The 62562-nt window shown below is 40.2% G+C and overlaps 2 protein-coding genes across 3 annotated transcripts; one reads left to right on the top strand and one right to left on the bottom strand.

The window, feature by feature from the left end:
- Positions 1 to 32525: 32525 nt before the first annotated feature.
- Positions 32526 to 45554, bottom strand: CRELD2 (cysteine rich with EGF like domains 2). Its single transcript, XM_038154877.1, has 10 exons — positions 45289 to 45554; positions 44180 to 44262; positions 43216 to 43326; positions 40884 to 40975; positions 39702 to 39878; positions 38369 to 38467; positions 36707 to 36784; positions 35846 to 35941; positions 34873 to 35013; positions 32526 to 33319 (listed from the first exon to the last, which is right to left on the bottom strand). Exons 1-10 carry the CDS (start codon positions 45457 to 45459, stop codon positions 33261 to 33263), a joined length of 1107 nt encoding a protein of 368 aa, XP_038010805.1. The 5' UTR covers positions 45460 to 45554; the 3' UTR covers positions 32526 to 33260.
- A 178-nt stretch (positions 45555 to 45732) lies between these two features.
- Positions 45733 to 60930, top strand: ALG12 (ALG12 alpha-1,6-mannosyltransferase). 2 transcript variants are annotated; one of them, XM_038154875.1, is made up of 10 exons: positions 45733 to 45937; positions 49629 to 49824; positions 49970 to 50102; positions 50647 to 50820; positions 52159 to 52353; positions 53687 to 53790; positions 54247 to 54470; positions 55187 to 55356; positions 55540 to 55615; positions 59609 to 60930. In XM_038154875.1, the coding sequence occupies exons 2-10, from the start codon at positions 49660 to 49662 to the stop codon at positions 59838 to 59840; spliced, it is 1473 nt and encodes a 490-aa protein (XP_038010803.1). In that variant the 5' UTR covers positions 45733 to 45937; positions 49629 to 49659; the 3' UTR covers positions 59841 to 60930. The 2 variants fall into 2 exon arrangements, with proteins under 2 accessions (XP_038010803.1, XP_038010804.1); XM_038154876.1 differs by lacking the exon at positions 45733 to 45937 and adding an exon at positions 46002 to 46951.
- Positions 60931 to 62562: the final 1632 nt, after the last annotated feature.

Genomic DNA, 62562 nt, shown 5'->3' with positions numbered 1-62562 from the left:
ATTTTAGTATTTTTAAAAAATTTTGTTAGCTCTAGCAAATCCTTGGAAAATCCATATTTAATTTTGGCAGTTTCTTTCTCTCTCTCTCTCTGGCTGATAAATTTATGAAATATATGGAAATTCTGCATCCCACCTGTATTTTATAAGCACATAAGAAATCCATCCTCCAGATGCACACAAGCCAAGCCCTACGACATCACTTCCCTGCCAAAGACATATGCACTTCTTGGGAATCAGAAGCAGAGCCCAGAACAAATCTAAACCATTCACTTGAATGATAATGATACTAATAATAAATATATACAGAGTTTGTAACTTCTCTTGTTCAATTGAAAAGGTCAGGTTACCTAGTCTGTTCTCTGACACATTACAGGTCATTACATTTTATCAACTTATCCTTCTCAAATGTTTAAGTCTCTAAATTTAGGACTCTGAAAGGAATGCTCAAAGGCCCTGAGTCGAGCTAAGCTATTTATCACATGAAGTCTTCTACTCTCTCCTTATCCCACAGTTTCCTGCTGCTGTAGCCAGGCAAAGGGGTAATTGTTACAGCCTGCATCCTGTTGCTCCACCTTTAAACAAGAAAGAGGAGGTGGGAATGCACAGCTGAATGCACTGTCACCACCAAACCCAGAAACTAGATCCAAATCTGAGCTCATCTTTCCAGCACTTGGGTCAAAATGCTCTGAAGCTCATCAGTGATCCTGTTTACAACAGGATCAAAGTCTTACCAGTGTCCAAGGCCCTTTATATGATACAATACTGAAATTATTTCTATCGCTAATCTTGATGTTATTCTCTATATTTCCTGTGTATACAATAGTGATTTCAAATACAATTCAAATGTAAATAGCAGACTCTTTTATCCTTGGAGGCAGGCTATTCTCTGCAGAAGTCAGTAGGAGACTTTGCACCAAGAATAGTTTTTGGTCTTTCCATTGTTTTTGACACCTCAAACATATGCAATTTTTTTCATGTGGGGCATGTGAACCATCTTCAAGAGAAAATGGTGATAAAAGGCCACTGAAGAAAGTCCTCCAGTGGTGTGTGCCTTCCCATGAGTGGAGTAGTGCTGCATCTGCTGCCTGTCTTCCTTCAGCTGCCTGATTTTGGGCAGGTGATGTTTTGGGAGTTAGGATCTGAAAGGTGTCGAATGGGAGGTAACAAACCTCAGCAGATCTGTTTTTTCTAATTTCACGTGGAAACTTTTCTTCAACACGTACCCATTAAAGAATCCTGTTTTAGCTTACACTGGGATCAGGCATCCTGAAATCAGTGACCTGCCAATCCCTGCAGCACAACAGATTGCTTGTGCACAGCCATGAGGTACAGCACTGGGTAATCATGTCTAATACTGAGCTTCCATGCACCAATCAGGGACCCAGACTGGGGTTTGCTCATGGCAAGATGGTCAATGTCATCTTCTCTTTGCCTCATCTTAGACAGGCTCTTGAAGAAAGCTCTCTATGAAAAGCAAACAGGAAGACTTATTCCAGTGAGAAGACTGGGTGATGTAAACTCCTGATGTCATGGCAACAGGCTAGTGAAGTTTTAGGCTATTTTTGCTTTATTTCAGGACACATGTTAATGCAAATGAGGGTTTGCTCCCACTGAATAACGCTGTCTGATTTCTGTTGAGTCACCTCACAATAAAACTACTGATTTCTACTGGCTTAGTAGAAAAATAAAAGATGAAGCAAAATTCCCATAAAAGTCATCTAGATTAGCCCTGTGATTGAGGGTGGTGCACAGAGATTACAGTAATTCAACTAAAATGTTTTGAACCCACTTAGTTAAAATTCATGACATTTCCATATCCTTAGAGAAATTTATTTGACTGGATGTATATTCATTTTAGGCACTGGGACAGACTGATAAGTTTTACAAAAGGGAGTGAGTCCCAGATTATCCAAATGAATTTACAAATTGAAAAACTCTATTTTCACACTGGGGCTGAAACTTACAAATGTCTTTTTCTCTTATATTAACTGAAATGATTACATGAAAGTTACTGAAATTAAAGTAATGTATCCCTGATTACTGTAGAGAAAACAAACAGCTTCTATATTCACAGTGCCAAAGAGCAGAAGTATGGTGAGGCCATTTCTAAAATATTTCTCATAAATTACCACACAACTTTCTCACAGATCCAGAAATTATTTCTCTTATCAACACAGGATTATTTTGGCATTAGGTCAGATATTAACTCAAGCACTTCAAAAGTAAAAGTCTGGAAGAGGAGGGAAATGTCTGGAAAAGTAAATCTGGTTGTCTCCTGCTAAATTTCTGGAATGTCATCTATTGTCACAGTAGTACTTTGTAATGTGTGTCTCATAGGTGCCACTGTACTACATCCTAAATGGAAGATGTGATCCCTGACCCAACAAGTTTACATCTGTTTTTCAGTTTTGGAGCACAGGAAACACATAAGAAGAGGCCAAACTAAAAATCTACAGTAACCTGTCACACCTTAGTTTGATCACAACAAAGAACATTGAAGATTAGGTTTGGATTTTTTCCTGACTAAGAAAGGAAATTGTTGGAGTTTTTAACTCATGTTTGACCAGGTGAATTAACAAGCTCAAATAAAGCACTTGCTCCTGTATCCTGTTTCAGAAGGATACATGAGCAGTGCAACAGCTTGCAACCTAAAAGACCACTTCTTTCTTTGGCCCAGAAGCTGTAGTACATTATTACCAACTTAATGGATATTTTAATGATAAGAAAGAAAACGTCCAAGAAGTGAAAACCTGGAAGGTCCATCCTTTCTGATCACTGATCTGCTTGTGTCCTTCCCTTTACAGTAGTGCTGCATGCACTCCTGTGGCAGTGACTGCTTTTGATGATAGCAGATATTGCAGGCTGTGTTTAATTGCTTATTACTGTCAGTAGAGGGAAAAATGGGAGAGATGAGTTTCATAATATGAAACTGGGATAGTTTCAACCCATCACTGTGATGGTGGGTTTGTTTAAGCCAAAATGTTATACTCATCTAGGACACCCATAGGAAATAACAGCTTCAAGTCTGTGCTTGATATTTAGATCTCCATCTTCCATCTTTTTCCCTCCGTGTGAAGGCATTGAACTCTCTTAATTACTTCAGTGGTGTTAAGGATTTACCAACTCTGAAGAGAGACAGAAGAAATGTCTTACATACAGATGTAGTGTCTCACCATAGGATTAATCACAGAGGCATGGGAATGTGCACATCTGGGTGTGTGAACATAGGCACATTTGCAAGTGTTTAGGGAAGTCACATCTGTACACCATCAGGAGTCAGTGCCTCACTTTGAAACCACTTCAGAAATCCACAGAGCCTGTCTCACGAGGGTGGAGGACAAGCTGGGACCCCAGGGAATGTGATACGTACTTGTTCATCATTCTCCCCTGACAGCGGCATCCTCACAGACTGTCTGCATTTATTTATTTATTCTGCTGGCATTGCTCATGGAGGCCTTAAATCATCCTAAATGAAACATTTGAATAAAAATGCCTGAGAGCTGTCAGCATGCAATTCCACTCTGTGTTCTTTTCTAAGCTTTGCATCCAGCCTTCACAGTACAGATGCTTGCAGTCTGGTGTGTTATAACTCGCTTTTATTTTCAAATAGTGCATTTTTTTAACATTTCAGAGCCACACAGCCTCCATCAGGACATAATGACAGCTGAACACAGGTTTTAAATAGCTGCCTGATATTTAGAAATACAGCTTTCTAGGTGTCCAAGATTAACTCTGTGATTCACTCAAGGTTGAAAGAAGGAAGGTAGTGACTCTTCTCTTATGCACTGTGGTTATGATCTATTTTTAAAAATCTCTGACTAACCAAATTGTAAAGTAAGGGAGACTAGCTAGTGTGCTGAAGAATGACCACTACATAGGGAGGTCAGTATTGACATACAGACGGAGAGCCATGGAGGTGTCCTTCACCACCACTCTCCATAAGCTCAGGCTGCATTGTCTATAAAACCTTCAAAGAGCACTGGCAAAAAAAAGACCAAAACAAAGCCCAGCAAATCTCTCTTTCTTGTCCATTCTTTGGCCCACAACCCAGAGGCAAGTGGAGCTGTGAGACTTGCAGCAGCAAGGTCTGAGGCCAGCAGAGCACCCAGGGCATGCTGGCAGTCCATCAGGACACTCAGCACACAGCTGCTGTGCAGCTGATCCTCACAGGCAGGAGAGCAGCCCTGCTGGCTGTGCAGCCCTGAAACCAGGCTCCAGGCAGAGCTAGCTCAGGCTCAGAGCAGTGCTCACAGCAGTGTGCTGCTTCGTGGCCAAGTCAGCATCTGCATCTAGTGGGGCTGCAGACAAAACCATCACTCAGAGCTAGCTTAGGGCTCTCCTGACAGTCCACCAGTGGAAAATTTTCTCTTGCCTCAATAGTGGCAGGTTAAAGCTCAAGAGTCAGGAATTAAATGCTGACTTTGTTAAGTCTGACTTACTGCTTCAGTGACTCACTGCTCACTGCTGAATCTACTGGAGTCTCCCTCGGTGGAGATGTTCAAGAACAATCTGGGCACAATTCTGTGCCATGTGCTCTGGGATGGCCCTGCTTGAGTGGGGAGGTTGATCCAGATATCCCACTGTGGTCCTTTCCAACCTTATCCATACTGTGATTCTGTATGATAACTTGATTTAGCTCCACAATATTTTTTACAGAAGCATTTTTTTAAAGGGGGAGCATGAAAGCAGATACTGAAATAAAATTTCCTAGTAAGCTCTGAAAACTGAGGTAACATTACTGAAGCAAATGTAGTGCTTTTTTGTACAAAACTATTTGCAAATTGTGAAATGTAGCTATTTTTTATAATTGACTACTTAAGAAATGTAGTACAAAGAAACAATCATGGGTGACCACCTGAGACAATAAATATCAATCAAGTTTATTCTATAGCTCAGCAATTCAGAATAGTTGGTCTGACATATTTAGTAACCAATATTATCCATATAATGAGAATCCCCAGCATATCCTGCACTATTCCCTGAACTAAGGGAAGACCATTCAATTATAATATTTGCAAGGATGTTTTAGATTGTTTTTCTACCAGAGAAGGACACTAGCCATTTGATTCACTGACTGATTTCACTGTCTCCATTTTCTCAATAGATCCCATGGAATACATGAGTAGCACCATGAGTATGGTTTGGCAGAGACATAATTAAAGTTAAACATCACTTGCCTTAATTGCTGAAACCTCTTGAGTTTTTCCAAGTTGAGATTCTGTTTTGAAGGACTTCTAGATATGCTGAAGTGTGGACAGGACAAGGAAAATCCTCCTTTCTGGAGATGAGAATTGCTTTCATTTTCATGCAGCCCCATGGCATATCCAGCTCCACAGACTGAAAACCCCATGTGTAGAGCCCACCTGCCCCTGCTGCCTCCAGCACTGTGCCAGCACAGGGACAAAGCTTCTTGCATGATTTCAGAGAGGCTGTGGGCTGCAGAGACAAACAGAAGCTGGGACAACAGCCTTGGAAGTGAGATCCTGAAGGCCAAGAAACCACTGGAAGGCTCCAGAGCTGTGATAGCAGCATCATGGACAGATCCTTTTCACATCACCCAACACAGAGGGGAGAGAGCACAAGCACTACCATTGTATGACCCAGCCTTAGAGATATGCAGCTCCCAAATAAAATGCTACGTATAGTAAAAAAGATAAAAAAAGATTAGGTGCCTCCTCAGACATCTGCAAGATCAGTGTTCTCATTTCTTACCTAAAGAAACAGTTCCCCACTGTGCTGTGCCTCATGTTGGCACAGCCAACTCTTTGCAAACACCTGGGCTGACACAGCTCCATCTTGGCTCTAGCTTCCTATTTGTCCAGTGCCTCCTCCAGCAGCAAGAGCAGCTCCTTCTTCCAGCATTCCCAGCACACGCCTTCATGTTCTAACCCATTGTTCTCACCCCATTCTTATGTCTTAACACTCTCCCATTCTTCTCGTGTGGGAAGGACCTATTAGCAGTAATTTAACACCAATCTCCAATCTCACCAATCTCTGACTGAGAAAAACAATTTAGGAGTCCTGGTGACTATTGATTAACATCACCCCACTCAACACTTTGCCGTGACTGCCTCATACAACATAAAACCCCTGCCTCGTTGTGTTGAATTTACCTCATTATGGGTCATTGGATCAAGCACACAGAGCAGTGTGGAAGCAGGAAGCAGAAGCAAGGATTTCTCCTTGCTGAGGATGTACCTATAAATAGTAGCCTGTAGATAAAGACACTTTTCTGCTTTCTGTTCTCTCATCAGTTTCACATTCTGCCTGTAGAATAAATGACCATCACCACAGTCTTGTCTGAAGGCTGCTAAGGAGTGCAATATCCTGGGAAGGACAATCTGAATCTCACCAGGATGAGAGGAATATTAAACCAGATCTCTCCCTTTCTGATTAACATCTATAGTCTTGCAGTACTATCTGTTTTCTTTAGCCCTGATTTGGAAAATGCTGGTGTTTTCTGTGCTGAACTCAATACTGTGTGACAGACAGGTCTAATTTGCTGCAAAATTTGCTTGGATTTAAGACAGGTGCCAGCAAGCTCCCACCAGCTATCACAGCCAGCCTCAAGGCACAAGCCACAGAGCTGTGAGCAGCCCTGCAAGTGCAGGAAGGGCGGCTGTGCAGAGCATAGCACTGTCACCTGGAGAGCCCAGGGACACTGAGCAACCTGGCTGAGCTCTGCAGTCCCTGTGGTTTGTGTGGCCCAACTGGCATTGCTTGAATTAGCTGAGACTGAAGCCTGAGTGAGCGGGGCTAAGCAGGTACACACCAGTCTGTGGGGCTGCTGATGGTGCCAGACAGATGTATCCTCTCCTGGATGCTTCCTTCCCCTGCATCAGGGAGAGCAAAGGGGCACAGCTCACAGGGCTGAGCCACAGCAGCTTGTGTGCCGGAACAAGCTCAGAAACAAGCTCAGACGTTCAAGTTCAGTGCCGTGGTCTTTGCTCAGCAGTGCTTTGAATGTCTGTCTGGTTCTCTGTTCGCATTCCCTCCTTAGAGGCATTCCCTCCTTAGCAGGGGTGGTATGAGAAAAAACACTGAATATTGTGAAGCTTGCAGACATTTGGGTAATGGGGCTGTGCAGCATGCTCAGATGCATTGCTAGAACTTAGATAGCACACTGGTGATTTCTTAGGAAATGCTGGGGTTTTATTATTTTATTATTTTGTCTACATAGGTACATAAGTATATAGGGGTTAACACCCCTGAATCTTGGAACAGGCTAAATCTCTCTTTTCTATTTTCTGTCCTAAGGTGAAACTTTTCTTAAAGACACTTCAGTAAATTGCTTCATCCATCCCAAAAATCTGTCAAGGTAAAAATTACATTTTGTTTCTCTCTTTAACAGAATTAGAAGAGTAGTTTTACCATGACAATAACTCAGGAACATTTAGAGAGGAAGAGAGAGACTGCCACCTACTAAACACACCACACAAAATAAAAATACATACCCTATACTTCATAGCTAGAAACTTGTTTTTTTTAGTTAAAGGTTTAACTCCATATAAGCAATAACATCAGTTACTACAGACTAAATGGCCTAAATTAAAGTGGCAATATCAGACTATGAAGTGTTCTCAAATAAGGTAAAAACTAGTGTGAAATACTCTTTCATCTTTGTATATGGTTGAATGAACCAATAATGAGATTTGTTAGAGTCTGGGTACACCCAGGTGACTGGTCTGCTCTACCAAGGCTGGGAGACTGCTTTTGCACACAAATAGGGCCCATCCTAAGAAAACAGCTGCTCACAAAAACCACCATTAGTTACCTGACAGTATCCTGATAAAACCCAAGACAATAAAAGGATGATGGGGAAGGGCATAAGACTCTTCTCATGTCAAAGGATTGGAGTTACCAAAGGTCAAATGATGCAGTAGAAGCAAAAGTGTCATAATGGGCACCATGAAGCATATTTCATGTGTGGTTCCACACATGAAACTGTGGCATTCAATGGTGATATGGCTGTGAGAAGTAGCACCATGCTTATTAACAAATTAAATTTCTTAAACCATACTTAGCTCGAGCTGGGAATTGCCATAATCATCACAAAGCAACGAGGTGACATCCAGCAGCCATGTTCATCTGCACATTTGGTGAACAGGATGTCCTGAGGTGCTCCTGTCCTTTGTGCTTCCTGATGGAAGCTAAGCCTCTGTCTGTGTCTGAGACCTGCGTCTGGGCAGTTCTGTGCCATATGAAATTTTTACCGCACAGCAGATTTTACAGATTCAAAAATCTTTTAAGGGCAGCTGATCACGTGGCAGTATTCTGAAAAAGGATATTATGACTGCTTGGTGAGTGTTAGCATGTGCCACAGAAATCTGACTATCTTAATTAAGGTCAGATGGAATAAATACATAGTAACACAACAAGCAGTGCAGAAAAAACTAAATAAAACCTCTTCTGCACCAAAGGTTATCAAGATGCCACTATTCTGGAAGAAGCATTACTTAAGAGTTTGAGAACGGCTTAAAAGACAGAAAGTAAAAAATAGGGCTTAAGTTTCATTTATAGGATGAAGAAAATACTGGAGTATCCCCAGGTACAGATGCTGGAACTAGTTTTATTTAACGTCTTCATGAATGACATGAAAAAGCAAGTCTGCAGTGGAGCCCCCAGTTATTCAGATCTCTGGACTACATGTAATGAAATGCCATACCAATGGAGAGGGGACACAGAAGGGCTTCACTGACCCCAGCAAAAGTGTAAAGTTCCCCTAACAAGAAAAAATCCCCTTCAGACCAGACTGCATCTGCTCTAGTGTTCTTCACTGTTCTTCACTTCCAGCTGTGCAGGAGAGGACTTCTCATGTGGGCGAGAATTTACTCCTTCATTGGAGAGGCCATTATCCATGAAATTGTAGCAATAGATGTTCTTTTTCCAGGGAAAAAATCTCAACCTTCATTTTGCTATCAAAAATTGCCATATTTCAGAAAGAAACTTAAGGCTCAAGGAGATCTTGCAGGTCTTTCATCCTTGCTGGATGAAATGTTGCAGGAAAACAGGTTCCAAAGAGGGCTCCAGTAACATCTCCAGCTTCAAGATTGGATTCAGTAACTGATGATATCTTATTAGGTCTGAGAATACTGTGTTATTCCATTCATTATTATAAATAAAGCAATAATTTTTGCTTTCCAAATTTGAAGAGTTGAAAAGTCTTCTTTTCCTTAGCCATTCACGGAAGCAAAAATCTAACTCCTTCATATTTTCAAAGAATAATGAGATCAGCTGTCCTCCATCTTAGTTCAAGCCTACTACAAGTTACTCCTGTCCAAAGTGTTCATCACTACTAACCCAGTGTGACACTGACAGCTATTAGTGCAAGCATAGTGATGGACACCTGCAGAGCTGAAGCTTTGAAGTCTGTTTTATTTCGAATGGATGTCACTGAATTTTTAGGAGTAGGATTTAGCTTTGCATTAAGACAAAGAGGTCATGGTTCTGAAATTGTGTAAAGTATTCAAGGAATACTTGTAGGTTCTTGTGCTACTCTAGAGAACTTAGGTACCTCAAGCCATTTGGGAGTAGCATGAGGCTTGCGTATGACGTTGAATTTGCAAAATATTTGACGTTTCTTGAAACAGCAGGTGGTATGTCTCACAAGCATTTAAAATTACACAGGATCTACATTTAGATAACTGAATCCAGATGCACATGAGTCTACTCTAGAATGAAATAAACTTGAATTTTGGCAGCTTAGATTTAGACAGCTAACTTTTTGAGCAACTAGTGTCAGATGAACTTTGTTTCTCTCATATTTGTTCATGTAATGAATATAGGTTTCCTCCACATTTTCTGATCACCTCACAGTCATTACACTATGACTTTAACTATCAGTGATCTCCTGTTCCCAAGTGGCCAGGCAGAGTATGAGATCACAGCCCTCAGATTCACAAGCATTAAACATACACATCCTGTATGTATCTCCAGCATGGATAGAAGTTGCATGACTTTGTCTCTAGATAGCTTTAGTCAGATCAGCCATTACACTGAAATAAATTTGCAGCAATATTGTCTTGGCTCTGGGCTGGGCACATGCTTCCCCAGCTGCTACCTCAGCTTCCTCCTACTCAGCCACTGCTCCACGAGTGGGCAAGATCAGGCCAATCGGGGGCAGCTGGCTTTGTGCTCACAGAGCAGAAGGGAGGCTGCTGGAAGGGTTTAAAATACATGTTTTACAGCATGCCAGTGCAAGGCAGGAGCCAGCTTTATGACATTTGGCTGGTATGAAATGTCTATCCTCGATGCTTTAGGGAACGAGAAAATAAACAGCGCCAAATATGCAAATTGAAATCATTCCGTTCCATACAGGCATTTTACTAGTATGATAGTGTGCCTGGCAATCATGTCCTCAGCTAACTCTATAGCTAGGTAATTTCTCACTCCCCAGGCTGGACCTTTGTGATTATCAGTTATAAAATGTGTGTTTTGTACTCTGCCTTGAAAATTATTAAGTTGGGTGTTGCTTATACATGCCTGTAACTCACTGCAAGCAACTTGGAGAAACATGGTAAGCAAGAGAAGCCCTGTCTTTCCACAGTGGTATGACTTGGCAACAATATCACTTGGAAATTGACATTTATATTTAAATAATGAACTTTGTGTTGAATTTGATCTTTCTTGAACTCTTGCACTATAAAGTATGTCTACAGGACTATTTATGTGCAATTATTTTTTTTTATACTTTTAAACTTTCAACCTGCGAAAAAACTGCTGTAAACAAGTTCTTGGACTCCTACATTTTTCAGTACTACATGATTTCTGCAATATTTTTAAATGAAGTCTTTCCTACTTTTATCTGAACTAAAGGTAACTTTAACGGGAGCATACTTCTATGGAATTTTTCAGCAAAAACCTCTATTGCAAAGACTCTGAAATCCACAGAGAGTGCTTCAACAGCTTGGTACTTAACTATCGGATGTAAGAGGGATGTTGTGTGACATCTGAGGTCATGAAGCAGCTGACAGGCAGCATTCAAAAGCATGTATGAATGAATCCAAACTAACTGTATGGACACAAGTACCCTCCATTTACTTGTGAAGCCTGACTGTGAAGGAGTTCATTGTACCTGTGTGTGTGTGTGTGCGCAGATATAATCACTGGCGACTGGCCCTTCATGGCAGACCAAATTCAAACAGCAAGTGAAAATGAGGTCATGAAAAACAACCTGCTCTGCAGTCACCTAAGTTCTTCCTTATATTTGTTTTATTTTTTTTTTCAAGGAAGGAGATCAATTATGCCAAACAAGCAAGTAATCAACCATGGCAATTATTCACATTCCAACAGAAATATGTAACCAAGCAGTAGAGAAATCACCCCAATAAAAAGGCACAAAGATAAATAAGTGAAAAAAGGGAAATGGTCCATGTTGTTTAGTGTGGATATGAATAGGATGGGGTAGGATGTGCATAGCACAGGCTATAAAGCACCTGCTCAAAGCCAGGGTTTGGAACTTTTCTACCATATCCTGATTAGCCCGAAGTTGTTTTGTAGTGTTGTTGGTGTAAGCTTTAAGCCACCACGACACCTGATGATGACTCTGAAGCACTGTCAGGAAAGAGAAAATGATGATATCTGGGACTCCCTGAAAGTGCAAGAAGTAACATATTTCCAGCGGGATTCAAGAGGCCAGGATGTGGTCTGCATGACTGTGGAGTTTTCAGTCCCCTTCTACCTGGGGTGATTCACCTCAATCCCCATCAGTACTTAAAATGCCAAGTCACCCTAGGTGACCACAGAAAGCCACAAAAGCTCTTTTTTTTCTCACTGTGGCTGAACCACAGTGTTTGCTTCCTGCCTTCTGGAACTTCCTTATATAAATTGGAGCTCAGGGGATTCCCTCTCCTATTGCTTTTACAAGAGCTGTTCCTAGGCTGTCCTCACTTTCCCCTTCCTGGACACACTGCTGCCTATTATGATGCTGCACTTTTGACCTGCAATCTCCTGCCTTTTTTTTCTTTTCTTTTCTTTTTTTGTTAAGAAGAGGGATTTTCAGATGCTTTTCTTATATCATCTGGTTCCTGAGAAGCTCCTAAACAATCTTGCAGATTTCTGCAGTACCTTTGTTTCTCTGAATATAACTCAGATTAGAACTGCACAAATCAGAGAGAATGGGAGTCCCTGTTTGTTGGTCCCTTAGCCCAGCTGAGAGGCTCCTGCCTGTCAGCCAGCTCCTGACTGGGAGCCTCCAACCCAGTACCACTGTGCACTCTGAGCTCCCATATTCATGCCAGACCCTTTGAAAGCTTCACAGTCAGACACCTCACCCACCACATAGGTCAAACTCAGCCAGAGCTCAGATGAAGAAGCCTTCCAGTTGATTTTTACAAACAAACAAATCTCCAGTATGATCTGAGGGAAGGGAGGAGCCTGGCCCTTGGCCTATGCTCTCGGAGCCTGGCCCTTGGCTTTGGTGCTCAGCTGAGGCTGAGTTAAATACTTTGAAGCCATCAGCATGCTTCTCCACCTCACAAATGCTTGAAAAACACAAGACAAAGATTACAAGTTTTAAAGCAGGATGGAAGGTTTACTCAGATTAACTTAAATCAGTGAAACATTCCTAACTGCCCCACTGGTTTGTAAGCTGGACTATTCCCAAAAGTTTTCAAGGCAGTTTTAGAGCTTTGGGGAGCTATAGGGAACAACATACCAAAAAAGTACAGTAAAGCAAGCTGTGAGGAATTGGGAAGGTGACAACACTCCTGGCATTTTTGGACCATGTGCCAGGGACTTGGCACTATACTCAGCCATAATAAAATATCCCACAAAAAAGGAAAGATGGTAGCATTTACCCTGAAAAAAATGGAAAAGGTATTATTGTTTTTACTACTCTATCTCTGTGCTCAGAGCCTTTCTCTTGGCCCCAAGGGAAGCAAAGGATTTCATCCACGTGGGTTTACTCTTTTAAGCTGTCACATCTCTCTAATAAACATATGGGACATGAAAACAGCAGTGGACACAAACCAGGTGTCTCAGCTCTATCCAGAATCCAAGCTTACTTTATCCACTGTTTCTGAATAAATATCATAGCTGCATGAGGGAATGCCATATCACAAATGTATCCAGATAATGAATACATATTTGAAGCTTTCTCCTTTCCATGAAAACCAAAATAGCAGTTTCTTTACCATTTACAGAAGTGTCACTGGATGGGCTCTTTGTGAAGCCAAGTGTGCATGTACTCGTCTTGGCATTATGGAAATGATGGGGATGTGCACGGGTTAAACTTCCTCCTGACCAGATTTCGTGCTCCTAGCAGGTTTCCCTGTCTACACCACTGGAGCACTTGTAGGTCTCTGGAACCAAATGTCGAGGGGATGGGAGGGGGTTTTGGGAGCCCCTTGCCCTCCAACTGTGCAGTCAGGAGTTGGTGCAGGGGCAGAAGCTCCTCACCAGGAATGCCGTCCGTGCCCTCCGCCATCCAGCTGGGTGAAAGGGAAAGCTCCAAGCACACCCTGCTCCTGCCTTTGCAGGCTTACCACAGACACAGGCCAGACCTGGCAAGGAAACATCCAACAAATGCATATTGGCAACAGAAAGTCCTGCTGGTGAGCCCCTGAATCCCACTGCCCTGCCCGGAGCCGTGCTTCCCTGGGGCGGCTGCTCGGCTCCCGGAGACCCAGCAGCAGCTGGAACACACCAAAGGCCGGGTCCCCTCTCAGGAGAGTGTGACACAGCTACACGGACAGGTACACTCCTGTGTGCTGGGTAGAAATAGGTAAAGATAAACACATGCAAGAAATCTTCAGTCAGGAATGTAAGTGGTTTTGGCCTGAAGGATGATTATTTTAGGATCCATCACACACAGTGTTTAATACATTTATACACATGCGTGTACTTACATCTACATACAGACTTCTTAGTGCTGTTCCATCTGTGTTGGTTTTTAAATCAGCACCCTACTAGATAGCTTTTCGTTTTTATTTAGGCACTTGCTGTTCATAGACAGACATGAGCCAGAAAGAGATCAGAACAGATAAACATTGCATTCCCAGACTTCTTTCACTTTGCAAAAGGAAGTTGAAAGCTCCCCAATAACAGGATGTAAGTTTCTCTGATGGAAAACACCCAGGGAACTCCCCGAGCCTTTCAGTAAGCCCAGCAGTTTTCCAGCCAAAAGCTAAAAATGACCTGATGAGCAAGTGGCACCTTCAGTAAGGGAAATGGCAGCAGGGGTGCCTTGACGTGGCCCACACAGCATCTTTTAAGCACAGATTTGTGCATGATGTGAAAGCCATGCCAGGGAAACTCATCAGCCTGGATTTCTACCACCCCCTGGATACCACAGGTCCCAGATACGCAGATGCTGGAACATTCAAGGATGGCACCTCATACTTTTCTGGCACTGCTCTGTAAGTGTTTATCAGGTAAAAGCATATGAAAGAAATAACACATAAACACTGGCTCTTCCTCTAGCTGAAGAGAAGGAACAGAAAGAAATTTAACTGGGAAACCTAAGTAGAAAATTAGATTTCTGCCTGTGTAGTGACTTTGTGTCAAAATAAGCAATTTAGAAGGTGGACTGCACCCATCAATTAAAAATGCAGCACTGCTTTCTGTTTGCTTACAACACAAACAGGTTTTGTGCCTTGCTGTCTTGGAAGGTTGCTGCATTTCACATTATTTGTGAGTTACATACTTTTAATAGCACTTAATGAGACATCCTCTGCAGAATCCTCCTCTGTTCATAAACGTGATCCATTGCTTGCATGTGTAGTATCACATTCCAAAAATAGCTCACAGCTCCTACCCATATTCTGAATATATCACACAATAGAAGCACCATAGAAGCAGCATACAGAAATAGAAATTGTGGGCATAGTAAAAAGGATTATTGTAATTCAGGCTCCTGTAAGTGCTTGGCATTGTCTTTCCTTACATGGTGTCATCCTATTTTTAGTAAGATTCATATCTTATTTAGTACTTACAGTTTGAATGAGATGGAGACAGGTGAGAAAAAATGTTTTTCCAAAATGGCTGTAAGCTTCTAAAGGAAAAAATATCTCTTGCAATTGAAATTAGCCTTCATACTTTTACTAAGACTAATGTGTGTGTGGGGGGGGAGGGGGGCTTAATATAAAACCTAATCCCTTAAATTTATAGTAGAGAGTGAGAGATTTTCATGAGCTCTGAAAGAAACAGGACCAGTTCAAAAAGTGGTAAGGGAGGATGCATGGTGACGATCAGGAGAGTAGTCAATGGTGAAGAATGTTTTTAGTGGTCACCATGTCTCAGCAATTTTTGCTAGGGCTCCCAGTCTGTCTGGGCTGGCCCTAGTCTTGTCTTTTCCATATACCTGCCTCTGAAGTTTGTTCCTAATTTCCCCCTGGGCTGGTCCTGTTCTCCCTTCTAGAAGGCTGGGCAGTAAGGGGTTAAGTTACCCCTGCCTTGGCCTGTTGAGGAAGCCTGGCTCCACTCTCACTCACCTCCCATCACTCCTCTCCACCCACAGGTCTGGATCCCGGGAGCACAGATTTCTGATTTCTTCTCCAAACTCCTCAGCTAGTTGCAGCACCCTGGCCTGGAGCTCCTCAGTGCCTTCCCCTCGTGCTCTTGCCTGGCCCCTCTCAGAGTTCCACCTGCTGCCTTGCTTCTGCTGTCTCTGTTCTCCCTCTGTCTTTCATGGTCTTGCACTTTCTTACTGTTTCTTTTCTTCGTTCAGAATTCATCAGCCTCTCTACTATCCATTATTTCCTTTCTTACTTTACAGTCCCAGGTTCCCTATACAAAAAATTCCAGGTAATGCAGTAAATTAATCCAGGCATCATAGCAAATTTTATCTGTTTTTAAGTCCTGAGGAAAGCCAGGGGAAGAATGTCAAAGAAAAAGCTCCTAGAGATCTAGTGGAGACCTTGTTTAGCCTCTTTAGTTTTATTAGGAGAGAGTTTTATATGTCTCAGGGGAGCCTGCCAAAGAACCCCTAGGAAGAAGAATCACTTTTCTCTGCTGTCCTGGAGCAGAGTTGTGGAAGAATGAGTCATTTTACAGATCAAAAGGTCTGGGAATTGTTCATGTTTACAAGAGACATGGATTCCAGATCTAAGCTGAAAACACACTGATTAGACAGGAGATCAAAGTAAGAACATCAAATACATCTGACCCAGATGTAACATGGCTACAAGGGCCTTTATGTTTTGTCATGTTATGCCAAGCCATATTTCCATTTAAAAACAAACAGTACCTTATCTGAGCAGAATGGGACATCACAGACAAATGCAAGTTTCACCATTTTCCTTAATATATGTAGTTTCATTTCTTTATCCAGGTGCTTGAATGCATAACATCTGTTGCTTTCATCCCTAATTCCCAAATGATCCACTGCCAAACCACTAAGGATGGAAGTTTACCGGTGCCATGTGCTCCTAGTTCAAGTGTATGTCATTTCACCATTGTTGCTGAACTGCTTTGTTCCCCCAGGGAAACCTGACCAGAACTGCACAGAGACAGCAAGCAAACACACCCTGCATAGCTGTGCTGGCTGTGTTTGCTGTGGAGCCACCTGAATGTTACAGGAGGACTGAAGGGAAACCATCTCTGAGCAATCAAATCACAAACTCATTCCACCATCCAGTACAACAGGCTCCAGTGCCACAGCTATGATACAAGAGGGATAGCTGTGGTTTTAAAGCAGATATGAAAAGCAGATTTTGTGACATTAATGCTTATGTAACTATGCATGCTTCGGCGTGACAGCATGAATGCCAATCAAAGGATGTCAAAAGGAAAGATCAAGAAGTGCGAATGTGTAACATTTTTGATGATTTCTAAATTGCTAATCATAATTTTTGAATGATCAATTAGGAGCTATTGTACAGCAAACAATTACATATGTACTGTAAGTAGCATAAAGTCTTCTCAGAGGTAATTTCTCCAGCATTTAAAGGCCTCATCCTGCAAACTGATGCAACTTTGCTGCAGTTTTGCCAGTTAGTGATCTGCCCAATAGCAATGAAAAGAGGTTTTATGTTTTTCTTTTAGTTACTCCATTCCATTAGGTTAATTAAAATAAGAAAGTATAAACAGTCTAAGTTATGAGGACTTGATATTTGGAGACACAGTGGTTTCAAATATATTAGGGCAAGAATCAGCTGCAGCTTTAGGAGCACCCTAAAAGAGACACCTAATGCATATAAGGCAAAGACTGCAATGTGTAACATCAGAACCTGGCATTTATGAAAACTAGTGTTTGAATCATCTTGCTAAGGACAGCAGTAATAATGACAGCTTCCTATTACAAAACTGAAAATGTTCTTTATAGTGTTTTAAAATATGTGAGGAGAGTAAAGTTTCAAAACACCTCAGTATCAGTCAGCAAGATAGGAGAACACAGAGGTGAATGCATCATCTGCTGACCAGAGGCACTAATTACCCAGTCAGTACAGATGAGATCAACAGGCACTGATGGGGTACTCACAAGGCAAAGCACCATTTAACAACAGTATTAAGTTTATACCTAAGCAGGAGACCACAAGAAAGTCAAGGTTTTGTCATGGTCATTACCTCCTCAGCTGGAGTGAGAATGAAATTTATTTTGAGCTCTTTAGTGATAACCCATGACCATTTTCATCATTACATTCCAAACCAAACACAACCCAATTAATAGAAAGCCTGGAAGGAATCCTAAAACCTAACAAAATTCTACAGTGCAGATAATCTGACACCAGGTTGCAGTAGGTGAGGCTTATCATCTAACGGGCTGAAGTTATACAAAAGATAATGAACACAAATGCTTGGATTCAAAGTGGAAAAGAGAGGGATATGCCATTTCCTGCTAAAAACGTTTTGTCCAACTCATTTGCTGAGAGTCATCTGCAGAACTTGCTGCACTCACTGCTCTGTGTTTCATACAATGCAGATCTCCCTTTTCTTAAGGAGAAAGTGGAACGGGTGGCTTCAGTTACTTTTGTCAGTTATGTTTGATGAATTAATGTACTCTGCAAAAATCTAAGTATTGTATGCATATTATAAGATAACATACAATGTATACAATACATACATACATACAATGCAACAATGATGCATTCTAAAAATATAAGCTTTTCTTTCTGTTCTTATTTTTTAATGAACACTCAGCAAGTACTGGATGACAAGAACACAGGATGACAAGAACACAGTATTTTTCCAGTGTAGTTTAATTACTCTGAAATCTGAGAGAACTAGGAATCTCCTTTTCTCCTGTAATTTCAGCAACTTCTTGTCTCACTGAGCAGACACACCTACCATAGCTTTGCCTAACTGTAAGTGCAGTAGAGGAGCATATCCTAAGAAGAAAGTAATTTCCTGCTCTGATTCGGTATAAGCAACGAGTCTCTAACACTTCACAGGTGGTTTTTATTGGTTAAACTATTCCTAAAGCTACCCTGTAAAACAGCTCTGTAACACAGAGATCTGTTTCTGACTGAAGATGTTTGTGTGGGTAGGGACCATTTATGGGATTTGGCTGCATCAAGGGCTTGTGAGGAAACGTTTGACTTGCCATGAATAAGGAGTGGGCAGATTTCTGCAGTGGGGAGCATTGGAGAACAGTGATGTGCTTCTCCCACCACCTTCAGCCCAGCCAGAGGTCAAAGTGGCTCCTGCCAGGGTTTATAACAGCACATAGGTTACTTCCAACTTAGCAGGGCAAGATTTGCTAAGGAAATAAGTTATGTTTCTAAGTAAGGAACAAACTTCTCCCGCCGCTATGCTGTATTAATCCAATTTTGGTGGTTTCTGTGTGAAGGGAATCACTGTCTGCCCTGATGAGTAAACCAACACCCACTTATCCTGAGCTAAGTGCAACACAGACAACAGAACTGCCTAGAGCTTCTGAACCCAAAGGTTTTGGTTTTGAATGAGGTCACAAACACCCAGGTGAAGATTTCTCTGTGCACAGATAAAGCTGACTTCAGGTCCCCATGCTGCTTCTCTGAAGGGAACCCAGTGTGCAGATGGGTAAATGCCAAGCACAAGTGCTGATCCAGAGTCAACACATCCACACTGAGGAGTCCCTGGTCACCTCCTGACCCTTTCAAACAGCCCTGGCAGTATGGCTGTGGGCTACGGCAGTGGCCAGCTTATCACACAGTGCACCCAAGATATTGTAAACTAGATAGGACAACAACACTTCAAGCCTTTTTGGAGAGACTTGATAGAGGAACAGGTAATTCCTAAGTAGCCCTAAAAGCCATCACTGCTGGACACCACAAATTTTGTATACACAAAGCTGAACAATGAAAATTCATGCTTTTTCTTTCCAAAGACTTGGAAAATATTAAGCAGGTCTTATCAAAAATACCAAATATTTTAGTTGCAACATATAGGTCTGATCCCAAAAGAGATTTAAAGCATTTAATATCCTCTCATAAACTATCCTACTGTAATTACATTTTTTATTGGTTTTGGTTGCGTTCTGGTCCAGAAAGCAGACACTCTGAGACAATTATTACCATTGATAATTGAATAGAAAATTATTTAACTAATAATAATGGAAAATTATTAATACAGTTTACTGAATTGGGAGACATACTCAACCAATATAACAATAGAATCTCATACTGAAAATATATTCCTTGCATGAGAAGCTTCACCCTGGAGAAATGGCATGTTATTTTTTAGTAACATAGCAAAACACTAAAACTACTATACAACTGATGTGATTTGGGATTAATCATCATTGCTATGAACCATAAAACCTCTGCAAGCATAAATTTTTACCAATGTGATAAAATAGGTGTTATAAAATATGTCTGTCAGTTGCCTGAGGGGCATTCAGTGTCAGAAAAACATTTTCCAATTAAAAAAGGACACATTTTTCTGATTTTTTCCTTAGTGTAACTGCAATGCAGATCTGCCTTGAAAAATGTATGCTGATCCAAGCCTCATTTGTATCCTTAGTCTGTGATAACCTGCATTCAAAATGGTGCAGTACTTCAGAGCCAGACTTGATTTTCATCATGGCATACCCATTACAATGACATTTCTGCTAATTCAAGCCAAATTAACCCTCCCTGCAGGACAAAAGACTATTAATTCCTAAACCAGGAGGGACTGACTTTGTTTGCTGAGTGATATTGTTTTCTCAGCTTCACTGGGGATATAATAGTCTGACTTTGCATTAAGTTTCCTGACTCATCCAAAACAAGAATCATCATCAAGATAGCAGCATTTTCTTCGCAAGGGGTGCTAGCTTTTGTATTCAGAAATATTATCTGTGTTTTACTTGGGCAGCTGTTTCATAAATATTTCTACTTGCAGTTTTACTCAGCAGACAACCAGGCTTTGGTAAAGGTATATAAACATGTTACCAGCCCCACTCAGTACTGCTTACCTCTTGAAGAGAAATCTGCAGTCATAATAAACAACTTGCGATATCTATACGAAGCACCTACTGTGGACTGGCACTGTACCAAGAGAATTTCAGCCACTCCAGCCAGTGCAGTGCTCTGGTAGGAGACTTTTGAAGAGGCATTTGGCACCAGCAGGCCCAGAGATGCAGCTATCAGTGTCACCCAAACTACTGCTCCACTTACACTCAGTCCTTTATTTACAAGAACTTTCCATGAGAGGGACTAGCTTATAAAGGTATTTTGCTTTTTCTTATATATGAGCAAGCAAACCCAGCTGCTATTCAATTTATCCCTCTGTTTAGCCTCCACTCTTTTGTATCTTTGGAGTTGAGATTTCTCTTTGTGAGAGAGCCAGAATAAACAAAGTTTTATCTGTTATGCTATTGTCTAATTCTCAAATTCAAGTATTCAGACAGAATGCATTTATCTTTCTTCTCTTTTGAGCTTTTGTCCTTTTCTAAAAGCTCATTCACTCCAACACAAGGAGGTGGTACCCACCCAATGAGTAGGGTATTCTCCTTGCAAGAGACCTCTTTAGAACACAGGCAGAAAGGTTTCTGTTTTCACCCATTCATTTTCAGTGCTCTAGGGTCTCAGTCATGGTGCAGTTAAAAACTGCGGGTAAGTCTCCCACTGACTCACAGCAATTGTAACAACTGACTTAGAGATGCTCCCAAGTGACAGGGTGGGCTGACTAGCTCCATCCTTCCAGGGGTGTTGAATTGCTGTAGATCACTCCAGTTTTTACTGGCAAGGGGAAGCATCCCATCCCTCTCTTTAGACATCCACGGAAATGAGGTAAAACAACATCAGGTATAGGAAAAAAGTAAGCAGCAAGCAAAGGCCTTTGGACAGCTGTGGTCTGAGGAAAGAGACTGGCAGCAGATAAAACCAAGAAGGGAGAGGGAAGAAATGAAGCAGGTGGGGAAGGGAGGGGCAGAGAAAGCCAAGGATTTAGCCGGAAAGAAACGATCCTCAGCATCGCTTAATCTATATGACCTGCCATCTCCAAAATCTGTTCAGTGTTGGAAGGCATTCTTGAATTTCTCCCTGCCTGCATGCACAACTTTACTAATTAGCTAAATGTTTGTCACTCACTTTGAAGCTGGAGGAGGTCATCTAAATATAATAACTTAAGCTGTGTTTGCAGCTGGAGAAGAATAATAATTTCATTTGTCTGGTTTCATTGATTTCCACTACAATATCAATTCTGGAAATCAGTTTGTACTTTAAACACTAATTACTGTATCTAAGACCTTTTATGTGGGAAAATATGTTGTGACTCCTGCCAGCAGTAGAAACAAGTATTCTAGAAAATAGTTCATGGCTTGTCACCATGAGACACATCACTAGCTATGGAAGAATGAGAGGTTGAAGAAGTTTGATGAAGTTTAGCATGTCTTAACAGGTCCTCATAGAAAAAGTTGGCTCTGTGAAGAAGAAAAAACATTTTGTCTGGCATTTATTGCCATCCTCTAAAAAGTTGTTGGTGGTTTTTTTTTTCCTTAGAATTTGTACTTTTTAGATAAAATAAAGGGAAAAAATTCAAAATTTCATTTGGAAAAAAGAAGAGATTGAGACGATATGCATTCGTGTTGTTGCATTCTATAATTTTCTCGATTGATCTATTCTGCTCTTGCTGTGGGCATAGAGCAGCACTGATTCCCTGAACAAGAGGCTGTCTAAATTCCAATTATGACTATACGACCAAACCTCATATAATCAAACCAAATTTTTTCTCCCTGCTTGTTATTTCCCTTGAATTCTGGCCAAAATTGCAGCTGCCTGTCCTTACAAAGTTTACATTAATTCTTGGATTTGTTTGAACAGATATGTGTTATGCTCCACAGTCCAAAGCTTGAAGTTATTTCATCATTTTGGACATTTCACACTGGAGATTTTGAGTGGTTCTCCCACTTCTGTGGTGATATGAATGTCACAGAAGCACTAGAAAGCACAAAATCTCTATGATTCCTGTGTTCACTAGAGATATATAACACAGATACCACTGAGTTAATCCAAAGCCTAGGCTGCCACAGGCCTGTCAGGTTCTCCAGAGCAAGTCAGATAACCTAGAGAAGCCTTGAATAACAATGACTATGTGTGGCCACTTAGCCCACTAGATTTCCTAACTAAGGTCAATGCTTTTAATTCCTGAGTCTGGCCATCAAATTCAATGAGAGGCACCAGAGACATTCCACCCTCTGCATTAAGAGATGTGCTCTCCTACCTCACACTGGGATAACACTGGCCAGGCCAGTTTATTAAGTACAGGCCTGCCCAAAGGATAAAGCTCAATGAAGAAAATTATCCCAAAATCACACAAATAATTTACAGGAAGGCTACATCTAGAACTCAGAAATCTCATCCCTGTCTGCACTCTACCATGGATTTGTTTATGGATATGTTATCTGAACATCCTACGCTTTAAAAAAGGTGTTTCAAAGATGGACCTGGAGAAACTCAGAGCAATCTTTGTTGAAATCTTGCAGGATGCAACTGACTGATGCCTTGGTGTGCTGCCATTACACACACTGGTCACCTATCCTTGTTGAAGGTGTAAGTCAAAAAGCTTTGGAGATATGTTCCACAGATCTTCCTGTGGAAGAACTAAAGTAAAATGTCAGTGTGCTACTGGAATGACTTTGGTGGCAAGGGCCTGCTCATTCCATTTCACTCGTGCCACCTTTACTACATATTCCAGACTGTCCTGGTTTTCAGAAGGTTCTGTATTTTGTTCTATATGTCATCACATCTATTTTTTCCTATAGTCCTATTGAGTTTAAAAAAAAAAATATTGTTGAAGCTCACCTAGTTTGGATGCTTTGGTAAAAATCTTCTCCTTGCTGCTTAGGACAGAAGGATTAAAATAAGCGATATTAGGAATGACAAAACTCACCAGTTACTCTTTCCCACAGCTTCTTATTTTAGCAAATTCCCATCATCTCTTCCTTCAACCTGCTACTAGGAATTGTAAGGGGTTTAAGGCTTTCCTGTATTTTCTTAAATACAGGCTTTCTTGTATTTCCTTAAATACAGTTGTCATGCTTAGTTTGCAGAATCATGATTTTTCTCCTCCTTCTTTATATTTGTAAATACAAGGACTCAAGAAGTGTTGCCTGCCCATTCTTTTACTGGTAAACTCAGAAGCCCACGATCCTGTGATAAAATCCCTGTCTATTCCAAAGAACAGTGAAACCTTTTGTCCCAGCATGGGTATTTCCTGGAACCATTTTTAAGTTCAGAAATAAACAAATTTCCCATGAAAGTTTATTCAACTGCTATTCAAAGAACATTAACTCATATAGCTGCTTCTTTCCAGTACTATGCTTCTAACTCATATAAACACTGTGTTCTTACTTCATATTGAGGGAAGTCCAAATATTATTACAATACAGCATGCAAGCCAATACAGAGCATGCACCTCCACTGGTGATGCTTTCCCTGGTAAATATCAGACTATTTTCAGAGTAATAGCAGATAACTCTTCAGAAGTACTACATATTCTTGTTTATAGAATTCTATGAAAGCTGGCAGGTTTTTAAATTGCTGTTAACGGACACATACGTTTACAAGATCTGAAACACATGCTCTGCTATAGCTAAATTCAACAGCCATGGATGTTTCCCGTGGAAGTGTGAGATGTAGAACAGGGGTCAGCATCTTTTCAAGTGCAGTGTGCCAGACTACTTTTTTCTCCAACTAGAGGCTAAGTGCATTTGAAGAAGCTCAGTGGCAGCTAGAAAATATTGCATCTGAAGGGATGACCTCTCCCCCACTTCTGTCACTTTATGTTGTTGACCCTTGCCTTACATGGAAACATTTCAGCCACATGCAGGCCTCTCTCTCTGCAGTACCTTGAGCCCTCCAGGATGATGCTGAACCCTTTCCTATTAAAATTTAAATCCATCTGTTACAGACTGAGATTATTCATAACCTTAAAATGAAACAAGTAACAGTAAACTAACCTCACCTTTCTTCAGGTAACAAGAATGGTAACTGTCTGGTCTATACATATTCCAGCACCTAATTTCCTCTTTGCTAATCTCTTACTTTTTCCAACCACAAAATCATAAAAAATGAAATGAAAGGAGAAGTACACTAGACTGTGACCTTCACAAAACCATACATTTTTGCCGACCCTGTACATTTCCACAGGGTTTTGGGAAGAAATAGGTAGAATTTAATTGACCCTAGTGTAAGGTGAAGGGTCTTGTACAAAACACTGCTATACTGACCCTAATGAGTCACCAGCTTCCATCAACTCATCTGGCTCATGGGGTGCCAGGTTGCAGACTGCTCATAAAAGTGGTTCCATTAGTTTCAGTGCTCTGACAATCCTGGGAGCTCCAGATGCACCAGCAAGAATTCTGAAAAGGTTCCAAGGTGTTTCCTGCCACCTCGTTGCTATGCTTGTGATCTGCAGAAAACATACAGCTGTAGACAGCAGGAGTAACTGGTGATATAGTTGACTGGCAGACAAGAAGACTGAAGAACAGTGAGGGAGCAACAGTTGTGCTTTAATAATCTCTGTTTCTACACATGAGTAATGACATAAATATATTTGATTTTTAGAGAAAGATTATGAGCCTTAAAAAATATAAAAGTAATACTTTTAAGTAAGGTTTTCATCACTCTGTCAAGTTAAATGTACATTTGTGCCTTGTACCTTGACTAGCATATCACATGAGAGATATGTAAGTTATCTGTCTGTCTATCTAAGTTAAGAGTATTTTTCTTCTTGACATATTATTTTTCAAAGAAAAGATAAAAACTGTTCCTCTGTTATTTTCTGAATAGACTAGAAATCCATGATCTAATTTTGTAGTTTAACTTGTAGTAACATTGTGTGCAAATCTGTAGTCCACAAGCCTACAAACTTTTAAGCTTCCTATGTGATTCTAGTAAATTTATTCCATTAAAGGCAGCAGAACTGTTGATTTGAATGAAAATGGAGTGTAAATATAAGAATTCATAGAAAAATGAGATCTAGCTGAGATGAAGGAATGGACTGACAGAGCCTTATGAAAGTCAAAAATGACCAGCCCCAATTGCTGCCCTTTGGAAGGAAGATCCTCTTGGAGCAACACCATCTGGGGACTGAGAGCTGGAGAGCAACTCCGTGTAAAAAAGCCCTGGGAGTCCAGTGGGCAGTGAGATGAGTGTGAGCCAGCAGTGGCCTGGCAGCAGAGATGGCCAGCAGCCTCCTTGGATGCATTAGAAGGAGCAGAGCCACTAGATGAAGGACCCACAGCAGTGCATGGCAAGAGCTGAGGAATAGCAGGTGCCAGTTGGAACACAGCAGGCTCAACCTGAGCACACAGATGAACATTTTGCCTGCAAGAGCAGCTGCCAAAAGAGAATGTGCAGTCCACATCCTTATGGGTTTTCAAAAGTGGCTGAGGCAACTACTCAGCTCCCACAGCAACCCGCCTCACCACTTGTTTGGATGAAAACAACCTGGAGTACCTTTAAGCCTGAATTTCCCCGTTTTTAAGATTTTATTATGCTGACAAGATCTTGATTTGCTGTTTGGAAAAACAGCAGCACAGGTTTATTCAACAAATCATGTGGCCTATTCAACGATTTTACTTAAGAACAATGAGGCCCATATAATTAAGAGCTCACATTTTCAGCCCCTCCCCTCATGGCAGTAACTGAGGCAGTCACCTCCTGAGGCATTCCATGTAACCTACTCTTGGAAGCTTAAGAGTACCCTCTGCTGGCTTAACACTGAAGTTGTGAACATCTGCAGCACAATATACTGAAACGGCATGGCAGAGAGAAACTCCTTTTTCTGAGCAGCACAGCTGTGCATCTCTGCATGGGACAAACAGCTGTGCTGTAGCATTTATCTCCTACAGAGGGAATGCCTGAAGCAGCACTGCACCATGGGCCACAGAGGTCTTTCCCAAACAAGTAGAATTCCAGAGCTGTCCCATTGGAATGACTGCCTTGCAAAATAGCCTGTAAAGCACCATCTGTGTGAAGAGCTTTAACCTAAACCAAAACTCATTCTAGGGACACTCTGTTTTGAACATGAACAGTGTGCAATTAATTGATAATAGAATTATGTCCTAAAGACACAACAGCTTGTGTCTTAATGATTCATCTTTTCTCCCTTGCAAGCTCATAGGAAGAGTTTACCCAGCTTCTACAGCTCACACTTCAATAAATTTCTTGTTGCAAAAGTTGACATAGGAAGAATTTATTTTAATCACTGCAAATCTCATATTGCATAATAAAAAAAATTAAATTAAAAGTTATGAAGTACTTCAACTGGCAGTTATTTATCTATGTTACACAGTTATTTATCTATGTTACACCTACCTATGAAAGTGTTTCTTTATGAACATAATCATTTCAGTGTATAGATGAGTAAATGAAAAAAGGGGGTAGAGACAATTCCTTATTTCCTAACCTAAATGCTAAGAAGCTGCTGCTTCAGTCAGGCTCTTGGCCACATTATTAAAGAGCTCCAAGAGATTGCCACTGAAGGTAGATACCACACCATCCCTTTCTGGTGGTAGTTTCCGGTTTTCTTTGCTTTAGTGCTTGAAAATGTGACACTGCTTATTCCAGAAACAAAGAAAAAATTGAAAGCAAACTAAAAGGCTGCATATTTTTTATGCTAAAGGTTAAAGATGAGTCTCAGTTCCCTGAACAGGTTCCTCTTCCACCTTTGCAAAGGACTTTCCTTTGTGTCTGTGCATTACCTCAAACAAATGAGGCATAATCACAGCTGCATGTGGGAGAGTTCTTGTTTATTGTGCTAGTCATTAAAAAAAATTACTATCAAATTATAATATATTCTGATAGATAAAATAATGTGGAATGATGAAAAAAACATTACCTCAGCAATTTTTAAATTAGATACTGCATTTCCAAATGGCACAGAGAGAATAATTCCACATTGGCGAGGGAAGAATAAGATGACCCACAAGGTCCTTGCTTGTTAGAATACTAATTTATTCACATATCCCTTTTTTGGGCAGCCGTTTTTATCTGTGAAGAAAAACAAAACAAAACAAAAAAAACCCAAAGAAAAAACCTAACAAAACAAAACAAAAAGCCCCCCGAATAAGTAGGACACTTTATTTCTTAGTTTTAACGTATGTATTCCTTCTTCCTCCTTCTCATTAAAAAAACAAAAAATAAATCAAACTTTTTTTAAAACTAAGAAATACTAAATAAAATCAATGTTTGTTTGGTTTTTAATTACAGAGAATTTCTTACAGGTACACAGAATGGGCAAGAATAACAGGATCTGGACCAAATTCCTAGAAGCCACTGAAAAAATCAGTGTGAACCAGAACTGATTTTATTTAAGGAGCTTTTTCTTTTTTCCTCGTGGAAGATAAATTTGCCTAGTTCAAGTATGATATCTATCAAAACTCCCCCAGAGATACAGAAAGATTTATGAAGTTACCAAATACATGATCTACCAAAATGATACACTGTGTGGACATCACAATCTGCAAAACATGAAGCACCAGCACCAAAGTATCCATAATTTCTCAATATGCTTAAAAATACTGACATAGCAGCCCCAATAAGTATTTAAAGATCCAACTGTTTTCTTTTTTCCTTTCTTCCCTGTTGGATTTACTGTGCTCTGTGAATACAGAACTCAGCAATAGAAACACTTTCTTCTGCTGCACAACGTTCCAGCTACTGCTGATGCAGTTTCTGCACTGGTGGATGCAGTGCTAGGTGTGAATCCTACACATCAAATGCTGTGATGCAAACTGGGAGACAAGTGAACATTAGGGCATATCTCTAACATAAAAAAGATGACCCTTGGTCCCAAAGAGCCTACAGTCACCCCACCAACTAAGACCCAGTAAGAAGGGCTGGATTCAACAAAAAAGCACCATTAAGTCAAGAGACAATATTTTTACCTCAGCAGTAGATCAAGAAATGTAACCAAGTACTATTTTGCCTTCAAAGCAATAGCAGGACCATAACCCTTTATATCAGAATGGTAGGCCTGGGCAGTTCAGGCATCAGTGTGGGAGGAAAGCTAAGGCAGACAGCCTTAGACAGAAGAGACCAAGGCAGTTGGTTATTTTCAGTGATCACTTTTTCTAATCCTGATGTGTGGGAAATCAAGCAAAGGTGGCAGGAAGCTAACAAGCTGACAAGAATGAACAACGAGCTCCTGACTAAAGCCATAAAAAGGAACACACAATGTGGAAACAGTGGCAAGTGACCCAGAAGGAATAAAGAGCCACTGTCTTAGCATGAAGAATGGAAACAAGAAAGCCAAAGCCTGCTTGGAGAAGAACTGGCAAGGGATTTGAAAAGTATTAAGGGCTGCTATAGGCATGTCTGCAGCAAATGAAACCATGAAGTTAGACAAGGTGTGAAGTTGCTGAAAGGAATGAGAAAAATTCCATTTTGATGCAAGGAAGGCAAAAAAACCAACAAACAAACAAACAAACAAACAAACAAAAACAAAAAACAACCCGCACAGGTAGTTGCTTTGAATAACCTCAGAAGATTCCTTTCAGAACAGATAAAATACAATCTCAGGTAACAATCCATAGCAGTCTGACAGACAGAGGGCAGGGAGGGGTATCAGGAGGTCAGCTAGCACCATTATGGACAACTGTCCTTTATATTATTGCTACATATGATCTAGGACTTCTTGGATTTTTTAAAGCTTTTATTTTGTTGCTGGGGGTTTTGTTGTTTATTTTTCTCTCGACACATTTTTTACAGTTAGTCACTTGTTAAGGCAAATTTGAATTATTTGTGTGCCTACCTTTGTGTAGTATTAGGAATGGTCTGAAAGTAACCTGAAGGGCAGGGTGCACCCTGTTCATCAGGGAGAATTGTCTCCATATATCCACATAGTGCCATATACACCGAGAGCTTTATGCTAGAAGCATGATTTGGTGATTTTCTCAATTCTTGGTGCTTTTGCAAGTTGCAAATGTCATTGACTCTTCAACTGACAACTGCCTGAGTAGTACCTCTCCCATACAAGTTAGGATGATGTATGATCAATCCTCATCATCCATAAAAAGTCCTCTGTTTGTACAGTGTATTCCATATATTTTAGTCACCCGTGTCCTGATCTTGTATATAACTTACAAATTTTGGCACCTTTCCTGAGAAAGAAGATTATGATTTGAACCCTTTCAGGTGATCACTGACTTCCTGAGTTACCTAAGTCATCAAGGTGTTCTACAAAAGAGAATTCATTTGCCCTGTTTAGGAATAGATAGTATTACACTTAGAAGAGAAACTCAGTGTTTATTACAGATATGTTGGCAATTCACATGAAAGAAATTATTCAGTATTATGTACTGAATATTTCAGCTCAGCTGAAAACATTTCAGCACATACCTTGACTTCCAGGTTTAGGCACTGCAGGATTGTCATATGGAGGCTACATACTTGCTCCTGGTCTTATTTAGAGCCTTAATTGAAACATGAAGGTCTCTAAGTTTGCTTGCTCCTGGAAGGTATTTCTGGACTTTCTATGGAGTCCAGCTATCACATACAAGAGAATCTTGTCCTGTCAAGTGCCTAAACACACTATTCAGTACTATTTCCCATGGCAAAAAACCACCTAGTTTTAGGTCAAGAAATGCCAAAGTAGTACCAAAACAATCTAGGAAAAGGGATGCTGCTTCCAGTTTGGTACCACAGTATGAAGTTTACAAATCATAGGTGTGGGTCTAGAAGTTCACCTTGGTACTTATGACAGAAGTACCCACCACTTCACCAACCAATCTGCCAGTAACCAACACTTCACCAAGGCACAAATCCTGTTTGTTGGATATCTCAGATCACCTCTGAAGCATTTACCAACATATTTGTATAGTTGGACATGAGACCTCTACTTCCAGACAACCCTAAGTACAAAGTCTTGTACCACATAACCAGACATGGTTTTACAATGCAATGAAAAATTTAATGGGAACAGCTCACTTTCTTTTAGCACCAAAATATTAATATACACAGTAGAAAGCATTGATAGTCTGGACTGGCTTGGTTAACAAAATGCACTTTACCTTCATTGTCAGTTTCTGCTTATCAGTTCACATCCTACTCCTCCACCCCCTCCATTCTGATTATAAAGGGCTAAACCAAAGACAACTCAGAATCCAAACCCCACTGCATTCAAGGTACAGAGGAGAAAAAAGATTAAGTTCAGTCAAAAATTTTTTTTGTTTCAACTTCTAAAACAGAGCAGTAATTACATTCTGAAGAAGTAAAAGGAGAATACAGAACAAAACAAGGGAACTAACTCTTTCAAAACTCAGCATCAAGAAAGCAGAAGACAGTAGCATAGTACTAAATATTTATCACATACATACCTTGGCCTATATTCCTTCAGTGAAAGCTCTAAATATTTGAATTCACCTTTCTGGACCCCACAATAATTTAATGCAGAGCAATATGTGCCTATATTTGGTGGCAGGAGAATGGGAGAATTGAGGAAAATGTATATTATAAATTTATAATATATATTTATTAATATATAATATAAATTTATCTTATAAATTTATATTAGTGACTCCTAATACTCAGGTACCACATCTGTATGTTTTGTAGGGAACAACACTCTGATTGATGGTTCTACTCTGGTAATGGAAAGCTGAAAGCATTTTTCTCCAGAACTGAAAAGCAGTCTAGTTGTATCAGACTACTCATTACTTTTGCAGGTCAGGCAAGGAAGAATTTCTCCTCTCTATCACCACAGAAAAACAAAATCTTGAAATTTTTGGTTTTTATCAGTTCATCTCAGAGTTGGGCTTAACTAAGACAATTTAGTTAAGGCTTTCAGTCCAAAGCTTTGGCAGGTGGGAAGCAAATGCTTCCACAATGTAGTTAAGAACCTCATCAGTTATCCCTCAGAGTCCCAAGTCAGTTGAAGGGTACTTAAGAGTAGCATTATTTCAGGCTTGAAACACTAACAGAAGAGTTTGTACTGGACAGACAATTCCCTTGAGTGTGAGCTGATGATAGTTTCTAAACCAACATTTCCTGTTAGGATTAATGACCATTCACACCACAACCTGCAACACCTGGGAGTTAAATGAGTGAGTGAGTGAGTAACACAGACAAGCTACACTCTCACAGGATCCTTAGGGGTTAATACTACTGAAACTGGCTACACCTGTACTAAAAAACCCTAAAGATCCTTGAGCTGTATTCCATGTGCTTCCCAAACTGCCTACTTTTTCTTCCCTTTGATTTAGTACACATTAAATACAATGCCTACCCTTCAACTTGCAAGATTTTGTGGCAAATAGGCCCGTCTTTGACAATCACAGCTGAGAAAGCACTGAAGATTTCATACTCTGACTGGCAAGTTAAGAAACATCTAGATATAACAGTTAAAGAAAACTGTTACAGATACCTTACTACCTCTAGATATTTAAACTACCATGCACAAGATCAGCTTAGACAGCTTTTAACATAAGAATCCAACAGAATCAGATTTTGTACAATATTCACCTAGGTATCTATCACACAAATCCTCCATGCACTGTTCACAAACTGGACTGAGACTTGGCTTGAAAAAAAGTCTTCAGAAATACATAAAAGATGTCTGATCTTTACTGCTCAAGAGAACGAGTCAATCCTATTCATAGCCTTTTTATGTCCCCTTACCTCAGAGTTTGTAACTTCTTCATAGTCAAGCCTAAGCTGTCCTCTTCTTAGCTGTATTCTACAACCCCTTGTATCCACCATCACAATGTATTCTAAACTTTACTCACTTCCACCAGAGACTGTACATGAATGGTCCTTATTTTATTCACAGCTGGGACAGTCCTACAGGATAGATCCATTTTAGCTCTTATACTTGCCTTTAAGCTTAGAGACAGCACATAGCAAGTTGTATCTATCCTATGACTATAAGCTTTCCCTCTGAAATGGCACAAGGGACAAGGAAAAATTGATTGTAGTATGCTTGCTCTGCAGTAGACAGGAAGCTATTAGACACAGCAGTAGGCTGTAGTGAAAGTCCTGTATTCATCAATTCTAGAGAGCACTCACATAATACCCATGAGCCACTGCAGGCGTGTGTTAGCCAAACCTACTTTTCATCACCTTCTAAACTAGTTTCCATAGTTGATGCAAGTATCTGTCAGAAAGACCTGTTTACCTGCCTTTGAAAAGTTAAGTTGACATAATTCTTCCTTTAGAGGAAAGTGTGTGTGAGAGAGAGGATGCTGTTGGGTTGGCATTTTTATTTCATGTATATTTCAATACAACTGAGTGCTTGAATTCAGTGCTGAACTGAAATACAGTTTACAAGGTTCTGGCTTTTTTTTTTTTTTTGAGGGTTGTTTGGGTTGCTTTTGTGGTTTTGGGGTTTTTTCACTGACTTAAAAGAAAAATAGGCGTGACAACACATCAAGGTATTAACATCTTAAAAATTTTAAGGCACATTCCAACAAAATACACTTTTATTGAATGCAATATTAGGCATTCTATTTTGTTTAAGGGAACAGCGTTTCCCTCCCCCCAGAGAGATTCCCTTTGACAATTTCCAAAACTGTATTTCAATTACAGAAATATTTCTCATGATTAGAAACAACAAACTTCAGTCTAAATTTTCCTTGAATTATGAAGTGCAACTAAATTCTTCCAGAAGATAACAGTTTTCAGTAGGCACTAGAATAAAAAGCCTGCAAGTTGTTTACAGTTGCTGGGTACAGTGTTATGTTCCTTCAAATTTTAATACTAATCCATCTAGAGTGTTGTTTTTGAAGAATTATATAAAAAGTGGGATTTAAGAATAAAGAAATGCAGCTTAAAGAGCAGGTTGTCACCATTAAAAAAAAAAAAGTCTTAATGACAACCTGGATATTTCATACCACTTCCAGAGTATGCCAGCTAGCAGAGGCTTAGTCCAATAATTTAAAACTTTAGATAGGAATGTCTTTTGGTTCTGAATGCAGATCATAAGTCAACATGTTCAGTATGTGAAGGCTCAGTTGTTTCACCCTCTACTTCCTCTCCTGTGAAATTAAATAGCACAGTTAGAATACAAATCTACTATCAATTATACATATATAATTAATTATATATATAAAACTGTGATTTTTGAAATTAGGATTTTTTTAAAGAGAAACTCAAATTAATTAATATTTATCAGGACCAGAGAAGCAATTAAGCCATATATAACATCTACTTACACCATTCTCCTAACCTTAGCCTGTATTTATTTTTTTTACTATATGAAAACAGAATTTTTGCAAATAAATTGGTATTATACTATTAGTGGAAGGAAAAAAAATCAGCACAGGCACTTCTATTCTAGGCTTTTGTTTTCAGCTATTCACAGTGAATTTCCTCCTTTCCACACAACCTGTCAGTAGCAGTTTCGGTATTTGAAAAAGTAGGTCAAGTCTTACTCAAAATTGTTTTAATAGTACAAACTGCTCAGTTCAGATGTTAAAACAGCTTTCAAAAAAGCAGAGCAATTTTATTATATTGGGAAAAGCATTATCTAAACAGAAAAACCTAAGTCAATTTGTCAACCTTTTATTTTACTTTTAGTCTCAAAATGTCAGACCACATTAACAAAGGTAGTAACTGATACTCTGCATATCTGTATCAGAGAAGTGTGAAACTGATTGTAAAGGACTAATAACAGTGAGCACTGAGAGGAAAAGAAATGAACTGAATGGCCTTGAGCAGCAATACAACATCCATCATTACAACTCTTTAGTACAAGACGAAAAATCAGCCTTGGGGATGGAAATGGGGGGACAAAAAAAAACCACCCAAAAAAGCTAAGAAGCAGAAAGAAAAGATATGAAATTAGGAGTCTCTCATCTATTCTTCTGCAGCTCTTTTTGCAAAATAATCCCATCTTCCTCTTTGGAATTGTAACAGAGGCCTAGATGGAGTAACTGAACATTTAATGAATGTAGTTCTGTCCATATGGGTCAACACATCCTAGAAAAAATGACGGTTGAATTTTTTGACTGAAGTTATAATTTAAGTGAAGCTGAACAGTTCCCTATGACTGATAGATGGATGTCTTCCCCATTTTCATCTTAACACCAGCTCTGGAACTTACATGATCACAAAATAAAAAAAATTCAGCATTTTTATTCAGCAAAAAGAATTTGTGATTTTTTTTTCCATTTGCAATTTTCAGAGATTTCAATGAATTGAAGATTGCATGCAATCAGATAAACCATTAAGCCACTACAAATAATGATAAAGAAAAAAGTGGGGAGGACATGCTCATTTTTATGACAGCAGAAATTTGCTAGCTCATTTCATGTCAGAAAGCCAAACCCTTAAGTGACTTAAAAACACAACCTTCACTTAAGCAAAAATGTAGCAACACAAGAACAGAATGTTTAAAAACAAACTATCTTTAGGCAAAAAAACCACACATCAGAGTGTGGCCTACACTATAAACTATTGATACAGACCACAGCTGTGTGAAGATGAGAAATAGAGTGATTTACAAGTAATTAGACCCTCAGACTTAAAAAAACCTCCAAGTTGTTGATAAAGCATATTTTTTAAAAATTGTCCCTGAAAAGCTACTTACCTGGTTTTACAGTTTGAACACATGTTCCATCCTTATCTTCAAAGCCTTCTGAACATACACACTTGTAACTACCTGATGTATTAACACAGTCTTGATTCTCTTTTGTACAGACCTTTTCAGGAAGGTTACATTCATCTATATCTAGAGACAGCACAAGAAAAGAAAGAGTACACTGCTGTTATTTGGTTATAAGCCTTATTTGTGCTCAGTCATACAAACAAAACTCTATTCAAATATGAAAAACACTGAGGAGCAGAATGCTGCTGCAACAGATGTAACATCTGTTAAAATCTAATTCTTCATGATTTGGACTGTTTCAAAGTTATTCAGATAACACCCAGTACTGCTGTTTTTAATGTTTTGCAAGTCCCTGTACAGAGAAATGTATTAAGTAGTTATGTTTGTCACAATTAGGCAATTTGTCTTAACCTACTGAACATTTCCCCCTCAGTCATTTTCTATTTTTGCCATCAAAGTATAGCTAAAGGGAACAGAGCTTGTAAATACTACCATCACAGTTAATAGCTACTTCAGATTATGCATGTCTCGTTCTTTCCCAAAGTGGAAGTCTAATTTCACGTTATAATTCACTAAGAATGAATATCATTTGAACTTGGACATTGATGGATTATCACAATGCCTGCCTTTCTGCTACAAAATGAATAGAAACACAGATCTGATGAAGTGGTAAGTAACTGACAAAAGACTCATGCAGCTGTTTCCTGAAGCTACTATAAAATACCTTGTTCCTTTGTACCAGTGATTCACTTTAAGTCTTGTCAAGCGTATCAGCTCAGTAATATAAAGTAACTTATTGAGAATGTCTTTGCAGCAAATATCAGAACGACTTGGTTCACTCTGACAGGCATGAAAGCTGAGGCACACAAATGTGAGTGCACTTATGAGCTCCTCAGCATGGCTAACCAAGAGTGAGCTAACCAGTGTTCTACCAGGTACTGCTAAATCCACCAACCTGTACACTTCTCATCTTCCTCCATGTATCCAGATGCACAGGTCTTACATTTTCCAGAACCTTCTCCTGTGCAACCCACACAGCTGGCATCACATGCTAAAGATAAAGTATTTTATGCATTAAAAACCTGTGTTTCTGGGGTTTAAAATACCACCCTTAAAGTCGGACAGCTTACCCACACAAGGAATCATAGAATGGCTGGGGCTGGAAGTTGACCTTAAAGATCATCTAGTTCCAACCCCTCCTGCCATAGGTTGGATGCCTTTTACTAGACCAAGTAGATCAGAGCTCCATCCAAGCAGTCTTTGAACACATCCAGGGACAGGGCATTAATAACTTCTCAGGTCCAGTGCCTCAGCACCCTCATAGTAAACATTTTCTTCCTAATATACAATCTAACCTAATCTATTTCAGCTTCAATCCATTCCCCCTTGTCTTGTCCACAACATGCCCTTGTAAAAAGTCCTTCTCTACCTTTAGGTTGGTCTCTTTAGGTACTGAAAGGCTCTGGAGCCTTCTCTTGTTCAGAATGGACAATGCCAGCTCTCTCAGCCTGTCCTCATAGGGGAGGTGACCCTCTTGATCAAGATTTTCACAGCTGTCCTCTGGACCCCCTCAGGCATGTCCGTGCCTGCCTTATGTTGGAGGCCCTAGAGCTGGAGGGTCTCACAAAAGCCAAGTAGAAATAGCCAGAAATCTCTTGTTTTGCTCTTACAATAGGTCTAAAGCTTCATTCTCCCCATGCCCAGTGAGGCTCAGACCACACTGTACCAAATACCTATCAGGCATTTTCTAAGCATTACCTCTAGCATTAGTTTAGGATTCTAGACAGTACAATACAACAGAAGATTGAAAAGAAACCTTTGCATGAGAAAGATCCATCTGTGTTTAAACAATACTGGTGATCTTTGCAAGGAGAAGCCGCACATTCATCTAAATCTGAAAGACAAAAAGTGACAAGTTACCTAAAATAGTAGTTATGACTAAATACACAGATTAATACTTGAATGTTATAAACTGACTGCATTGAGAATAGTTGTTGCAATGAGTTTGGGGTCAGGTATGAAACATGGTAGGCACAGAATTAGCATGGTAACAGACACTGTTTTGTTCAGCACAAACCTGTATTAAAAAATCAAAACTGATCCTCATATACTTTGTGATGCCAATAAGAGATGTACCAGAAATTCAAGAGGTCAAATTAAATAAACTTCCAGGATACCTGCAATCCCTGCCATTTTCAAGTCATGCACTTATGCAGATTTCACAACAAACAAGCAGACACATTATTGTTCTGGAACACTATTTTCTCCTGTACTCCCACATTACCAAGTTACAGAGCTTTTTCTATGACCAAAAAACTTTACTACTGCACATACATGCAACTCTTAGTATTCTACAGAAAGCAAATTGGAACAAACCAAGTTATGATGAGGAGCAGTCACGCTGAAAACCAATTCTACTGCAGAGTTAAAACATGCAAGCCTTATGATTTTGAGGAAAGGGTGCAACAGTACTTCATTAAAAAATTCAAACAAAGAAAGGCTATTTCAGTCCCTCTCTTCGTGTCATTGCTGTCACTCTCCTCCTGTTGCTGCACCCATCATTCCAACTGATAACTAAATTGATTTATAGTTCATCAGGGGCAATAATTATCTGGAAAAAAACTCAGCTGTACAGAAGACAGTACCAAAGCATCTTAAATATGCCCTGGGAGTGCTCAGCAGTTGCCTAAGCAGGTATTGCAAGAGCTGTAATTCAAAACCAGCTCTCACTGGCACTTTGAAAAGGAAGCAGTGTTCACATAATTTCTAAGACACTGTTTCCAGGCATTATGATAGAGGTCTTTAAAGGGTCAAATTCAACCACTAAAACAGAATGTGTTACTCTCCCCTCGTGTACTCCTGCATTGGGAGTATTTTTAGTGTTTGCATTTTTCCTGAAGTATTTCACACTTTTCTCCTCATAAACCAATTAAAATGCTAAGACAGAAACAGGTAAGAGATTAATGGAAGCACTGAGCTTGATGTCTCCTGGTATTTCTCTCCAACAACAGGAAAAGTCAGCATGCATGGCTTTTAAACTCTATTAGGGTTGAGCATTTATGACAAAGTTATGTGAAGGTAAATGTAGAAACACGTAGGTAAGTTTATACAAATCTTCTACTAATTGACAAAATAGCTTGAGTCAAGAGCAGGACATTGTTTAGCATACAAATAAACACCAAGAAAACTCATATCTAAAAAGAAACACCCCACTTGCTGCTCTATGAATCCCATTAAACTAAAAACACATACAGAACAGTATGATAAAGGTAACTATCATCACCAGGCAATCAGTGGTGAGAAAATACTGCTTTCCTGCAATATGAAATAAGTGAGTAAGAGAGACTAATACAACAGTAGAAATCTAAACTGACAGATCGTTTCCATACAATACAATAAAACTTGGAAGTGATGCCATCTAATCTTACTAGCCAGTGTTACTACAAAACCTGTTTGAAGTCTGCCAAGCATTACTCACCCACACAAGCTCCATCTTCATTTTTAATCCAGCCTTCCTTACAATCTTGGCAGTCCTTGTTACTTGAACCAGTACAAGTTTTACAGGCAGCATGGCAGGCTGAGAGGAGAAAACTTCAACCTGAGTTTTGTTGAGAGATCCCAAGACAAGTTTGGGCACACAAACTCTCAGAGAAAACTTTATTTTTAGGATTCAGTGGAAGCCATCATTTTTTAGGAGCTTGAAACTCCCATTCAAAAGACAGCACCTCCATAAGATCAAGATTTAATTTAGAAACATGCAGCTATCTGACCAAAACAACAGCAAAATCCCAAAATACCACTGGAAATCAAACCTAGCAATTACAGTTATTTGCAGCACTGAAAACACTGCCATGAAATTCTAGTGACTAGGAGTGGCAGATCCAATTTCTAAAATATTTGGAAAGAGGAGATCAGGAAGGCAAACTCAGCTCAGCCCCTCAAGGCTGGGACATGAGTCTAAACATCAAACTCTGAACTTAATGCAACAACAAACCTCTGAACCTAATGAATCCTCACACAACTTACATTTGCAGCTAGCTATGAGAGTAATGTGTGAAGTGATTTAACTCTGAAGAATTCATAAGGAACTTTACTAGAGATCCAGCTGTATATGCATATTGTATACATATATATAACATGCATATGTAACACACCCTATGTAACATTTCTATGTTATATATTGTCATCTAAAACAAATCATAGAGAAGAATTACTACACAACCAGATTAAAAAAAAAAAAACAACAAAAAATAACAACGGTATAGACTACTTAAAACAATCTTATTAGACCCCAGGGTCAGGATGTAGCTGTTGCAGAATCTCATCAGGGGTCTAAGAAGAATTGAAAATCTGACCAATGCAAAATTTTATTCCTATGACCTGACTTTGTTTCAAAACTAAACTTAGGCATATCTACCAGGAATCTAAGTAGTTTGCAGTACAGATCAACTGTTTCCATTTATTCCATTTAAGCTTATCTGAGACATGAGGAAAACCTAGCTTTTAAAGCAGTCCAGTATGCAGTAATTTCAGCTAAAGATTTCAGAAGTACTTTGGAAGCAGAGAAGAAAATATTTTTATGAATTCTTCTTCTTTAAAGCAGAAAAAACCAATTTAAAAATCAAGGGCAGTGTGGAAAGATGGCTTAGCAAAATCTTAGGATTCCACTAAAGTGACTGACATGTCTTTTATGCCTAAAGTTGGTGAAAGTGTGTTTTGTTCTGCATTTGTTAGTTTCAAATGTTTCTAGTTTTGCTTGCAAAAACTGAAGAAGTTACACAAGATAGAAGCACGTGTTAAGACTTGGTTACCTGTACAAACAGAATGCGTCTCGTTTCTCAAGGAACTGAAGTAACCACTAGAACAGTCCAAACAGAACTGTCCTGTGTACTCCTTCTTACAACTACATGAGCCATCTCCACCTCGGGTACCATCACCATCACAGTGGCCATTTCCATGGCAAGGTCTTTCTGATCCACCATGACAAGCTAAAAAGGGATCCAAAATATTTTTAAATCAGATGTTTAAGAAAATAACTTTCTACTCTCAGACAAAAGCACCCAAAGTCCCTCCCTCTTCACAGAAAATAAAATAAGAATTAACTTTAAGTTGTCACACTAAAGTAGGATATAATTTCCAAGAGTCTTTTTCACCTTCGAGAGTAACTATAAGTTTTGCAATAAAGCAATGCTTTGTAATATATTCAAATATAAAGGAAACTCAAAGCAATCTCCAGGGAAGTTCAGTTATCAATTTCATTTTGGGTAAAGACCATGGTTCAAAATTTTATTTATTTTCCTAGCTTCCTGGATAAAATTGGTATCTTTATTTTTTCTGTATCTCTGAAAAGACTCGTATTACATTTGTAAAAATCTCCTGGCTATCATTTAGATCAATACAGGGGATGGAGACCTAATTTTTACCAATATATTAAGTGGCCAAAATCGATCTCTTAATAAGGTGCAAAGTTTTAGAGATTTATAAATTTTACCAGCTTCAGAGGCCAAGATATCTCTCATTATTTTTGCAAAGACCTTACTTTCACCTCGCACCTACTTTTACTCAATTTTTCTCATTGCCTATTTAACTGATCCTCAGTTGCAAGTTTCTTCATTTAAACCCCAGCAGGAATTGGGTTGCTTTACTCTTGAAACTGGTCAAGGATTCTTGTCTACACAGATTCTGCAAGGCCACCTAAACAACAGATTTCATGTTACAGAGAGCCTTTAAGGATGGGTCAGGTGAGGATATTAGTATCAGATTGATTGTTTCTGCACATCTTGGTACCCTTGACAGCTTAGTACATTACTACATGCCCAGAAGACTTTTATTCAGGCAGGATATTTCCAAGGTAGCCACTCAGCTAGGAGGCAGCAAGCAGGTACATACTACACAGCAGCCTGTGTCTCATGCAAAATATCACACATCATGTATTTGACTGTGACAGGTAAAAAAACTGTATCTGCTACTGAATTTTTCAGAAGAAAAATTACCAAGGCAATCGGGTCCGTAAGTTCCAGCAGGGCAGCAAACTTCTATTGTTTCAATGCAAAACCACTTAAACAAATCTGGATACTTCTTCTTTCTGTATATGAAAGACATTCATTTACAAACAAAAAGAACTAAGATTCTTTAAAAGCCAGCTCACACAACTGACCCAGCACAACACAGGAGAGAAACCTATTGCACATGAGAGATTAGAAACCTAATTCTTCTGAAGATTTCAGGAATCCATTTCTAGAACAAGTCCTCCAAACTGAGAATGTACCTTTTAAAATATAATACTATTGATAAGTTCTACTCAAATTTTATAAATTATATTTAGGAAAAAAAGTGAAATAAGAGCAACAAATAAAATAAATTCTTCTTCATACATGTGCACACACACCTTTTTTAAAATACCTTACTTTTAGAGAAGGTTTATATACAGTTTAGACAGTCTTAATTATGTCTTTCTCTTATAGATACTTGCTGTATCTTTATCTCAAGTATACAGAAGATAGACTGGAAGAGATGTTAACATTTGTTCAAATTATTGGCTACTTGATGATTGGGTTAAAATCTCTCCTTTTTTTAGCATTGATCGAGCATTATTTTAAAAGACATTTTTAAAATAAAGAAGTTAGTTATGTGCTACCTGAGCACCAGCATACAGCCCCAGTCAATTGAGTCCAGTTCCCTGCTCCTCACAGGACCTCCTACACTAAACTGTGTGAGCAAGAGTGTCCTCCAGATGATTCCTGAAATCTGACAGGCTTGGTGCTGTGGGGAACCTGTTCCAGTGATCGACCACCCTTTATGGAACAACTTGTAAAAAATGCCTAATGGAATTCATGGGCGAAAAACTGTCTTTGGAAGCTAGCACAGAAACTGACATTTGGATGCTGCAAGTTAAAGAAAGGAAGGCAAACCATCAATTGCATGCACTCAAAAGGTCTATTAAATACAGACACTTTCCAAAACCCAATGTATTTTATGAATTGTTTTGATTATTTTAGGAAGTTTACTATGCCAAATTTTCTAGTTAAGACCAGTTCTTCAAATTTTAGCCAAATTAAAGACTCTGGGTTGCACAGTTTACCTTTCTGGAAGGCATATCCTATGAGGAGCACCTAAGGACTCTGTGCTTGTCTAGAAGGAGGTGGAGGGGGTGGCCTCACTGCCCTCTGCAGCTTCCTGAGGAGGGAAAGGGGAGAAGGAGGCGCCGAGCTCTGCTGTATTTAATGACAGGACACAAGGGAAGGGTTCACAGCTGCACCAGGAGAGTTTAGACTGGACATGAGGAAACATTTCTTTACCAAGAGGGCGATCAAACACTGCGACAGGTTTCCCAGAGAGCTGGTGGAGGCCCCAAGCCTATCAGTGTTTTAGAAGTGTTTGGACAATGACCTTAACAACATGCTTTAACTTTTCATCACCCTGAAGCAGTCAGGCACTGGGACTAAGTGATCATTTTAGGTTCCTTCCAACTGAAATGTTCTATTTTCTGCTCTGCTATTCTACTCTATTCCCTTTACTACGTGTTAACATATATACATCCTGTATAGTTAAGTAAAAGGTAAAGCAGTCATTTAGGAGAAAGCAGAGCACCAAAAAGCCTTATCTACTTATGAAACATTATAATGGTAGTTCACCCTATTGAATTCTAGCTAATTAGGAGTGGTGACAGTTTAAATTAGTGAAAAATACTTAGAAGAAATGTGATTTGGAACTAAAAAACCCAAACATTAGGAAATCTAAATGTTACACTGGCATTCATGCACTAATTATATTTAAGACCGGTATACAAAAAGCTGAGCTATAACACAAATTCCAGTCTAGCTTAAATTGCATGTAAAAAAGTCAGCTGCTACTCTACCATCTGCAAGAGATTCACCTTCCACCCTAATTAGCAACAACTATTCTTTTGATTGCCAGGAGAACAAAATGTAGTTTCAGGAAAAAAAGCAAGCAAACAAAAAACCCACAAGAACCAAAGAGCCCTTTGCAGTTTTTTGACAAAGGAAAACATACGGGACTAAACTTCAAAATTTTCCAATGTTAGTTTGCCTTGATACCCTACTGTCTACTACTAAGTAGACAGTGTATAAGAAACAAGTGTAGATGCTTTGTTGCAACACTGCTGGAATTGAAAACCAAAAAGAACATAGTACAGCAGCACATGATACTAACAGCCTGAAACCAGCTGTACCCAATGGCAACTCCTGAAAGACCATGAATAATTACCCACACTTCTGTTGTTCAGGCACAAGATTTAACATTAGTAGGTCATCCTCCTAGATAATTTATTCACACAAAGATCTCCATCAAGAAAATGATACTTACAATTTGAACCACCATTTCTCTATAAGTTCTTCATGTTCTTCTACCATGTTGTTACATTCAAAGTTACTACTGTCACACAGATTCTCTATGATCTCTACAAGACGAATCTCACTACAAGCAGAGAAGGAAAACTGTAAATTAAATGTAAACCTTCAATACATCTCAAGATCTGACAGAGCAGCCAGACTACAGTGAGAATATTTCATCAGTTTAGGGGGTGGCCTGAATTAGTTTCAAAACATCAGAGTAAAGAACTAATAAACATTACTTCAGTTAAAAAAGAAACCCAAACCCAGAATAATGCCCACAAGAATGTTGTGACTTGCTTGCATTTACTATATCTCTAGATTGTAGCTTTGATAGATTTTTAGCTTCTTATAAAATTGGAGTGCAGTATTTTATTGTTCAACAATAAATTTAATGTAATTTTATTTGACACAAGCCTGTGAATCTCACAGCAACATCTCAGTGCTACAACTAAGATAAAAAAAATTAATTTGAAATGCAGGAGAAAGGTATCAGGTTACTTTTCTCCATGGTTAACCTGATATGTGTACAGTAAGCTGCCTTCTCTGGCACTGAAACAGTGACAACTCTAGGGAGAACATACTGCTTTAATTCTAAATCAATTATTTCAATATTCTGTACCTTTTATGACTAGAAATAAAATATTGGCCACTATTAGATTCATTATTTTAAGACCCTACTATAACTAATAACAGAATCAACTTTTGTTGTTTTCAGAAATGGGATGAACAGAGGCAATAATAAGGCATTTGAGTCTTTACTATAATCTTTAGATTACAGTGTTATGTAACATTATCATCATTAAGAATTTAAGGTTTGGACAAGAGAAACCTTAGGTGCCAAGTTCAATAATGAAGTTCCAAACAAACACTGGTATAGTGAAGCTACACACAGTGAACCCAAAATCAGCTGAATGAGAAGTACTGAGACAGCTCACCTAGACTCATACTTGGACAGCGTCTTCTCTTCCCAAGCAGTGTTTCCACCACCAAAGTTTTTTTTAGCCGTATCTGCTAAACCCTACAAAAAAAGTACCAGAAATTACACAGGGTTTGTTTCTTACAAAACTTAAGGGCAATAACAAAAGCTTACATAGAAATTATGAAAAGCATCATGCATAAACTACAGTAGAGCTCTCAAGCTGCCGATGAAATTCCTGAGTGAAAGCAACAGCTAACGACAACACAGAAAGTGAGAAAGTGTATGTTACAGGCATAACATGATTAAACTTTCCTAATGCATAAACAAAGCCATGTCACAGTCTTGATTTACAAAAAAAGCCCCACGCATGTACGAAACTTTACACCCTTCTCCCTCAAGTTCTCAGGAAATTTATTATTTATTATCATTTGAACAGAACCTGCACTTCATTCAGTTTTCTTAACAGCCCGGTCTGCACCAGGTTGTAAGCTAAGCACACAACCGAACAACAGGGCGATCAGGACAGCTGTCCCCAGCCACAGCCAAAGCCACCAGACGACACCTGGCAGAAAAGCCCGCAGCTCAAGTGACCTGGGGAGCCCGCAGCAGCCGATTTGCGGATGGAGAGCACCAAGCACCGGTCACCAAGCGCAGCAGCCGCTGCTGCCGGCGCAGAATTTACTGTGCCACACGTACGGCTGCTGCAAATGGCAACATATAGCGAATGCTTGGGGACGTAGCTTTCCACCGGCACTTCCCATGGAGCTGGAAACGCTGCACCGGAGCCAGCCTTTTTACACGAAAAGCACCAAAACACCTTTGGCGGCAGAGATGGAGGAGCTCTGCCACCCATCCGCCTCAGCACCGCGACCGCTGCCGGAGCGGGACCCGCCGCTGCCCCATCCCAGGGCCGGGCGCCGCCCCGACCGCGGCTCCGGCGGATGCGCTCCCGCAGCGCGGCCTCTGGGCACGGAGCCGGCCGGACCCGCGCCGCGCCCGCCGCCGCCGCCGCCCCTCGGCGCCGCAGGCACGGAACCACCTACCGGGCCGCCGCTCGACCCCGCCGGGAGCCCCCGCGAACCCCTGACCCACCACGGGGCCGTGCGCCCGCACCCCGCGGCCCACCTGGTTGAACCTGTCCACGATGCCCCGGCAGGTGGAGCACGCCAAGCGCCGCCGCTCACCGGCGCCGCGAACAGGCAGCGACAGCAACAGGGCGGCACAGAGCAGCACGGCCAAGGCCACGCGGGACGGCCGCGGCGCGGGGCCCGGGCGCGGAGAGGGGCCGGGCCCCATGGCGAGGGTGCGGGACCCCGGGACGCGGAGCGGGGCCGCCCCAGCCGAGCCCCCTCACGGCGGCGGCCGCGCTGGCCCCGCCCCGGCCCCGCCGGCCCGCGAGCTTCATTCGGATTTCCGCGTCAGCCCCACGCGCGCACCGGCCGCGGGCGCTCGTTGGTCGAGGCGGCGGAGCGCAGGGACGTGGTCCAATCAGCGCCCGCCACGCTCCGGACCAATGGGAGCCCCCCGCGTGCTTGGAGAGCCGGGGGCGAGGGCGGGGCAGAGCGCCGCCGCCATAATGAGAAAGGGCAAGCGCCGGCCCGCGGGGGCTTCAGCGCCGCCCGCCATTTGTATTTGGCCGCAGCCTCGGGGACCTCCTGCTGCCGGGGGCGTGCCCTGCCCTCACCCAAGATGGCCGGCGGGGGAGGCGGTCACGTGCTCGCGGGGCCGGCGCTGCCGGCGCCCTCTGCGGGGCGGCCACGTGGGCGCGCGCGCGGTGAGTGCGGAGCGGCGGCGGGCGCTGCCCGGGGCGGCGGGGCGGGCGGGCGGGCAGCGAGGGATGGGGCGGCGGGAGAGCCCGCGCCTTTGCGGCTGCCGGGCCACAGGGCGCTCCCGGGAGCCTCGCCGGGCGCTGCTAGGCGGCCGCCCCAGCTCTCCGCCTCCCGGGCGCGGGAGCTGTGGCGTGGCGGGAGGGAGCGCGGCCGGGCAGGGCAGGGCAGGGCAGCCGCCTCCTGAGGGTGTGCGCCGGGCGCGGTGCCTGCCTCTGCTGCGGGGGCCTGGCGGCCTCGGGGCGGCGCCCGCGGCTGCGGGAGCGGCTGGTGGCGCTTGGTCGCGGCCCGGAGCCCTCACGGAGCCCCTCACAGGAGCGCCCTGACGCGCACCCGCGGGGCTGCCACGGCTGGGCTGGGCCGGGGCGTCCCGGAACGATGGGGGCGCGGGGAGGGTGGTCGGGCTGGATTTGGGTAGGCTTCAGTAGAGACCATTCATCGCCGGCCCCAAGAGTGCCATTTCTTTCTCTATCGTTCCGTCGTATCTTTGTATCTGGTAGCGTCCTACTCTGTATTTCCTGCCTCAACCTTCCCCTCTTAGTTTTTTGAGTGGTTTTGTTCTGTTTTTTGTTTTTGTTTTTTTTTTTAGCCAGTCTCGAAACTTATGAGGAAGTGCATATAAGAGTAGTAACTGCAGTTTTTTCCTAACACAAGAAATTAAGCAATCCAAGCAACTAAAAGGTTTGAATCTGACCTCATTGAGGTATTAACTCTAGATCAAGCTTGGATGAGCTGTTAAAACATAGGAAAAAAGCCATGGAAATTTAAGATTAGACAAAAGGGGTTTTGCCAAAGCTAGGGGTGAAAACCTTGTGCTGGGGTGTGCTTGGTGGTTCTGCTTAGACTCCTCTGTGTGAGGGAGTGAAATGACTCTGCAGACAGATTTAACATGCACTTTGGCTGCCAAACTCTATCACAGCTCTTCTGAAGCGTGTCTGAAAAACCTAAGTGAGCTGTGTATGGTAAGTTTTTCACGGGAAGAGTAAAAAAATCTATGTGGACTAATGATACTTCCATTGAAAAAGGTTAAAGCAGCAAGAAACCATTTTTGATGGAAATACATCAGCTTTTTTTTTTTTTTTTTAAATGAAAACCCAAATTTTTTTTCCACACAGTTTAATCCCAGGAAAAGATGAATCCTTTGTGTTAAAGACCCCTGCTCTTCTGTGATGCGGTCTTGATGTAGATTCCTGGGAGGGAGCCAGTGTGGCTATGTTGTAGAGGCCCGAGGAAGACTCTTCTGAAGTTGCTAGAATGTAATCAATGGACAAACCTATGTGTACTGCTTATGTTTGTCCCTCTGAGCTTCATTATTAAATTGTTTTTATTAAGTGAAAAGCTGTTTCTGTGGTTTTGGCATTAAAAAAAAAAACAAACTATAATTGCAAGTATTTGCTTTTATATAGCAAATTTATTTTAATCATCAAATTCAGTGTCTACCTGTCTTGATAAATACCACTTGAATTTTGATGCTTGTCAGCATCAATTTTCAACAGAGCAAGTTATCTTGAGTCTTGACAAGACCACTGAATTTATTAGGCTTTATCTCAGAAACCTGGGTGTTCTCTTCATGCTTTGTTTTTTTGTCTTCTAGCATGTTTCCCTTCAGGGAATTTCAGTATCTATAATGCATATAATTATCTCCAAGACATACAAGTATGCTGTCGTGCTTACTTTTTTCAGCCATACAAAAGGATTGGAGTCAACAAGATAAAAAAAGAGCTTGTGATGAACTGTGTGTGGGCTATGTAGCTTCACTTCCATTCTGATTTAGGAAGTTGGGGCCTGATTATCATGTGGTTATCAGCTAAAGATACCAGGAGCAGGCTGTGTTGTAGATCGGTCAGAAGATAATGAGTGCAGTATTTATAGGTGATGGTAACAGCTCATTGTTATGCTGATGATGTAGTTAGAAAGGAAAAAAACCAGAACTTCTTGGTACTTGGGTCCTTTTATAAGGATTTATTGGGTCCTAAAACACCAGCAGTGTTAAGAAGCTGAGAGTTTGGAGTCAGGAATGCCTACCTTGGAGGTCACTATGCTGTTTCACCTGATGCACGAGCTGCTCAAGTGTTGCTGTGTGCAGCAGTGGATTGACCCTTCAGTGTCCATTTTTCTCTTCAGTTAAGTTTGTCCAGAATCATGGGATTTGTCTGCATTTATTGGAAGAATTCAGCAAGAATTTGTGCAACATAAACTGCCCTGTGCAGGGACTTAATTCCTGCCAGACACTTTTTGAGGTATCCTGGTGTCAGTCCCATGTCTCTTTTCCTGCTCCTGTGGGATAAGGATTCTGTTGTAGCATCAACCACAGTTATCCAGTCTTGTGAAGAAGTAATACTGGGCACAGGTTAAAAAGGCTGTTCCCACTTCCTGGGGTGAAGAGTTTGTTTAGGCTCCTGACAAGGCTCTGGCTTTGAGCTCAGGCTGAGAGCTGCTTAGAGCTTTAGTTACAGTCTGCAGCAGAAGCAATCATCAGAAAAAGAGATGCAGTCAGTGAGGTATTTAAAATAATATGCAGATACATGCAATTTGTAGGAAGTACCCAAATTTCAGGATTTATTGGTGCTCATTGTGAATACGAGGAACAAGAGCTCACTCATTTTTGCTAATGAGCAGCACAAACATCAGTTCAGGAAAAGGTAGCTCTAGGAGGCAGTTTCTAAGTGATCCCAGGAAATCTGCCAACTATCTTACATCTGTTTGGTGGACATGATTAGACCAAAACACAGGAGAAAACATCTCTAACCAAAACCCCAGTTGTGCCTTGAAGGTGCTGGTTTTGAAATTTTTCTCTGTGAGAACAGAGCAAGAATAATAATAACCAAAATCTCTTGTCTTTTATTAAATTGTAAACTTACAAAAAATTGGGAAGCTTAAATTAAAAGAACGTGAAATAGATTTGCTCTGGCATCACCTGGACACATTTTACTGTAGTGATAAAATACAACGTAAATACTTCCATAAGAAGGGCTCAGCAGTGTTGTGAAATGAAGCACTAGGGAGAGGGGGCCTTCATTTCTGGCTAGAAGTGTGAAATATGGAGTGAGAATGTCTCTTGCCGTGGTGACACGTGTGGATGCCAGGGGGATTTGTCCTTTCCTGGCCAAGTCCAGCCCAAGCTGCTGGCAAATTCAGGAGATCAAAGTATTCTGTTCTCAAGAATTAACTCATCCTTGTGGATCCTCTCCCACTGTTTTTGGAGCCCTGAACAAACAAGAGAGTATGTTCTAAAGACCATCAGTAAATCCAGTGTGCAGTTAAGGTGAGGATGGATTACAAAGCTATCTGTCCCCACAAATCACAGGCATAACTGAGGTGGCACTCAGCAGTGGGGCAGTATGGAATGCAAAGGGATATACTTTCTTAGGTAGGGTTCATGTTGTCTTGAGGTTTTTTAGATGGAAATTAAAACAATTATATTTACAGACTGCAGCATAAATTCTGAAATGCTTCTGAATATATTTTGGGCTACCTTAATTCATTGAATGTAGTAAAAAATTTCCTGGATTTTTTGACTTACTAGTCTTTGTTTGAACTTCTTGACTGCTGTAGTACCTTTTCCTTGCATCATAATTTTTTTTTCTGGTTGTACACTTCATGCCATGTTATTTATGTAATTTATTTTCTTTTTAACAGTAATAGAATATACCTGAATTTCAAAGCCAAGATGGCTCAGAAGAGGAGCTCAAGTGGGCGGTCATTCCCATTGCTGCTGCTGCTGATTGCAGTGGCCTTTGTTCATTTAACTGTCTGTCCTTTCACAAAAGTGGAGGAAAGCTTTAACCTACAAGCTATCCATGATGTGGTGTACCACCAGCTGGACTTGGATAAGGTAAATTGAAAATAATATCATCATTTTTGGACAGTGTTAGAGATGGCAATTCCCTGCAGTATCTGTAGGATAAATGCAGTGTGAATATGATTTATTTTCCCTTGTTTCTAATTTGCTTTTTTTAAGTAGATTCTCCTTTTTGCAGTATGACCATCATGAATTTCCTGGAGTTGTCCCAAGAACGTTCCTTGGACCAATTTTTATTGCTGCCCTTTCCAGCCCGGCTATCTACATACTTTCTGTGCTAAGAATGTCCAAGTTTTATTCCCAGCTGATAGGTATGAGAACTTCAGATCCTCAGAAATGTCACCCATTAGAGCACTAGTTAAAACATTGTCGCTACATTTGGACTAATGGTTCAATTGGTCTAAAAATGGTTAAATTAATATTCTTTTCCTCAGTGAAGGAAAACCCATACCATGGTACTTGGGGCCAGCATGGCCATTCAGCTTCCTCTTTGGGAGTAACTAGCAGCACACAGAAGGTCTGTGCTAATAAATGTCAGGCAGTGTAGAAAAAGCAAGTGTCTCAAGTCTCTTCAGAGCGTTATCTCCCATGTACACTTCAGAAAGGATTGCTAACTTTGGCATGGAAGCATTGACCTTTGTGCAGAACTGCCAGAGAAGTTAAAAGGGGATTAGGATTAGAGAAGATAAACTAAAAGGAATTTTGGTGCGCTTTGTGTTTCTTTGAAGGTAGTTATATTGTGGTATCTTAAGTGTTAATCTTTAGAATGTCTTTCCATTACATTATATAACATGGCTGTTCATCAGTGATCCATCTGATACTACTCTTTGATTCCCTTTTTTATTCTCCTGGTAGTCCGAGGAAGTTTGGGGCTCAGTGTGATTTACACCTTATGGAAGCTGCAGAAAGAAGTTAGAAAACAGTTTGGAGCAACTACAGCATCAATCTTCTGTCTCATCACTGTTACTCAGTTTCATTTGATGTTTTACTGTACAAGAACTCTTCCTAACGTGTTTGCACTTCCATTCGGTAGGTATTTCATAGGAAAAAAGTAAAAATTTAAAACTTCTTTTCAAATGTATCAGTAGTTAAAGCACAGGAAAAATATGGGCAGACCAAACTGATGTACCTACTTGATTAAGTTGTGTGATAACAAAACCAGAAAGCCTGAGATTTCATTCTCTTTTTACCATCTATGCTTACAGTGACTGTTTTATCAAGTTTTATTGACTCTGAGTACATGTAGGTTTTGTCAGGTGGCTTTGATTACCTAGAGGTTTGAGTACACATGTCTAATGTGTCAAGCATAGAGCTATGGAAAGGGATGAGGTGTACCTGCAGTTCAAAAAAGCCCTGTGAACTTGGTCTGCACAGTAAAGGACTTTCAAATGGGATTGTAGAAGAAATTCCTACTGCACCATCTTCACCTTCCTCTTCTGAAGCTGTCTACAAATGCAGCAGTTTCTATACGTACAGTAAAAAATGTAAAAAAACAATGTCAAGCCCTTCTCTACATATACAGTTTTCCCTCAGAGCTGATGAAGAGGCAAATTAATCACATGTGACGGATATTTACTGAGTCATTAAATGTTTCAGTGCAAGTTGTTCAGCTAATAACATTGTGAGGTTGATGTAAGAACCTGTATAGATGAGAAATGAGAAACAAAAGCAGATGAATTGTCAGATAAACTGTCTAGTAATGTCTCAGATAATTTTTTGCATATTAAGAAATACATGATTTGTTTCATGATTTTGTACCTTAGTATTTCACGTGTTCCTTAGGATCCTGAGCACTTTACTGTGTTGAGATTTAAGCTAAAGTAGAGACAATTTCATCTGTAGAGATATGATGTGTCCCACCTAATCATGTAAATGAGTTTATAGATCTTTCTCCCTCAGCAGTGGTCTGTAATCTCATTTTTTATGAAATGGTTTTGTGTTATCATGAGTATAGACTATACTTAGCCAAGAGAATAAACTAACTGCCCAGCTGATATTGAGCAGTAATAATTATGAACCATAGTATGAGAAACTTTTAGTACTCCCTTAGGGTTTATTTTTCTTCCCCCCTCCTCCAATGGCTATTAAATATACTGCCTAGAAAGAATTTCCATGTGTTCCTTCTGTGGTTATACTTTTCCTAATTACTTAAGCATCAACAATATAAAGCTGTGCATTATTCCAAATTACATTTCTCTAACAAAGGAACAATTTCTGGACTAGAAATGGTGGGAGGACCAAGAGAATGTTGGTGAGAAGTTAGAGGAACAAGAAGATAGCACTGAGTGTTACCCTATAGAAAATAAATAGTTCGGTATGTTGGATGACGTGTTTTGGGGTTTTTTGTTTTGTTGGTTTTTTTTGCAGTGCTCCTGGCATTGACATTTTGGATACAGCAAAAGCAAAGGCCATTCATTTGGTTCTCAGCTTTGGCAATTATAGTCTTCAGATCAGAGCTCTGCATATTCTTAGGCCTCATGCTCCTGGTGACGTTATTAACGAAAAGAATCTCCATTTTCAAGGTGCTTTCCCATGCTGTTCCTGCTGGAATGTTTTGGTTGGGTAAGTGTTTGCTTGGAAGAAAGCAAATGATATTAAGTTCAAGAGAAGTCTGGAGTTTTGACTGATTTATCTGCTGAGTGACCCTTAAGGGTTTTTTTTTGGGGAGTGGCAGTGGAGAGAGGGTAAGTGGGGTGTTGTGAGTTGTTATTGTTTTAGTTTGATTCTATTTGCTAATAATGTGACAAGATTTTTTATTTCTTTGAAAATTTCTATGTGAGGAAATAGAAGTGTGCAGAGTAGAGAAAGCTACTGTGGCTTTTGTCTTTAGGTGCTTACATTATAATGTCCTGAGCTTAAAGAGGCCGAGATGTGCAAGTTGACTGCAGTACAATTAATACCTGGCTGCAGCTACTTGTGCATATTATCAGTTGTGATATCTATTGCCATGGTGATCAGCTGAGTCTCAGGATAAAATACAACTGTGTGACAAACAGAGATACCAAGCAGGAGGGCTGTAGGGAGAGTTGCAATTCGGCTCTGCTCCATTATTAAATTAAATTTAACAGCTAAAGTGATCTCCATGCTGGAGAGGTTGGAAAATTCCCTTGTCTCTACCCATCCATGGAAGACCCTCATGTATGTGCACATAAATACTTTAAGCTGCTTTACCAGCCTACCTAATTAAAAATGCTGTTGTCAGGTATGTGGTGGTGACCCCTGGCAGCATGCTGGCCCTTGCACGGAGTGCACAATAGAAACACAGAACAATTATGCCAGGTGCATTTGGAGGCACCTCATGATGTAAGAGTTTGGAGGTCCAGTGGGAATTAACCACTGGCACTTGCCTTTCCTATTTGAGCAAAATCCTTAAATACTGGAGCAGTTTTCACAGATCTGAGTGGAGGAGATAGGGATGACGGTTTTGCTGCTTTATTTTTGCCTTTCATCCCTTATTCTCCCTCCACCTAATGAAGAGTACCAAACTTTGTGATTGTATTTTTAACTTAACAAAAAACAACTGTAGCTTTACAATAAAAATTTATTTAGTACTATTTGAAGTTAACATGAGCTTCTTATTGTTCATTTAATGCTTATAATACTCTTCTAAAACAAATCTCAATTAAACCGTTTTTTTCAAACCTGGGGTTGGGGTGGGGTGAATCCCAATTGAATTCATGTCCAATGTGCTTCTTTAAAGGCTTCTGTTCAGAAGTGCCTCCCTTCCCTGCACAACACACATATTCAGCCTTCTCTGTGGTTTTGGGCGAGGCTTACAGTGCATGTTTCAGTTTATGTTGGTCTCAGTATGCTGTATATGTGCTATTTGGATTTGTTAGTTTGCTTTTCCCTGGTTTTTAGTTCATGCAGATTTCTATCTCTTTAATTCTTTTAGGGCTAACAGTTGCTGTGGATTCTCTATTTTGGAGGCAGCTTGTGTGGCCTGAGGGGAAAGTGCTCTGGTATAACACAGTTTTAAACAAAAGTTCCAACTGGGGAGTATCCTTTGAAACATCCAGAGAAAAAGAACACTACCAGCCAAAGCAAAGACTTGATGTGACTTACTCCTGAGACTCAGGGTGTTAGATTCTGCTTTTCATTACTTAAAACTTATGAGACAGTGTCTGTTCCTTTAGGTGTTTCTGCAGATTGTAAGTCTCCTCTGCTAACTCTTTCTTGCCTCTTTGTGTTCTACCAGTATAAAGCCAGGTTTCTTCCCCTTGGTGTTTCATGTTGCCCATCATTGGTGCCATTTGATGTGTCTCTGTTGGGTTATGTGAATGTAATTAAGCAACTGCTTTTAGTTCTCCGAAGATGAGACAGGAAATGAAAGGCTGGAAGAATGTGTATACGAAAAGTATACTGCATATTTGCAAAATTTGTGAGTACTAATGTAAAGAATAGTTACTTTACTTGTTAGAAGTGAAAGCATCCTTAACTCTTTTCACCTTGAAGACCTCTCCCTTCTTGTGGTATTTCTATTCAGCCCTGCCTCGTGCTTTGGGATGCAGCATAGTATTTGTACCTTTAGGGGTAACAGAGAAGAGAACTCGGATTTTACTTTTGCCAGCACTGGGCTTTATTTTCTTGTATTCGTTTCTCCCACACAAAGAGCTGCGTTTCATCATCTATACTTTCCCTGTTTTCAACATAGTGGCTGCTAAAATGTGCTCGCGAATGTAAGTTCAAAATCCTGTTTGTTGGGTTTTTTTTCCTCTGAAAATGCAAAAGGAAAACTATTAGTGCTATTTTTATGCACTTTTTTCATCTCAACCTGTGGATCATACTGAAATATTCATGTGCAGTAGAAAGGAGTTTGAGGTATTTGTACCCATTTAACTGCAAAGAGAAGGGGAAGCAGAAAAGTCAAATGCTTTGATGGGACTATTTGGGAAGTCTGGAGGAGAATTGAGAATGGAGCCCTAATTTTACTGTTACGTTGTTACAATGCAGTTCCTTTAGCAGAAAAGAAGACACATTCCAGTGTACTCCTGAGCTGTTAACACAGTTTAGTTCAGGAGATAGTTTAATACACAGGCGAGGCTTGTGAAACAAGGAGTTAAATAGTTCTGCTTGGGTATGTTGAGTAAACAAAGTGAAGTTCAGAGTGTAACTTCTTTAAAAGAGAATATATTCATAGCTGACGTTTTTAAACACAGAAATAGTTAGCTTTATTGATAAGTTTGTCTTAGCTTTATTAATGAGATTAATTTAAATGTCACTAGAAGTTGATCTTCTGGAAATTGGTAATACATGTCATACAGGGTTAATAAAATTTGTGTTAATCTTTATTATCTAGAAGCGGAATTTCTCTAACAGTAGTGTCACAGTAGTCAGTGATCAGTGTGAAAGAAAATAACAGTTTATTCTTCCTTGTTTTTCTCTTCCTCAACAGTCTGAATAACTCCCGGAGATCCTGGCTGTACAAACTCGGATCATTCTTTATTATAATGCATCTTCTACTTAATGCTGTTTATTCAGGAATATCTTTATATGTTTCACATTTCAATTATCCTGGAGGAGTGGCAATTCAGAAGTTGCATGAGTTGGTACCTTCAACAGCAGGTATGTAAAGCTGGCTTGAGGTACGTTCACCTAATCTTAATTTCAGTATATCTTTTCATGTATTGAATACTTCTTCAGACTAGGTACACACATTTTCTTTGTTACTGTTTTGTTAATTTATCATTAATCAGAGTGTACTTGGAAGAATTTTGAACCTGTATTCCATTTTCTTTATTTGTGTAGATGTCTCTGTTCACATTGATGTGGCTGCAGCACAAACAGGAGTCTCTCGGTTTCTGGAAATCAATTCTGATTGGAGGTATGTTCTGAATGAGCTATTTTGATCTTAGGACAGTAGCCTGCTTTTGCTTTTTTTTGCATGTGCACAGGGATGAGCATTGCAAACACAATTTCTGGTACAGCATATTTATTAAACCAGCTTACGAACAATATGAATCTTCAGAGAATTTTTGATGTCTGCCCTGCTGCCATTTCAGAAATAAAGCACTGCAGTGTTTTTTCATTGTTTTGGTTGACCCTGATTTGCCTGTATAGGATAGAATATTTTGAAGGACAAGAGGTAATGGCCTCAAGTTGTGCCAGGGGAGGTTTAGGTGTGATACTAGGAAAAATTCTTTCACGGCAAGGGTTGTCATGCATTGGAACATGCTGCTCAGGGAAGTGGTGGAGTCACCATCCCTGGGAGTGTTAAAAGTGTGGATATGGCTCTTGGGGCCATGGTTTAATGGTGAATGTGGTGGTGGTGCTAAGGTGACAATTTGGCTTGATGCTCTTAGACATATTTTGCAACCTTAATAATTCTGGGATTCTAAGGACATCAGAAACAGCACAAACATTGTTAGCTTGCCAAACTTTATACCAATATGTTTAATGCAGCTAGGTCAGATACCCCACTAGACCTTGTGAAACAGAGCTTTCTTGGCAGAGCAGTGTATATAATTATTTGTCTGAATGGTGTGTGGCAATGTGATGCTCATGTACATTTTAATATTGAAAGTCTGTTTTTATGTGGAACATCCCTCATATAGATGGCATTGTAGCTGCTGCTGGAACACATTCATTAGCTCTGGGGGAAGTTGAGTGCTGTGTTACTATGACCCACAGTGATACAGACACTGTTAAAAAGAGTTGGAATATTGGAATGAATAATAGGAGACGTTGTGAGGTGGCATCATTTGCTTTTCAGGATGAAAACTAAAAAGTAGACACCTTTCTGATTTTTAAGCCTACCTCTTCAGCTGAAGCATAAGTTTTTAATTTAAATGAAAATGATCTTAATGGAAATGGTTCATTAGAAGGTGACACAAAGCCTTCCTTCATACTGCACAAAACAAAAGCAACACAAGCAGATTTTGATTGAAGAAGTATTCTGAGCATAGGGTTCTTTTTCCCCAGTCACAGTGTTCAGGATCAGATGAACATAATTTAATTACTGGTATGTTTAGAGATAAAAGTACTTTGGAAGTAAAGCAGAAGAAGGGAAAAGAATGCTTCCAGGGGAATTACAAAAATCATTGATCTTGCTATGCCTTTTTATTTCCAAGCACTCTCATAATGATGGTACAGACTGTTTAAAGCCTTCACAATTACCTAGCTACTGTTTATTTCAAATTGTTTTTTGTATGCTGATCTAGAGAAAGTCTTAAACCATCAGTTGGGAGGAGGCATTAAGCTGCTAGAGTACAAGGGATAGAATGTGCATGATAGCTAAAATGTTTCAGTTTTGGGGGGTTTAAAATATACTTAAATACACACACTACTCTGAATATAACTCTACTCTCTCAGTAGTGCTTCATTCCAATGAGCTTTTTGAGTTGGTGAGTGTTGGATTGCTTTGGGTTTGTAAGGCCTAGTGGGATTGGAAGGTGAATTAATAATATCCCTGTCACTGATAAATGTTTCATGGTGTTACAGCTACAGAGCAGTTTCACTTTTATCTGTACTCAGCAAAACAAAGGCTAAAGGAAGGGCTGATTCAGCATAAAGTTTCACCTTAAAAAAATCAGGCAAAATCCACAACGGAGCATCATACACAGGACTACCACTTGGTCTGACTGCACAGTAGTGCAGAGTTTATTGGCACCAACTGTCCATTTTCTCATTGTCCAAGAAAGTGACATCCTTTCAGATGGGTGAGAACTAACTTAACCTCTTCATAGACTGTATATATCAGGTGGAAACAGATTAGGGGTGGAGTGGCTGTGAAGGCTGATGATTCATCAGATAACTGCAGTCCATAAATAAAAGTGTCTTAAAGTTATCAGCTTTCAGTTGTGTGCTCAGATTAGATCTGTTTGCCTCAAGAAAAATGCAAGTGATCTATTATTTTTCTTCAAAGGGTGATTGAAATGAGCTTGATGCAGATTCTAACATGGAACAGGTGTTACAATCTTGTCTTCAATTAGTGCAGTCTCTTTGAACCCTGAATAAATATGCTGTGTAAGCCTAAAGTATTTAAAAATAATAAAATTCAGAAATGCATGCAGCCAGATGAAAGGCCTTTTACTTGCTGATGAAGAAAATGCAAAATTAGTAGCTGGTAATGTTGTTACAAAGTAATGCTGTTCCTTCTGCCAGTTTGGATGTCTCTACCAACCTAAGGGGTATTGAGATATTTTTGGAAATAGCAGGTGAAATTAGCATGCAGTTGTTTTAAAAGGAGAAAACACCTGTTCAGTGTCCAGTGTAATTCTGCACTATACAGTGTATTTAGTGACACTTATGAATTCTGTCAGACTGGAGTCTTTCCTGAGTTGCCAAAATTTTAGTTAGCAATTCGCACAAAACCTCTGGTTTTCTGTAAAGTACTTCCTTCAAATATGTTAAATATTAATGACTTCCCTGTCAGGCAGCATTATAAAAATATCAGTAGAGATTTTTTTCAGGAAATTCAGGCAGATGAGAGCCTGCAAAGATGCAGGCTGGATTTAATCCTGGTGCATTTAAGGGTATGTGGGGCTGGGACTGCACCACTTCCCTACCTGTGTCCCCATCTGCAAGGAAAGTCACAGCTTGAGTAAGATGCCTGTGAAATGTGTGGAATGATTCAGGTGCCTAAGAATGGGAGCTCCAAGTGCTGGTAGAAAACATTTCACAGGGCAACAAAAAAGGTGCAGAATGGGGCACTGCTCTTCACTCAGGTTACAGAGCCCAGCAGTGGTTCCTGGAGTGTTTTGGAATGAACTCACCTCTTTCTTCTCCTTTGAAGTTGTTGGATTGAGGACTCGATCAGACTGCCATGTCCAGTATGAATATCCTAACCTTTAAGCTATAAATTGCACCTGACTCCTCAGTGAATGAACAAATAACTATTGCAAAGCAGAACAAAGTCCTCATGAGACAGTGAGGGAGATCTGTCTCAATTCCTAGATTGAAGGGGCTCATACAGCTCTTAAGAGATAATGAACTTCAGTTTTAGGCTTAGATCAGATGAAAACTGGCTGAAACTAGATCTTTCACATCCCTGCCAAATGGCTAAGTCACTTGTTTTCTCGTCCTGTAAATTCCCTCAATAGCTAGATTGCACATAAGTCCTTTTAATAACTGTAAGTGTACATAATAAATAGTCCTAGAACTCAGTAGTTACTTGTTATTTTTTTTAATTCTGTATATATTTTATATGTATTCTTGTACTTAAACAGTTTATAAAAGCTGACCCAAAGTGACCTGCCCAAACATGTAGTAGATCGGGGAACTGAAATTAGAAATAACAAGTGCCAAATTAGTACTGTAACTGCCAGGCTCCTTCTTTCCTCAAGGAGTAAAGGAGGTCTTCTCCCTGCTATTCTCTGAGGCTCCTACTCTAATGTATGACTGCCAGAAGAAAAAGGTTTCTGCTTAAGTACCACATAAGGTATTTTTTAGAATTACTAAAAAACCCGACTGAAAAAAAAAAAAAGGCAAAAAACCCAAATGAAAACAAAACAAAACCATCCCCACATTTCTCCAAATGCAATTCTTGTAGAGTAAAACTTAAAAATTGGTCTGATTTCCTACAATCTTAGGCTTTGGAGTCCTTTTTCCACTAAATTGAAATAGGGAACTAGTAAGAAATTTTCTAGGAGTTGTGATTTATATCACAATAGCAGCAGAAAGACTTGCATGGAATGACTGAGTCCCTACATTCTTAAAAAATACCATTTCCTCCTCTAGTACTATTTAATCAGGAGATGTAACTGAGAATGTTAGTTCCTTTTTGTGTTTCATCTTGGATGCTTCATGCCTCTGCAGTAATGGCCATCTTTAATAGGTAAAGCAAGGAATAAAAATAAATATTCTTTATTCTTTACAGGTATGACAAAAGAGAAGATGTTAAACCAGGAGACCAGTTGATGTTTTCTTACACACACATACTGATGGAAACAAATCCTCTTCAAATATCACATTACAAGACAACCCACAGGCCACTGGCAAATATACCTGGCATCAGTAAAATTGGGTTGAACCTTACTGCACTACCTCCTTTTACTTTAAACTTGAAACCAAAATTAGTACTGTTGGAAAAACTTCCTCTATCATCTTGACTGTGAATTTTAAGTGAGTCTTTTGATGTGATTTTGCTGATGATTGAACTATATAAGACAGCAGAAAATTGTCATTGCAGCACTGCAGCTCAGCTCCTGTGGAAAGGCACAGAAAATCTCTGTACCAGTTGGGCTTTAGCTCCGTCCTGTTTCTTCTGTAAATAATCCAGTGCATTCCTGGTCAGTCTGTGCTCAGGATACTGAGTTGTATTGGTTGATATGTTTGAGAGAGGTTGCCTACAAGTTACTGGTATTAAGTAAAACCTGTGTACTTGGTTTAGTAGTCTGTTTCATCATGTAGCACAGGTATGTCCTAATTGTCCTGTATAAGATACAAAACCAACAGGTTTGTGCTGGGGCAATAATTTGATATGTAATCTGTGTGTGCAAAGATGTATTTGTGTATCTGCAGGATTGTAACCCCCTTAGCTGTCACATTGCCAGTGTGAAACCTAAGGATGTTATGAACATAGGAAAACCATATTCATTATTGCTTCGTCATAGTACCTAATTGTGCCCTGTAGGCTCCCAGACTAACCAAGCATTCACTTAAAAAGCAGTTGGACCTCTTGACAAGCACTGTTTCATAACAGATCTGAGTATTAAGAATGATTATCTTCATTCCAACAGTTCATGAAAAAGCAGTGACTTGGATTTCCCAGGAAAAAGAATCTTTAAAATAATTTCTCCCCTCTTCTGCTGTAATGGTATCTTAATTTGCAGTGTAAAAATTACCTATGAAAATGCCCACTTCAAGATATATGCTGTTTTCCTTTTTTTTATTAAATAATCCCTTTGGAAAGGAGTATTCTAATGTGCCATGTGCTGCATTCTATAAACTAGAGTAAGATTGCATGCTCTGTAGTTTCTTTATGTGATGTTTTTGTTAAGGATGTCTGCATAGATTGCTGAATGGAACAAGATGAAAACGTTAGAATTCTGGTTAGGGCCAGTTGTAATATGACAGAACCTCCATTAGTGAAAAATGTCAGAATCACTGAAATTATCATGGGCAGAAAACTATTCCTTGCTGACTGAAAACTTGAGTAAAATATAATTATTGAATAAAGTAGTTTGGTTTTTAATTTTATTTTTGTTTTGTTCATTTTCTTTTTATTCTTAAACTTGCTTGATTCAGGAGCTACCTTTACCTGTGTATGTTTCAGTTTTTAGGACCTTGCTTTCTTTTTATTGTGTAGATTATGTATCAGTGGAACTGATCTGGTGGGGTGGAGCCTACTCCCTCCGGGGTGGCTGTTGTTGCCCAGGCTTCCTTGGCCTGAGCAGATCTGGCAAAAGCAACCTGCAGAACTTGTTGGTCCAGTCTCTGGCCGCTCTTGAAATTTAAATCATTCAAGTATTATCTATTTGACTTGTCTTTGGAAGAAAACCTAGCTTCCTCCAGAGCCAGTTTGAACATCAAACAATTCACAAGAGACAGAAGGAAATACATGTGCAAATAGCTGCAAATTTGGAACTGCACAAAGGAAAACTTTTGTTTAGGGTGTAGGTAGGCCTTCATGTTAAGGCGAATCACATAACTCCCCCACACTGCAATCCGCAACTCAAGAACCCAAACTAAAATTTATCCTGCCCAGGTATATACAAATGTCTGTGTGGTTGCTCCAGCTTTCCAAATCCCTGGTTGTCAGAATCCTCTGCAGGAACCTAGAGAAAACCTAGGGCTACTGTGCTTGCAGAATAGGCATCTCAAGCAACTGTCTGAAGTGGCACTGAATATGGACACATGAGGTGTTTGAGGAGGTTCATCTTGCTGAATTTCATACTCACATCATACAGGGTCCTTCCACAGACTTACTCTGGTGTGTGGGTGCTACCTGTGGGACTTTAACCAGTGATGGTGTTCAGCTGTGAAGTGAGGTCTACTGCTGTTCAGTCTCATCACCCATGGAAATAGAAGCAATCAGTTCAAACTGGCCTTTTACTCTTTGTTTGGGGTAGAGAAAGATAAAATACATACAAGGAGACAGGAAAGAGATACTGGATTATTGCAGTTTTGAAGAGTGTCTGAAGTTTATTTGTGTCCTGTTACATCTTGTCCTCCATATGTGGTTACTGAAAGTGCATAGTTTGAAAATCTGCAACTTGGTTTTGTAGCTGCAAGGGCTAGATTGTGACCCAGGCAGTGCATGAAGCAGCACAGTACCTGTGGCTGTATGACCTCTGTAACAGCATGTATCAGGGCAGGTTTAGGCTGGATAATAGGAAAAGGTTCTTTACCCAGAGGGTGGTTGGGCATTGGAACAGCTCCCCAGAGAAGTGGTCACAGCACCAGCCTGACAGGGTTCAAGAAGTGTTTGGAAAACACTCTCAGGCACATGGTGTGACTCTTGGAGATGTCCTGTGCAGGACCAGGAGTTGAACTTTGATGATCCTTGTGTGTCCTTTCCAAATCATGTATTCCTTTCTAGCTGTGATCTGTGGGTAACTGCCTCAGACACAGGCCATGAACGTTGTGGTGGCCCTCACTTGGAATAAGCAGGGGCAGCTGGTGAACTGGGATCAAGATTACTGCAGTTTTCCCCTAAAGGCTGCTTGAATAAAATAAGCAATCCTTGGAACAGAAACTAAAGCCATCTCTCCTTAAATGAATTTTCTCATCTCCAAGTCTTGTGTTGCCTTTCTTTAGCTCCACAAGAACAATAGAGCTTATTTTCTCCTTTAACATAAATTCATATTTAGTGTACTTGCATGGAAGAAA

Source organism: Motacilla alba, chromosome 1A (assembly GCF_015832195.1).
Source record: "Motacilla alba alba isolate MOTALB_02 chromosome 1A, Motacilla_alba_V1.0_pri, whole genome shotgun sequence".
Classification (NCBI taxonomy): Eukaryota; Metazoa; Chordata; class Aves; order Passeriformes; family Motacillidae; genus Motacilla; species Motacilla alba.
This window is presented reverse-complemented; position numbering and strand designations above follow the sequence as displayed.

What these genes read in the sequence shown, in the direction of transcription:
- CRELD2 (XM_038154877.1), bottom strand. Translation starts at nt 45,459, where the DNA reads ATGGGGCCCGGCCCCTCTCCGCGCCCGGGCCCCGCGCCGCGGCCGTCC. An exon ending in TGAAGATGGAGCTTGTGTGG is followed by an intron (nt 36,785 to 38,368) that starts GTGAGTAATGCT and finishes TTTGTCTTTCAG; the next exon opens with ATTTAGATGAATGTGCGGCT. An exon ending in TGTTCAAACTGTAAAACCAG is followed by an intron (nt 33,320 to 34,872) that starts GTAAGTAGCTTT and finishes TTAATTTCACAG; the next exon opens with GAGAGGAAGTAGAGGGTGAA.
- ALG12 (XM_038154875.1), top strand. Translation starts at nt 49,660, where the DNA reads ATGGCTCAGAAGAGGAGCTCAAGTGGGCGGTCATTCCCATTGCTGCTG. An exon ending in GCTAAAATGTGCTCGCGAAT is followed by an intron (nt 54,471 to 55,186) that starts GTAAGTTCAAAA and finishes CTTCCTCAACAG; the next exon opens with TCTGAATAACTCCCGGAGAT. An exon ending in GTTGGTACCTTCAACAGCAG is followed by an intron (nt 55,357 to 55,539) that starts GTATGTAAAGCT and finishes TTATTTGTGTAG; the next exon opens with ATGTCTCTGTTCACATTGAT.